This window comes from Ictalurus punctatus, chromosome 1, assembly GCF_001660625.3.
Source record: "Ictalurus punctatus breed USDA103 chromosome 1, Coco_2.0, whole genome shotgun sequence".
In the NCBI taxonomy this organism is placed as follows: Eukaryota; Metazoa; Chordata; class Actinopteri; order Siluriformes; family Ictaluridae; genus Ictalurus; species Ictalurus punctatus.
The window spans coordinates 15,120,252-15,192,340 of record NC_030416.2 but is presented as its reverse complement, the minus strand read 5'-3'; the positions used below and the strand labels follow the sequence as shown (position 1 = coordinate 15,192,340).

Here is a 72,089-nt window from a genome sequence, read left to right as displayed (position 1 = left end):
CCTGAACTATGTCGATGTATTTTCTCGTGTTAAAAGCGGTAAAATATCTCCACATCCTGGTCTTTAGCGTTCTGTTGAACCTTTCACACACCGATGCTTTTTGCCCCGTACCCGTAGCAAAGTGAATAATGTCATGTTTTTTCATTAATGTTTGAAAATTTTTGTTAAAAAACTCCTTCCCTTGATCAGTTTGTAGTTTTCTGGGGACCCTACCTTCATTTAGAATGGAATCAAAAGCTTTAGTTACTTCGATTCCGGTCTTGTTTCGTAACACACGTACCCAGGCATATTTGGATAAAATATCTATACACGTGATCATAAATTTCGCATTGTCGTTACTCTCTGACAAGTTGCTCATATCGACTAAATCAGCTTGCCATTGTTCATCGATGTTCTTCACAAAAACCTTGTTTCTTTTAAACTTTGTAGATACTGGTTTATGTAGACTGTATGCATCCTGCTCTGCTAACCAGTATTTTATTTCAGTATCATTAGCTCTTTTACCTATTTTCTCAACAATAGCTCTTTGCAAACTCTCAACACCACCGTACGAACCAGGTTCTGACGGTGTATAATATATATTCTTCATCAATCGTTCAGTCATTTCAAGTGTCAAGGCAAGAATGATCAAACACCAGTGTAGAATAAGCATTTATCTCAGAACACGTGAGTAAGGTATTACATATTCAATCAAAGTAACATTTTCCTTTCTAAACACACGCAGGTTTAGATACATGTTTAGTTTACATTCAATTGATTCAGCAATACATATAAAAAAACTTGTTACACACCTATGTGTTAAGGACACACGCTATTTACGAATGTCTTCAGCATTTTTGTTTTAATCGGCTTCAGCCTTTTCTCGCAGTCAGAATAGATGTGGTTTGTTTTGAGGTTTCCCATGTATGCGATGGTTCAGCAGGTTCCAGAGATGAGTGAAAGTTCCAGTAATCTACGACGTCTTCGCACACTTGCTCGTTGAAAACGTCTTTGGTTTTCTCCTTGACCTCGTTCAGCACGGTTTTGATGTGAGGCTCGTCTCGCCATTCACACGCGGTGGCTTCAGCGATGCCTTGAATTTTTTCCAGGGAAGGAGTGTGTTTGATTCCACACAGTTTCAGACCTCTTGCCAATGTGTATTTGAACCATGGTTTAAACAGTTTTTTCAGCAATCGGTAGGTGTTTAGGTGTAGATAGTACTCTTCAGGATCGAACAAACACGCGTGTTGGAGTTGACTCGGGTGATCGATGGCGCAGCCATGACAGTTGTCCTTCAGATCTTGTTGGATAACTCTGTCCAGCAGTTCCCCCGTAACAGCACGTATGATGGTTAGCACAGTGTTGGTTATACACCCGTCGGCTTCATCGTTCGTTGTCAGATAGGTCAGATTTCTTTTTCCTAGGTTTTCACCGTCTTCAAAACCCGAACTGGTCACATCATCATCATCATCATCAGCAGCAGCAGCAGCATACAGGGTTGCATCAGAGGTGTAGAAAACGGGGTTGATTTCACAAGACATATTGCTGGTTGACGTTCAGAATACTTTGACTCGATATGTAATCAGACTCATTTATATAGCGTGTGGGAGGAGTCTTGGGGGAGGTGGAGTTTCTGATCAAGAATAGTATATTGACGATCTCAGAATAAGACTTCTTCTAGCCTTATTTTTATTTGCATAATTTCTTTGTCTCTTCCAGTTTTTTGGAATAATTCATCGATTTGCCGGAAGTAGCGTTGCAGATCGTGCCAGCTGGTTCGGTCATACCTCACTTCACAATTCTCTTTGTTATCAGGGGCGTTGTCACCGGTTAATACAGCAGCACAGTGCAGTGAAACTTGGTTCTTGGAGAAATTTGTTGCTCTGATACAGTATTTGCATTGAAGAGACGTACTGTTCCATTTACGTCTGTACGCATCCGGGGAAAAGAAATCCATTCTAACAATGTAGTCAAAATCCTTGCACCATTTTCTGAACTTTTTCCAGTCACCTTTGTTAAAAGTTACGTTCTCTGTAGCACGGCTCCAGTGGATGTGTCCCGGGACCGAGAACTTGAAAAGCAAAACGGTTCCTTTTTCTGCATCGAAAAAAAACCCGGCTGTACATCCGTTTGACATTACCCAATATTGAATCTTTTCATGTTCTAACATTTTTTCTATTCTTCCCAAAAAAGGGTGAGCTTTTTGGCCGTACCAGGTATGGTCACGATTTGGATGTGAACCAGATTTAACATAACTATATATATTTTTATGACCTACCACAGAGAGTTAGAAAAAACATGAGTGTGCAACTTGTGTGTGTGTGTGGTGGGGGGGGGGGGGTTGTGGGGGTGGGGGGGGGACACATGGCCGTACCAGGTATGGTCACGAATGAATGTGATCCAGATTTAACATAACTATTCATATTTTTATGATCATGACCTTTGATCTAGATATAGAGAGTTAGAATGTGTATCTTTTTGACCTTTGACCTATACCTGTCAAAACTACGGTTACAATATATACAAACTATCTCTCTCTGTTATTTATTTTAGTAAGCAGCATAAAGTTAAAATCTTCTTCATAGAAGTCTGCTGAATATCAAATGCTGAGCTAGATTTCCAGTGTGAAAATCCAGCATAACGCTTTATGCACATTGAAAAGAACATTGAATTTTTATATAAACTGAGTGTTTGAGTCATTTTGGTGGTTGTTATTCTATAAATTGCCACAGCAGCACACAACCATAGTAAAAAAAAATCTACAGTGGACTATTTCACTGACATTTTCCACCTTTCAGTGGATATTATGGGAATAACAAAATTAATAAAGATTATGATTGTTGGTTGTGGTGTGTAAAGTTTACCAATTAAAATGCATTTGATTGGTAGAAACTGCACCAGAAAATTGCAGCAGAGAACTGAAATTGTATGTTGATATGAATGCTTAATTTATAAGTCAAGACCTCCAATTTTCAAGGTTTTTTAGTGTAGGAATTCTAACATTTTTGCAGGCCAGGACCCCACTGACTATAAAATTAATTCCATGGAACCCTCAGTACAGATTTATGAATGTAATCAAATATTTTTGTTATTATTATTTTATTATATAAAATATTATTATATATCATATAATATATATTATCATAAATGTGTAAATGTGTGTTATTTATTCGAGTCAGAGTTTTTTTTTACTCCTGAACCATTTAATAAAACACACAATGAAAATGAAATGAAAGCCTTTATTTGTTACATATACACTCACTGAGCACTTTATTAGGAATACAATACTACAACCCAAATTCTGAAAAAGTTGGGACAGTAAGGAAAATACAACAAAGAGGAGTGATTTGTAAATGTACTTTGACTTGTATAAAAAACAACATATAGATAGTTGATGTTCTACATTATCAATTGCATAGTGTTTTGAAGACACATGTTCTTTCTTTTTACATAGAATATGAAACACTCTGAGGTAGGTCATAAAAATATATATAGTTATGTTAAATCCGGATCACATACATTCCTGACACAAACGTTACTAGTTATGTTAAATCGGGTTCCCATCCATTCCTGACACAAATGTTACTATACGTGGAATGGCCGTGTAGGTTCCCATCCGTTACGGATAAACACAGACACACGTTGCACACATGTTCTTTCTAACACTCTGAGGTAGATCATAAAAAATATATAGTTATGTTAAATCGGGTTCCCATACATTCCAGACACAAATGTTACCATACATGTTATGGCCATGTGTATTACACACACACATCCAAACAAAAATATGACACACACAAACACACTTTATTTTCACATTATTTAAAAGGAATTTAAGTGTTATGTACTAAATTACCATAATTATGAACACAAGTTGTTAAGTTGACAATCATTTTTAAAATTACGTTTTTCCATCTAGATTGTCTGCAGTAGAATGCAGTCTTTTAAACCAGGAAAAATTACTGCCTTTAAGTTGTATAGCAATAGTAAGTAAAATCCAGTGTGATTTACATTACAAATCTCATACGTAACATCTCTGCAGGATTTATAGACTTTAAAGCACTTAATGAAATGAGCAATATAGACAAAAATGAAACACTCTGTGTCTACTATTTTTATCTCTCTCATAGAACTATCCACAGTCCAAAGGCTGTGGAGCTAGAAGGCTACGTGTGCGAATGACAAAAGATTTAAAAAATAAAATAAAAAATGTATCAATACATGAAATTAGATTACACAATGTAGTTGAGGTTTACATGAATAAGCAGAAATGTAATCATGCTTATCTTTCCTATAGCACAAATGAAAAGCCCTCTCTAGATGAGTAGATTGTCAAATGAAACTTTTTTTATCCACTGCTACGGTAAACTAAAGAGTAGATATTCAAATTACACTGCTAAATATGACTGGCATTAGTTACGTGTAGTAGTGCAAAATAGTCCATCAAATGTATTAGCAGGTGTAGCCTATACACGAGTCCACTATTGGTCATATCACAATTGAGAACATGCCCCAAATTCATTGCTTTAGTAGAATTTAATTGTAAGTGAAACGATACTCACATTGTAATGTCCTTAGTATTTGTTCAGTCTACAGGTCCTCTAACACTCTGTTAAATGAATAAATGTAAATGTACTACAACGTAAATTTTGTTTTAAATCAATTAATGCAGAAATTACACACAATATTAAGTTGATGTAATTATCAACATTATTATGTCAACACAACTCATCAAAATAATGTGTACAACTTTAAATATTTAATTAATGCAATAAATTAGAATTTTTATCTTGCAACCACACATTAAATTTAGATTGTGGGGGTTTGTTTTGTATAGCTCCATTGTTAGAAAATACATGATGGTTGAATGTGAACATAAATGAGCAGAATGTAAGCTTGTGAAATAAATGAAACTTTATTGATTGCACTTTTGAGAAAATGGCATGACTTTGAATAAAAATTTACTGAAATAAATACTCTAAAACATTGATATACCCGAAGAAATGTAAAAAAAAAAAAAAAAAAAAAAAAAAAAGTTTTTACATACCTTCTAAATAGGTCCCTTTAGGAGGTAAACGTTTTAAAAAGGTGTTTTATAAGAAACGCGCGTATTGCATGCCTTCTAAACCTAACCCTTTAGGATGTAAAATGTTTAAAGTGTTGCTTAAAAGAATCGAGAGTTTTATTTAAAATAGAAGACACATTTTTCAGGCGACGTCTTGTAGGCCTATACACACTGTCCTACACATGTGTTTTTCCCGGGGTGACAGTTCTGTAGATAGTGTACATTTTACATTTATGAGCTCTGGTGACAGTGTCTGAAGTGTGTGTGTACGTGGGTGTGTGGGTGTGCGTGCGTGTGTGTGTGGTGGGTGTGTTAGAGAGAGAGAGAGAGAGAGAGAGAGAGAGAGAGAGAGAAAGTCATGTGTTTCTTGGGGGTTTGCTGACCAGAATGCTTACAGTGTGTTTATGTTAGTGAATTAAGGTACGAGTCGTGTGTTTCAGGGTTTTACTATCCCTACCAATGTGTACATTTGTGGTTTAAGTGAATCTTTGTTTCTGAAATTACTTTTGTGGTAATTATCAGTTTGTGTAACTAATCTATCAGAAAATACTAGACCTGGTGACTGAATGCGGTAGATGTATTAGAATTTTGGACATGTTATGCATGTGTAGCTCCCTATGTGTATGATCTATGTGTAACCCTTCTGTCAAGAAATGAACAGACTGAGGTTTGTGAAATAATTTAACTATTTATTGGCTACGTTGTTGAGAAAAACATTGTGATGTGTAAAACATTTCTACAGTCCTTCAAGGCTGTATGATGTCGTTGTTCTCTTTTACTGAAAGAAAGGTCAAAACCATCGGTGTTATTCGTTGTGGAGACTGAAGTGACAATGTGTCTGAAGAAAATGAAAATATGTATTACATATCCTACCTTCTAACCAGGTTATTTTAAGGGTGAAAAAACCTTTTTTTAAAGACGGTGTTTTAAAAGAATCGTGCATTTTGTTTAAACTATAAACAAGATTTCAGAAAATGGTTCGCCAACGAGGATACTTACACAGAACTGTCGCTAAATACATAAGCTTTTGTCTATGCTTTGACATCCCGTTTCCCAGGAGTACATTTATGACCTCTGGTGACCATGTGGGTGTGTGGGGGTGGGTGTGTGAGAGAGAGACACACACAGGTGTTCTTTTGGGGGTTTTGCTGACAAATGTGTTTGTTAATGAATTAAAGGGAGTCGTGTTTCTCAGTGTTAAAATAATGGTTAAGTTGTTGTAGTTAAACCACAGAAGAAACTCTGCAACTCTCTGTTACAATGTCTGCTCCGAGAAATCCTAATACCCTTAGAAGATTGCTGTGTATTCACCAACAAGAGGACCTGTTGAAATGAGAGAGGACGTGACTTTTGCTCCAAAAAAAACAAAAACAAAAAAGAAACCAAGAGGTTAGTTTGACAATTTATTAATGAAGATAATGTTTAACCCTGAGTTGCAGAGTTTCTTCTGTGTTTTAACTACGACGTCTTAACCATTATTTTAACACTGAGACACACGACTCCCTTTAATTCGTTAACAAACACATTTGTAAGAATTCTGGTCAGCAAACCCCCAGGAAACACATGACTTTCTCTGTCTCTCTCTCTCTGTCTCTCTGTCTCTCTCTAACACACCCACACACACACACACACACACACACACCCACACACCCACATACACATACACTTCAGACACTGTCACCAGAGCTCATAAATGTAAAATGTACACTAGCTAATGCTAGTCATATTTAGCAGTGTAATTTGAATATCTACTCTTTAGTTTACCGTAGCAGTGGATAAGAAGGAAAAAGTTTCATTTGACAAATCTGTTCATCTAGAGAGGGCTTTTCATTTGTGCTATAGGAAAGATAAGAATGATTCCATTTCTGCTTATTCATGTAAACCTCAACTACATCTTGTAATCTAATTTCATGTATTGATACATTTTTTATTTTATTTTTTAAATCTTTTGTCATTCGCACACGTAGCCTTCTAGCTCCACAGCCTTTGGACTGTGGATAGTTCTATGAGAGATAAAAGTAGTAGACACAGAGTGTTTCATTTTTGTCTATATTTCTCATTTCATTAAGTGCTTTAAAGTCTATAAATCCTGCAGAGATGTTACGTATGAGATTTGTAATGTAAATCACGCTGGATTTTACTTACTATTGCTATACAATAGTATATTTTTTTTTTTTTTTTTTTTTTTTTTACATTTCTTCGGGTATATCAATGTTTTAGAGTATTTATTTCAGTAAATTTTTATTCAAAGTCATGCCATTTTCTCAAAAGTGCAATCAATAAAGTTTCATTTATTTCACAAGCTTACATTCTGCTCATTTATGTTCACATTCAACCATCATGTATTTTCTAACAATGGAGCTATACAAAACAAACCCCCACAATCTAAATTTAATGTGTGGTTGCAAGATAAAAATTATAATTTATTGCATTAATTAAATATTTAAAGTTGTACACATTATTTTGATGAGTTGTGTTGACATAATAATGTTGATAATTACATCAACTTAATATTGTGTGTAATTTCTGCATTAATTGATTTAAAACAAAATTTACATTGTAGTACATTTACATTTATTCATTTAACAGAGTGTTAGAGGACCTGTAGACTGAACAAATACTAAGGACATTACAATGTGAGTATCGTTATACTTACAATTAAATTCTACTAAAGCAATGAATTTGGGGCATGTTCTCAATTGTGATATGACCAATAGTGGACTCGTGTATAGGCTACACCTGCTAATACATTTGATGGACTATTTTGCACTACTACACGTAACTAATGCCAGTCATATTTAGCAGTGTAATTTGAATATCTACTCTTTAGTTTACCGTAGCAGTGGATAAAAAAAGTTTAATTTGACAATCTACTCATCTAGAGAGGGCTTTTCATTTGTGCTATAGGAAAGATAAGAATGATTCCATTTCTGCTTATTCATGTAAACCTCAACTACATCGTGTAATCTAATTTCATGTATTGATACATTTTTTATTTTATTTTTTAAATCTTTTGTCATTCGCACACGTAGCCTTCTAGCTCCACAGCCTTTGGACTGTGGATAGTTCTATGAGAGATAAAAGTAGTAGACACAGAGTGTTTCATTTTTGTCTATATTTCTCATTTCATTAAGTGCTTTAAAGTCTATAAATCCTGCAGAGATGTTACGTATGAGATTTGTAATGTAAATCATGCTGGATTTTACTTACTATTGCTATACAACTTAAAGGCAGTAATTTTTCCTGGTTTAAAAGACTTCATTCTACTGCAGACAATCTAGATGGAGAAATGTAATTTTAAAAATGATTGTCAACTTAACAACTTGTGTTCATAATTATGGTAATTTAGTACACAACACTTAAATTCCTTTTAAATAATGTGAAAATAAAGTGTGTTTGTGTGTGTCATATTTTTGTTTGGATGTGTGTGTGTAATACACATGGCCATAACATGTATGGTAACATTTGTGTCTGGAATGTATGGGAACCCGATTTAACATAACTATATATTTTTTATGATCTACCTCAGAGTATTAGAAAGAACATGTGTGCAACATGTGTCTGTGTTTATCCGTAACGGATGGGAACCTACACGGCCATTCCATGTATAGTAACATTTGTGTCAGGAAGGGATGGGAACCCGATTTAACATAACTAGTAACGTTTGTGTCAGGAATGTATGTGATCCGGATATAACATAACTATATATATTTTTATGACCTACCTCAGAGTGTTAGAAAGAACATGTGTGTGCAACATGTGTTGGTGTCTAGAACACATATGGCCGTACCATGTATGGTAACGTTTGTGTCAGGAATGGATGTGATCCCGATTAAACATAACTATAAATATATTTTATGATCATGACCTTTGACCTAGATATAGAGAGTGAGAATATATATCTTTTTGACCTTTGACCTAGACCTTTCAAAAATAATGTTACAATATATACAAACTATTTCTCACTACTATAGACGTTAAGGTAAACATGTTTCGTCTGAAATAAATTTCATTAACAGTTTTATTTTATGAACAAATGTAATCAAATATTGGAATCATTTAAATGTGTGCAATAATAATTTGTCTTTTTTATTTTAGTAATAGCGTTTTCCCTGTTCTTTTATTTTTTTATTATTCCTGTTACTGAGAAGATTTTACCAAATATGTGTTATGTATGCAGACTGTATGAATTGTTTCAGGCCAGTAAAGTGAAAAACAAAGTGACCAGTAAAGCTGTCTAATAACTATAAAAGAAGCAGTTATACTGTACTGGATTGCTCTCACAGGGCTGTTAAAGGGTCTTTCATTAAGGGCATGAGGTGACAGACACAAGGGAAAGAGATTTTGAAAATGGAATATTTCAGGATATTTGAATGTCTGTTTTGTTCATGATCATATTTAAATTGGCTCATTATGATGAAAACTTAGTCTTAAGTGATTGGAATGAACACTTCATAACTCATCTGTTTTGTATTAGTCTATCATACTTTTTGAGATTCAGATTGAGAAAGAGACTCCTACACTAATGTCACTAATGCCATATTTTAAAGAGAGGAGTCAGTGTGCTGAATGAGAATATGCAATGAATTCCCAAAGACAAAAGGGCCATTGTAAGAATGAACAGCAGGAAATGATAACACAAGGCTTACTGGAATATGAAGGACAACTGATGTAGCTCTGTGAGGCAGCTCTCTGAAGATGACTGACTGCCTACATTATTTATGTATTTATTATTATTATTATTATTATTTTACCAATGATGTATTATGTATGCAGATTGTATAATTATGTCAGGCCACCAAGAATCAAGAAGGAAAGAAGAAGAATCATTTATTTTTTGTGCATAAATTAAATGAGTTATACTCTTCCCAGATGCACTAAATTGCTGAAGCCAATAATGGTCCTCCGTTGTTTTACTGGGTAAATGTGTACTAGGTTATAAAGTACATTTTATGTGTAAAGTAGGAACACTGTTGCACTGGAAGATAGTTGTTGGAGGCTACACATGGGCTACACTGACCCCTGCTGTAAGCGCAGGCTTACTGCTGCTGTGGCACAGTCAAACCTCTCAAGATATTCTGGAGAGCAAAAACATAAGGTCAGCTTAACTATTGTGGTATCATAATCATGGTACTTTGGTACTTTGTAAACAGAGTAATGGTACTTTTTTTAAACAGAGGAACACACCCTAGTAGACAGCTAGGGCGCTACTAAGAAAGAGATCTTAATCAATGACTAAGTTTACATGGACGGCAGTAATCTAATTATTGACTTTATTCTGAGTAAGACAATATTCTGATTAAGGCGTTTACATGAGTCACGTTTAAAATATTCCTTTTAATGATCTTAACGAGGTTAACCCAGAACTGCATGCAAGTACATTTTACTCATTCACTGAATGTTTCTGTATTTATTTCAATATATTTTGTTGTCATTTTACTGGATGCCAACATATACATATACACACACATATACATATACATATATATGTGTGTGTGTGTGTGTGTGTGTATATATTATAGTATATATTATAATATATATATATATATATATATATATATATATATATATATATATATATATATATATATATATATATATATATATATATATATATATATATATATATATATATATTACTTTACATACCTATTTATTATTTTACCATGGTACAAAAGTGTATTAGTATGTATAAAAGAGACAGTTGTCAAAAAACAGTGTCATACAACATAATAATTATTGCAGATATCATCATTGTACAAAAATATTATGATGAGAAGGTTAAATCGGAAACATTTAACCAACAAACCTGCAGCACCAAAGCATATTAGTAAATATAAAAGCTGCTTCTTCACATATTTGCCAGTCATGTGTATGTGACTCTTACAATGTTGGCAGTGTTTTACCATTCAGTTACAGGTGTGGCTGAGATTTTATCTAGAGAATCTGATAACATTTTAATGATAAGGCAGAGGAAGTCTGAACAGGAGCCTGCTGTGACAGCATTACACCTACATGGAGTGGGAGGGGCTGGTGGGAACTCTTTGCTTAGGTTATTCACTTGCCTGGTTTTCAGAGTAACAGGCAAGTGCATTTAACACTTTTGTCTTTCTGAAGCAGCCCAAACTGAGTGCTGGCAAGGGAATTCACCAGCTTCCAAAAGTTCTCAAAGGTGACACCTTGCCCCTCTGTCACATCCATCTCCTTCAACATCTTGGTAAGATCTTCCTGGTCCTTGGGAGTCTGTTAAAGAAGCAAATAAAGCTTTACTCTGATCATATTCATGAAGTGGTTTGTTAGCTCACATGTTTGCTGAATACAGCTGACACAACAGCAAGTCCATTTTGAGTGTCTTGCATGGATCGCAATCCTTTGCTAGAAAGTTTGTAATCAGATCTTCCTTGTAATCAGGAGAATGAGAGCTTACTGTGGTAAATGCTACCTACCACTGTAGGCAGTTCTTTGGAAAGCATGCCCTGGAACTCCTCTACTGTCAGAGTGGCACCGTCATTAGCAGAGGCTTCGTGGAACTGGGTTACTATGGTGTTGATGGCCAGTTCTAGATCTGTGTACTAAAGAAAAGAAGGAGTATTTTAAAATGCCACACTATAGTTAGTGCTACTACAGTTTCCACATTTATAACTTGTGAAGCAGTATTTAGAGTTAGCATGGTTTTAGTTTCAATTTAGAACAGCAATAATACACTTCCAAAAATTATAGCTTAGCAAATAAAAATATCTTGAATATAGACAAATTCAATGAATAATTCTCTTCATTATATTGTCTTTAAACAAATATAAGATTGTTAGCTTAGTTCTAGATTTATTTTGCTTGCAATGAGCTTATTCTATTGGCAGATCATTTTGCTTATTTCAAGCATTTATTTCTAGAAATAAGCAAAATGATCTGCCAATAAAATAAGTCAATTTAAGCTTGAAATAAGTAAACATGTCTAGGAGTAAGCTTAATACTCTACTATGTGTTATAATAATCTCAATGACAAATATTAGATAACTTTTCCTTTATTCAAGATATCTTCACTTGCTAAGATATCATTTATATAGTGGATAAGCATCATAGTATTATTAGACTTTGTAGTACAAATAAAAAGAAATAATAAGCCTGGTGTTAATTGTACAGTAAATAACAACAGGAAGATTTCACATTGCTGTTGGTACAACATATAACAAAATAATAGCATCATGTAATGTGTATTCATATATTTTCAGTATGAAGCGGTAGAAGGAATTTAGCACTATAGGGATTCCACATACTCCACACACACACATGCACGCGCATACACACACACGCACACACGCACACGCGCACACGCGCACACGCACACGCACACACACACACGCACGGTTAATTCTACATTCTGCATTTAAACTTGAATGAAAACCTTTCTAGAGCAGTAACTGGTTTAGGGTGCTGTCTGATTCTGTGAGATTACATATCTTAAAGCACTGTGATGCTTTGCTTTAAATCTTAGCAACAATAACTTTTGTAGCTTGCTCAGAAGAATGCCTAAAAGATTAACAGCTGTTCTCGGGTCATACCCCAAATTCTTCTGGTGTTGGATAAGCTCTCTGTGCTACTGTATAATCTTTTAATGTGTCTTGAACCTGAACTACTGAGTTTTTAAAAGACAAAAATTTTCCAGCAGTAATGTTGAAAACAATGTTCACTGATGTAAAACAGGATTCATTCCTTCTTGCCATGTTACTCACAGCATGTACCATGATCAGGGGGAAGGTCCTCTTTACCTAACCAGGTAACTGAGCCTAAACCATGAAACTCAGGAAGCAGTTACATCAGGTTGGGCTAGGGTGTTCACAACAAAGCGATACTATTTACTGTATGGGCGTTGGCCAGCAACCAATCTGAACTCTGGTATGGTCATAGTAGTAGAAATCTGCCTTAAGGTGATTTAAGATTTCAGGTTTTGTTCGAACAATATTATATGTGATTCCCTATTGCATGGAAAGCAAGCTTTCTGAGGACATCATATTATAGAAATAATTCTTTTAAACTAGTTATTAAGAAAAGCCTATGAGTAGCTACCTTGGGGATTATTATGAAGTGATTGCTTTACACAAGCAAATATAAAGCAGTGAATTTGGCTGTTTATGCAGTTTGTCACAGCATGCATTACAGGTGAACATAATTCTAAAGGTTATCCTGGATTACAAGTTTCAAACTGTTCATAGCTACGTATACAACGATTTCTCATGATCCACTCTAGGAATTCACTCTGATCAAAGACTATAGTCAGTTCCAAAGTGCTGAGCACACTGACATGGACAACTAGTTTATAAATCATTTCAAGCATGCAACTGCAAATATGTTATTGCAATGAAAGAAAAAAAACTACAGTCATTTACCTTTGGTGCCATTCTGTCCGTTTAGTCTCCTGATGTCGAAGGGAACTACGTGAGTAAAGTTCAGTGACGGTGTTTTCTCACCGCCCTGCGTGTGGAGAGTCCCCTTATCTTCCTTCCACGTCAGTCCTTAATGACGGGCTTCTCGAGTCATTTAGCTGAGTCGATTCTTTTGAATCATTCTATTAGAATAATGTTGTGTACTGTGTGTCCGGGTTCTGATTCGTTTGATTCAAAGTCAAGCGCGTCAGAGTAGGTCCTTAGATTCGTTGATTTATACTATTATTTTATCTATGTGAATTAAGATTTTCTGTTAGTCCCGTTGATAATAGGAAACTTATGTTCACAATTTACAATTTAGTTGACTGGCTTTCCAAAAAAATGTCGGAGAAACAACAATAACAACAACAAAAAGACAAACAGTGAAATAGTTCAAACGAAGGAGGCAACGAATCGTCTCTCGTGCTAAAATGGTCAATGGTAAGTTTTGTGTGTTAGCAGGACTTGTTTGAGATGTTTTTTTCTGCCATGTCAGAGCACAAGCAGAAGATCCTAAGATGGATTTGGACATCCTGAGCTATTGTTTTAGTGCAGAGGCGCCCATACCGAGAATTCCACAAAGCCGCTGGCCATGAAAAAGTAGAGCAATAACTCAACACCCAACCAGCTCGACCACATTCTCATAGTACATCTGAAAAGCAATAACTGTTTTTTGTTTGTTTGTTTTTTTATTATTTTTTTTAAAGCTTTCGCAATGAAAACACAAACCCTACAGTGATGAGCATGCTTTTATACAATTATTGGGTTAAAGTAATAAATGCTGGATTTGTACTGGAAGGTGACTGAGTGGCTTCTGTCTTGCACAGGTCTCAAACTATGTTTTCAAGCTTTGGTGCATATAAGTTATGGCACTGGTCTTCACTGGCTCTGTCAATGAAATACACACACGAAAATATAAAGGTCATATAACATGATCTGATATGGTGTACATTCTGTGTAGAGTGCTAAAGTGACTTCACTACCTGAGCTCAGAGTTGCTGGTGTGTGAATCACTCAGGTCCTCAGTATTTACAGGGTTCCTCCTCATCAGCCTCATCCTGTCAGCATTTTGATTGATGTGTGGTGATGTCATAGCCACCTCCCACAGATTCACTTGCTCCTCATCACTGGAGTCTCTGTGATACCATGTGTTTCATTTAAAAGGTAGCACATATCTGGTCCTAACACAGTTTTAATTGTTGCCTTCTCTTGACTAAATTAACTCATTCATTCATACATTCATTCATCTTTAGTAAGGAGTTTGTTCTGATCAGGTTCATGGATCTAGAACCCATCCCAGGCACTGGGTCCAAGGTGGGGACATACTTTACTGTAAGTGCAATGCCAGTCCTTCGCATGGCATAGTGCACTCGTACACACGGGTGGATTTAGTGATTTAAGGGACCTAGTCAAAAAATAGGAATAGGGCCCTATTCAAATGGGGTTGGGGAAAGGTGCTGAAATAACAGTGATATGAATCATTTCAGTGATATATCATCAATGTTATATTTTCAGCATACATTATTTTGCATTAATAATTAACAATATATAAAATTTTTCTTTTTAGGTGGTCCTTGGCTTCTGGGGGCCCAAAGCAGTTGCCTACCTTTGCCTAGTGCTGCCTAAGTGTGCCCCTGCTTGCACATATGCGCAATCATTTAGGGGCAATTTAGCATAACCAATCCGATGAAACCAGAGAACCTTGGGAAAACCCACATGGACACGGAGAGAACATTCACAGAAACCCCACACAGACAAAAAGCACGGTTAAGGATCGAACTAAGGATATTGGAGCTGTGCTACAATGTCACCTTGAATGAACTCAAATAGCACAATTATCTATATATTTCAAACAATAATTTTGCCACTTATAATACTAAGGAACGAAGCAGTATCATTGTAGTATAACCTATAATAATACAGAGTCATACAAAAGCATACAAAAGCCAACACTGTACACTGTGTGTGCATGAGAGCTATTTACTTATTGTTATATGCCCATTCAATTTGTCAATGGCATCACCACAAAAAGATAAAATCCTAATAAGAATATATTTTGCTGAAACAGTGTTAGTTTGTCCATAACTGGTTAAATTAATATATGCTCAAGGATCTTTGAAATCTAATGTTGAAATGTGGTTTCAACATTCTGATTTGTTTTCCTTCTGGTGTCGTGCCCCAACTGTAAACTTCAGCTTTAGCTATGTGTTGGCTTGTGTTAAGTTCAATAACAGTTGACTCACAGCTCATATTCAGAGTCTTCTTGGAATGTCAGGGGGCCCATACAGACAGCACAGATGTTCCCCATTACCCTGAAGCACTGCATGCAGAAACACCCTGAAAACAAATGAGTATATACACACACAGAGTTTTGAGAGCTATACTTCATACTGTATACTCAAGCTGATGGTATCTATCTACTATTTCCTGTTCTTTATTTCCAAGCATAAATTAAAACATCAAGCTAATCAAATCAAGGCCTTCTGGATCCTCTGAATACTAAAGCAAAATGTTTAAACTCGATATGATTGAGCTCGGGGATACGCAGACTGTGATATTAAAGGCAATATTTCCTTTAACATGAATACTAAGATGACCTGTGCAGTTTTGAGTAGAGCAGGTGTACACATCCGAGCTGTTTTCGACCTTCACAGCTTTCCCACAGGCCAGGCATGACTTATCACAGAATCCCATGAATCTGGCTATGGTGACTCCACCTGGCAGACTGCAAACACATACAGACACACAGATCTGACTGTGATGGCTCCACTGTATACACTGCACACAGGAAAGACCATTACTAGATCTGGCAGTGCTCCCTCATTCCTAATCTCCTCAAGCACAGACAATTGCAGAGTTATCGTAACTTCATAATTAATGATTAAATATAATCAATACATATTTAATCATTTAAAATAAGAGGACTAACAGGTACTATTTAATTCCGGCTGCTATTGTTACTGAATCGTATTATTTGCATGCATCATTCCCTTAATCGTCCAACTTTAAGCTGTTCAAACAACATGTTTTCCTCCAGAACAGTATTTACTTGTGCCTGGCTAATCATTAGCTAATTCCACCTAGAACTGTATGGGGTGTGACTCACCGCAGTATCAACGTTTGCAGTACACTGCCATTTCCCTGGTTCTCTTTTTCCCTGGCCACCACCCGCAGCAAAGTTTTCCCCAGCGAGCCACGCTGAGAGAGGATGCGACTGCGGAGTCGCAGAATCCTCACCTGTAAAACGGGGAAAATTTTAGACACTCTTATATTTAATATGACCATGACACCAACAAAGAGAAAAACAAATAGATAATTATTAGTGGAAATTACTGAAATAAAAAAAACCACTGTATGCACACCTTTTTATAATGGGCACTATAACTGCGTTCAGAGTTAACCATTCATTAAAAATTATGGTCAAAGGTAAGTAGCATAAAGTTGCCATCAATAAAAGTTATTCAGGTTTACCCTAAATAAAAATCATTTCTTGTAGGATTTCCTTGAAACCATCATACTGGTACTATATAACCACGGTTTGCAAGGAGTTGACAGAACCTCAGTGGAATCTTATTGTCCAAAGGTACTGATCAGGAGAGGTGTATCAATAAGTGGAGAAGACAGGGACATTTGCCAAGAGCAAGATTACCCTCCAAAGGTCTCTCTTAAAGTTACACTTCAATTTAGTTTTTGAAGGTGAAAATGTCTGACAGGTTTTTATCTTGATTTCTGGCTTTACATAACAAAAACCTACAATGTCAATAAGAGGGTGTAAAGTTTTCATATCCATTGCACCAAATCGTTTAGTTTTCACACATAATGTTCTATCTTTTATTGTTTTATTCTCATTATCGTTATTATTATTATGGCCTATGTTAGTGCCATTCTGACTTTTTGGAATGCATTTTGTGGGAAAACAGAGGCAAAAGCAACAAGCAAAAGAAACAAAAAGAACCAATGTTTCACCCGTTATACAGCAGGTGTATACAGGGTATTAAAATACCCTAGTGTAGTGCTGATTAGGTGCTTTCTGAACTACAGTACTGTATATCTATGAAGAGGTGTATAGAAAGGAATTTTCTCTCTGTATAGCAATCTTAAAATAGCTGAAATACCGTTTGTTTTCCTCATTCACTGAGGTCAATAATGCATGCAGCTGGATGCCTAAAATGTCAACATTATTGCACACCAATATTTATAGTCCCTACTAACCAATACTGTCCTATTAAACTATGGTGGGAAAATACGTTTCTAAACATAAACAAAACTCTAACAGAAATTGAACCAAATACAAATTAGTCTCTCTCTCTCTCTCTCTCTCTCTCTCTCTCTCTCTCTCTAAAAAAACAGGTCTTACAAGCCAAGGTTAAAGTCAAAATTCTGCTAATTATGCGTATTATACAGCTATGTTGCATGTGGCTGCTAGAGAACGATTTAAAGTGGTACACTATATGTCCAAAAGTATCTGGACACCTGACCATCACACCCATATGAGGTTCTTCCCCAAACTGTTGCCACAAAGTTGAAAGCACACTATTGTATAGAATGACTAGATGAACTGGAATGCCAACTGTACACCAGCCCTTCTCTCCCAAAATCAGTGCCTGATCTCACTAATGCTGTTGTGGCTGAATGAGAAGAATTGTTTTTGGATACTATGAAGGGGATTACCAAGAAAAGAAAAACTGTTGACTACTGCAAAAAAAAACAACACCTTAACTATGGCTGTTGTGTAGATGGTGTTTGTCTTACTTTTTCCCGCTGAGGGTGGTACCGTGCACACACAAACCTCTGCAGTCGTTTCGCATAACCTCCAGCAAGCACCAGGAGAAAGACAAGACCATAAAGAAAGCCTGTGAATGAGCATAAAGTGTGTCATATGTCAAATACAGGTCATTATGTATGCAGCATATTGTGAGGAAAAGGGATAAAAGTCCAAGCCAAGCAATTCTCTTCAAGCTAGGGCAGAGATCATTTCTGGGCTGGTAAATGTAAACAAAAGCCTAAAATGAAGAAGCCAGATATCCAGCTGCTTTGCATGACTGTATTGCAGATTGTACAGATTGAGAGCTCTACCATAAAATTGAAACTGTATGTTATCACCCCATATGATAGCTTTAGCAGTAAAACAATGTAGGTCACATTTAGATGAATGTTGCCTATATTGTAGCTAGTAACCATCATTTCGATTTAATAAATAATTTGTATGTAACACAAAAGACTAGGTCTAATAAAACTCCCACCATGTAAAGAACTGAATTTATGATACAGCAACAGTTGTATTTCATAAAACTACATAATTAATTAAAAAGTATTACTTTAAAATGTCACTGCAGGTTTACTTCCTGTTCTGTTCTTCTAGAAGTTCAGCATTTTAATGAGATCCCCTTGAACACTTCTCTTTTATTATTTTTGTACAACTGCCAAACGTGATACAACTGGACACCAAATTGGCATAAATGTTGATCGCATGCGTAGTACCAGTCCTAACCACCAGATGTCCTTAGATAGTTGCTGGTTCATTCACACGCAGCACATTCATACCTATGAATAGGTAGACCATGTATTCTGGCTTCAGAGGTTCCATCAGGCACTTCTTGCTCAGGATTGTAATGTTCCCCTTCTGCAGAACGTCAAAGGAGGCCACAATATCCTTAAAGATGTCAGAAGCATAGCCTGAGCCATTCACTTGTATGTCCACAACCAAAGGAGCTGGAGAAACATATGAACCAATATTAGAAGACTGTGTTATTTAGAAAAGGAGGAAATTGAGATTCGAATAGTGCCTAGTGTCAACATTGAGAATTTGGTGAAATCTCATTCTATTGTTCATTATTTGTATGTGTCATAGCAGTTTTAAAGGAGCAGTTTGTAACTTTTGGAGTATTCTCCTACCTGCTATGAACATCAAATGACAATCTCAATTAGAACATTGACAAGCCAAGTCCTCTCCCTCATCGGGAGGTGTGTATCAGGGTGGGGATCCCCGGGACCCAACAACAGTCATGGGAGCAAGCGGTCAGATGTAAAGCTTACAGCACAAATAAAGGCAATTTAATTTACATGGGACCACTGTGCAACATTTTTCATTTTTGGAAAATAGACCCAAGTAAATTCATTAGAAAATATCGTGGGTGGGTACAAAGAAAAATAACATCTGGAGCAGATGGAATGGTCCGAATTTTTCAGGAGTGGGGAAGTAGAGGAAAAATGTAGATGCACTGGAGGGCTGTATTGCGAGTCAATTTTTTTTAAAGGTATCGAAACACTTTCATAAATTATTAACTCGTCCTTTAAAATGAATTTTGATGATTGGAGCTTTCATCATAATATGTATGATGAAATGGTATTGTGAGCATGCACATTGTCTAATGGAAATAAGGTATACTAATATAATATTATAGTAAGAAGTACCAGATCTACACTTTGCTTGAATTAGTCCCTATCTATAAAAGGCAGACATCATTTAAAAGTGATGATTCATAAGTCATTATGTAGCCTATTTGAATTTATTTTACCTCAAATTTCTCAATCATCAATATCAATGTCAAATTATGTAGCCAATTAAAAAGGCCAGCATATAATGTATCAGAATATATAAGAAGTGAACAGTACAAAGCCTCTTACCTCTGGCCACTACCTCTGTCTGAGCATGATAATGTAGAATGTCAAACACCCAGAACACCATGAGGTCTAATGCAATCACCACACAGCCCATTACCATGTGCTTAAGCACGGACACCAGGCCGGTCATGACTGTCCGCCTCTCTCGAGCCGTCAACCGCAAACAGTCTTGTGGTGTGTGACACAGTAAATGGAAGTGATTGGCACAGTTTTGGCTCCTCTTTAACAATTACTGAGTCTGACATTTTTTGTCTTTATCATTTTTAAATAATCCAAACACACACTCACACTCACTTACAAGGTGTGATGTAGGTCAAAGCCTCTTTCTTACTGAGGGGCAGGACTGCTGGTTTTCCTTGCCTAGAGAACTTGCGATCCAGCTCTACAAATTGCTCTGTTATGTAGAAGTTGTCAAAATCGTCTGAATGAAGGTAACGGTTTTTGTACAGGACTGCCCTGTTCACAAGCGCAAAAAATATCAACACAAAGTATCACAGACTACACATTCAACAGATTATATTGCAGTGTACTACTACTTCCATTTCATCCATGGAAAATGTACATACAGTAAGTAATAAACACACATGCTTTATGGTTCTGCATAACCATTTATATAATAATTAATTAAAAATAAATAAATAAATCTCAAACTGTAAGTATGCATGCTAAATTTCCCTCACACAAAGCCAGATTTCATTTACCCTGTTTGAGTGAGTGTACCACTTTATTTAAATCCTGAACTACAATATCTAATTCTATTTTTCTAATTCAGTAGGGAACTTTTCTGGATCTTTATGTCTACAAGATAAAATAAATGGCAGTAATGAACAGACTGAGGTGTTTGCTGGCTACTCATGGTGGACTCACTTTAGGTACAAGAACAGCAACAAAAAGAAGCCCACATAGGTCAGTAGACCCATGAGGTCCAGGACACGCTCTCGGTCTTGTGACACCTCCTCCATGATCTTCTGAGCCATATCATGCCCAGACTGACTGCTGTTTAGATTCAACTCAAAGCGCACAGAGGCTGACATATTGAATTCAAACTCTTTCTTCATTTGATTGAATGCTGCAATAATTGCTAGAGTGAAATCAAACAAATTAATAGAAGACCCAGCTTTAATCATAAACCATATATAACAGAATATCTAGATCTTATATATAGTCAATGGTCTTAACTGACTATGTTACTATATCCTGAAACAACTGGGTGCAATAATGTTAGGTGAGAACAGGAAGGAGTTGCAGAACTTACGGAAAGCCAGTTTAGTCTTTAGATGGTTGCCAATATATGAAGGTATGACACAGAAGAACTCACCAACTGTTGGGAACAAGATGAGGAGAAATACTACATTTTACAATAAATGTTGCAAATATTATGAAGTCAGTGATAAAAAAAGAGAAGGTAAAAGCACAAAGTACTCTACATATCATTAAAATGGTAAGTTTTTAGCCTTTCAGATGATACTTGCACATTCTGAGTTAATATCAAGAACTTCTGGATATTATTATTGTTTTGTTTTTTTTCTTTTTTCTTTTATTATTGTCTGAGGCTGTGTGTGTACACTGAGGTCATGTTTGGATTTATAGGCAGCACTGTCGGTAAGGTTGTCTTGCCACAGAAGCGGATATAAAACAATAATTTATTCAAATGAGAACATGCTGGTAAAAGAGGGAAGTGAATGAGTCATGGTCAGCCAGGACAAGAATGAGAAGGGAAATGAGAAAACCATTGTGCATGCTCAGCATTCAGCATTCAGAGCAGCTCTTATGCTAAAACACTGCTCTCTAGTTGGTACAAAAATTTTAAACCACAAATGTTCTACAGCCAGTGACCCAGAAAGTCTTTTTATGTAAAGTATGTTAATGTTATAGGGACACATTGAAGACAAATAGAATGACTATAAAGCATTAATCGAAAGCTCTGTGCTATATAATACAACCTGGTACATTGTGTATGTAAACGCATAGTAATCATATATATATAGCCTTTTACAAAACCAAGTTGGATGGAAAAAAATACAAGGAAAAAACAAACTTCACCACAGTAATGAGTGAGAAGGCAATGATCAAAAGCTTCCTGTAAAGATGTTAATTACAAGTCTGCAAAGGTCACAATAATACATCTGTGGAGAGGCTGACCGCGCGTGAGGCCACAGAGTGGCCTGAAGCCATCCACGATGTGGCAGAGGAAAGAGAACACTGAGAGCAGCTCCATACAGTCAGCACGGCCCTCGTCAAACACAGAGTTACATTTCTTATACGGTGTCCCCATCTTCGCATTACAGATATCCCCGATGCTCGCCAAGAAGTATAGCACGCTTCTCAGAGAACGAGCTGAAAAAGGTTAGAATAAGAGAGGATAAGGTGGTTGCCATGGGATCCTGCTTTGTCCAGCTGTCAATGAAGTACACTGTAATTCACTCACAGACATGGCGTACAGACTCTGTAAGGGCGCTGATCAAGTTCTGCACTCTGCCTGCCAGTGAGTAGGCATTCCTGCTGACCTCTCTTACCTTCTCCAGTACAGCTATGTACCCAGAAACAAAAGCAACAAAAGCACCAATGTGAGTCATTTATGAATTATGTAATACCCTTTCCTTTCAGATAACATAAATAAAGTCAGATGTATCTCAAATAAGAGAACAATTTTTGAACAATGACTTTAGGAACATGCAGTGAAGGCTAGTGTGCATGACTTACGCAGCAGAGGAGTGGAAGCTCGCTGCATGAGTTGTTGGGTTTGGTTCATGGCTAACTCGGCTCCGCACAACACGCTGGCTGCTGCTCGGTCAAAGTTCTCCAGAGTGTTGTTCAAGGGGCCTTGAATCATAAGGGTGATGATGAGGAAGAGCAGGATTTTTTTACCTTCCCCTTCACAGGTAGAATAAACACATGAGGAGAGAGCTCCAGAAATATTCAATGGGTTTAATGAATAGTTTTATGAATGTAATCAAGCAAAATGGATTTGTCATTGAGCCTAATAAACAGTGGAGATAGTTGTTGTATAACCCAAATAATATGCATAAGATACTCAATCACATCGAGTTTAGTGCTACTGTATAAGAAGTAAGTTCTTTTAGACATAGTCCTAAATGATGGAAAGGATACTTACTGGAGCACAGCATGGGAAGCATGAGTGTGACGTTGGTCCGCACGCTAACGACGAGACCCATTCCAAACGCTGTGAAGGCGGCCATGGTTACCGTGGTGATGATGCAGTACCAAAGCGCATGTTTCTGTATGTACAGTGCTATTGCACCATAAATGAAGGCAAGCAACAGACCAAGCAAAAACGCTGCAAGACTGCGCCAGGCACGACTCCATGCTGAACTGCGAAAGATCCTTAACACCTGGCTGTTGAGTTTCATCCTGTCAAAACAAAACAAAATGTTTACATGTTAAAGTGGAAACACTTTAAATTAGCTCGCTTTATGCCTTCTATACTGTCTATTCTACCTTCTCATAAAAGTCTCACTTTTTCATAGCAGGTAATACACAGCTTCAATGTCAATGGCTGATTTCTGTGAACTTTTTTTCACGCAGTTCAAAAAAGTACAGTTGACAGTTGTTGATTAATTTCAAATTGAAACAAAAGCAGCTCAGAACTCGATTACATCACTTTTCAACTGACACGATTCGGAAAGAGCTGACTTTTGCAGTGGACAATGAGGGCTCAGGAAATGGAGGAACCTAGAGGGAAATATAGGAAAAAAGCACCCCATTCAAGTATGTTATTCATTTAAATAATGCTATTTTGGAATTTAGTAATATTCTTTATATTAATAATTTAACAATGTATATATATATTTTTTTAAATTTACATATAAAGCATTGGAGAGGGTCAGTAAGCTTATCCTACCTGACGTGGCACACAGATTCCTGTTCGGACCAACATCTGATTATCCTTTGGCCAGACTTTTAATAGGAGCTGTATTTGGAGCCATCAGTGGGACTGGTCAGAACATAGTCCTGTGTTTTGCTTCAAAAATATTAAGCTCTTTGGCCATGAATTTTAAAACGAATTCATATGATATTTTTTTGCTCATTATCTTTATAGCTTTGTTTCTTGGACTCATGTACAACATTTCACTGACCAACTTTCACAGAGTCATAGTTGGATATGTTTTTATAGGTATGTTTCTCGTCTTTCTAGTACTTTCATACACTTGGTTTGCTGATGTGAAATTTGGACTGAAATAAGCTGTGAACGTTTATTTAAAGTTATGTGTGTGCTCTTTTAAAGCACTGTGTGTTCTAGGTGGGATGCTGTCTTCATATTTTCGTTGCTCAGTTCTTCTGATGTTTCCCAGCATTCTTGGTTCTCGTGGACAGGCTTATGCAATGTTGTTCATAATACAGTGTCTCTATCAAGGTATATATATTTAAAATAAACTTGCTTGAAATGCTTCCTGTTTTGCATGATGCAGGTTGGACTTTTTGTTGCTCTACTCTGATTTTCAGGAAAATATTTTCCCTGGTCAAATAGTGCTATTGCCACAGAATTAGCTTTCCCACTAGGATAAAGAGGGAGTATGTATCCTGTGCATTTTGATTATGCTCAGTTAAATGACCACAGGATTTATACATACTTAATCTTAATACAATCTTAAACTGAAAAATTTTCTGTATGGAGAGAGTAGTTATACATACATATTATAGAGCACCTAGACATGAAATGAATATATATATATATATATATATATATATATATATATATATATATATATATATATATATATATATATATATATATATATATATATCTGCACTGTTCTATTCTCATGCCTGTTTTCCAAACAATATTCAGTATATTCAATATAACAAACAATTCAGGAGAGTTAAGCTCACCTGCTAAAGTGTGTCCTCTCAGGTCCAATCTCCAATATCCAACATAATGTCCAGGATGTGGTCTTCTCTATCGGCTGCAATATAGACCTGCAAATTGGGTACAGTAAGATTATGTGGAGGACGGTTTCTGAACCATTTATTCAGGTGTTCCAGGAGATAGTGGTGAGTTAAACTGTAAAATTTATTTATACTAGCTTGCACTTCATTTTCTGCAACCCCAGATGCAGACTAAAAGAAATGTCATTTGCATAATATAAATGAAAATGAACCACTGGATTAAACAAGATTATGAAACTAATGAAAGTGGAAGGATGTAATTGAAAGGACGCTGGACGTTCTTCATTAGTCGTGAAGACAGATTACTTATATAAATGTATGTTGATGTTTGTCAAATGAATGACATTGCTTTTATATATTAGAAACATCTAGAGAGTTCTTCATCAACACTGTCCTAACATTCTTCTCTCCCCTACATCAGGCTGACAGCGTGCAACTCCAGAAAGAGGCACAGAATGTGAGTAGACAGTTCCAGGGCATCAGGAATGAAGTGATGGGCGAGTATGGCTACGATTCCATTGGTCAGAATATTACACCTACAGGCAACAGCACACAGGAGCAGTACACTGCGAAGACCATGATGCGCTGTGAATGTGAGTGACACACACACTGCGGGACAACTCAAATGGTACTTTGTGTGGATTTACTCTGCTACAAAGACAATTTAGTAGCATCATTTAGCCACATTATGTGGTGTCCATTAAGAATGCTACTTGTGAATGTATACACCTTGTCATGTTGTAACGGACAAAATGCTGTGTATAGATGTGGTAAAGAAGGGCATTGATCGCTGCAGTGAGTGGTTCAGTGATACATGGCTCAAGTGCATGGACACGATTAAATCCCCTGTCATCAGCCATTTCCTATGTGTGCCTATGAAGTTTGATTTTCTCTGTAATGTTATGAGAGGTAAGTAGTTACATCAAACACTGTGTAGTCATTGTACATCTATCTCATGAGCTTAATTTATATTATGCATTTAGTTAGATAGATAGATTTGAGTGGGCACGGTTGTTTTGTGGTTAGCATGTGTGCCTCGCACTTTCAGGGTTGGGGTTTCGAATCCTGCCTCTGCCCTGTGTGTGAAGAGCTTGCATGTTCCTCCGTGCTTCTGGGTTTCCTCTGGGTACTCCGTTTTCCTCCCCAGTTCAAAGACATGCATTGTAGGCTGATTGGAATTTCCAAATTGTCCATAGTGTGTGAATGTGTGTGTGATGGGTTGGCACCCCATCCAGGGTGTCACCAAGTTCCTTGGGATAGGCTCAAGGCTATCCCTGTGACCCTGTGTAGGATAAGCAGTAATGGATGGATAGATATGATTTAGTGATATAACTTCTCAAGGTTGTCAATTTCTATTAACAACTAGGTTTTGCAAGTTCCTTTTACCAGGTATTTATTGGTTCAACAATGTATTCACTTCAGTAATGACTCCATGGTGTAAGGAACAGATCCCAGTGGAGGGAAACTTCGGACAGACCTTTGACAAGCTCAATTCCGCCATCAGTAAACTCGGGGAACAGTTTACCACCAATGTGGTCTATGAGGTACAGTGGATTGTCACAGTTTCATCTACCGCACAATCCATTGATTAACGTGCTATATTCTGATAATTAACATGAAAATGCTCACATGCTAGTGTGACTGACTCCTGACTCTGAAACATATTCAAGCACTTAGGTTTTAAAGCCCTTATATCACAGTCCAATATTCCTTCTAAACCACTGAAGCTTAATAAAAAATATACATTACCATGCAAAAGTCTTAGGCACCCTATTTTGTTTAGTACACACTTTGTTATAGATTTAAATTTGATGACTTCTACATTATTGAGTCAGTACAAAAAAATATTTTAGATTTCAAAACATTAGATTTCGAGCACAAAATGAAATGTTACAGAAAAATGCTTGTATGTCAGTAAAGAAAGCAACATGTTATGTATGAAACCACTTTTCAGACAAAAAACATAATGAAGGCAGCTGGATTTTGCTGCAAAAATAAGAAGCAAGTGCGAAAGTCAAAGTCTCCAGAAGAACTGTAGCTGGTTCTGCAAGATGCTCAATAAAACTTACAGCTTTTTACTTTTTAAAGCAAAGGGTTGTCACACCAAATATTGACTTTGTTTCATTTATTAATGTTTACTGCTCTTTATAGTATTTTTCTTAATGTAGAAACATTTGATTCCATTATTTTGAAGGCATCTTTGCTCTACAGTATTTCTTTGCATATGCCTAAAACTTTTGCACAGTACTGTATATTTTATGTTTGCATGTTTGGGAGTATTACATGCCATGTTCATTTTGTCCTGTGAAATCTGTAGAAAATTGAGGATCAGCCCATGTTTGGAACCACAGTTTTTCAGGACGAATTTCGCAAGGAGCTCACCAGGACATTTAAGGAGAAGAGAAACACCATCGAGCAAATATCCAGGATCATGCAGATCCTCCTCTCCTTCACATTTATAACTGTTTTCATTTCGTAAGTGCACACCGTTTAACCCCCTCCCCATTACACATTCATATTTAGCTTCACAGATAAAATTAAACACTATTTACTTTTGTTTAAACAAAAAAAAGAATAATTAGGAAAAAAATAATCTCTGTATACTGTATGTCCCTAAATTACTCACACCCATAAAGAATATTATAAATGAATTTAAGCAAATTGTCATCCTTGAAAAAAATATATTATACAGTATATTACGTTATATAATTATTATTATTAGGTTAATAATATGTATTAATATTAGATTTTCATAGCCTTCCTTTATTTTTATTACTAAGGGCTTTTGGATATGCACGAAAATACACCAGAGATATCTGCTTTGACAATGTCTACATTACAACCTACTTTAGACAGATTGATGAGCGAAGAAAGAGACGGGTAAGATCCATTTTCCCCCTACAACACTACTTTTCTTATTTTCCAAGCTGACGACAACTACTTTTTCAGGGTAAGCGGTATCTGCTGCCCTTGAAGAAACCAGAAAAGAGCACTTTCATCAACCCCTGGAGCTTGACAATCCATTCCAATGAGCTGCAACCTGTGGTACAATCTTTAAGGATATAGTTCATGCTGTATTATAATATAATATTTGTGTTCAGTAAATTCCAAGATTTTTGCTTTTGAAATGAAAGCTTTATTTTGCTGTTTTTATGTAACTCAACAGACAGCAAGCCTGGTCCAGGTTGTATCTCTGGCTCTGTTTGTATGTGTTCTGCTGGCCACTGATAGAGTCCTTTACCACATTTTCGACATCATCCGGAGGCATACCTTTACAGAGCAATCTGTTAAAAGTGAGTATAATTCACAAATATGAAAATGTTCCTACTTTAATCAGTATACTTGTCAAATGTTCAGAAATTTGCGTCTATTATTTCCTCTTGATTTACAGGTAGTCATGAAATACACATTGACATTAGAGGAGAATCCATGTTAGCTAAGCTCCTTCGTAAAACTATCGGTGCCTTCAACACCTCCTCTAACCTAGATTTGCGGTCCAGTAACTGGCGTAAGTGTCTTTCTAGTTTTGTTCATTACTTTTTCTTTACACTGCTATGATGGTTGTACTTAATTCTCTGCACTTTATTCATTTCTTTGCCTTGTATGTCACATTTATGCCACATGTATGGCATATTTTTTCCTACTGTATAAATGAAAATGGATGACATGAAACATGCATTTAACCCCTGGTTGAACTTAACCACTGATTTCTGATCCAAATCAGACAGCGGCTTTACATCTATGAACAAGCTAAGAACATGCAGGCAAGGTCTCTGCACATTTACTGTATCTCTGAGTTCTCAGCTCTCAGGCTTCAGCACTTCCACTTATCTAGATTAAGTTAATGAGCTGTTGGTTCTGAAAGGTGGAACATTATCCATTTAGAGTCCATTCACAATATGGCTTAGAGTAAGACTGTCCACCACATCCTGTATTGCTCATTGATTTAATATTCTGTGATTTGATAGTCTATGATGCAATTATGCAAAAGTCTTCAGAGATCTCCAAGAGTGCTCTTAGTATATCAGTCCTAGGAATGTCTGTTATGTCTGCATGTGGTAAAATTATTACTATGTGTATTTGCAAGTCACAGGCTTTGGAACCCTGTCTGTCCTGACGTGGTTAGCATGGCTGTGATTTTTAAGATGATCAAAGTTTCTGGATCTGACAGTTTAAACACAAGCTCAGAGCTCAGTCTGGCCTCTGTCTAATCAGGTCTCTCCTTTACATGTTGGCAAACAAAACTGCACATGCCTGTATACATTTCTTCTTTTGCTTCTTCTATGCTATTTGAAATAAGGAAAGACCGGTGCATAACCAAACCACTGCAAAAAATTATATATTACAAGAATCTTAAAATTGTCTTATTCTATTGGCAGATAATTTACTTCTTTCTAGAAGGAAATGCTGAAAATAAGAAAAAAATACTGTAATTTCAAGCTTGGAATGAGTACAAATATGTAGAAATAGGCTTAATAATCTTATATTTGTTTAAAAATGAGAAATATTAGTTGAATATGTCTGTAATCAAGATTTTTTTTTTCCCTGATCAGAATTTTATTATTTTAATGTTATCATTTTTTGCAAAAAAGAAAAAAAATATTATGGTCCAAGTATGTTAACTGGATTTGAAGGTCAGAAAAAAATACATTAAATGAGACTCTCAAAAATTTCATATCAGAGTAAATAGCATAGTTATACAACTGAGTGCAAAAATTTACATGAACTTGAATTCATTCATCTTCAATAAGCACTTTATCCTGGTCAATGTTGCTGTGGATCTGGAGTATATCCCGGAAACACTGGGCATAATGCAGGAGAATTCACCCCAAGCACCCTGGGGATACTCATTCACACATATAGGAGGAATTTATCTTAGTCAATCCACCTTCTGGCATATTTTTTAAATGTGGGAGGAAACTGGAGAACCCAGAGGAATCTGGAAGAACATGTGAAACTCCTCACAGTCATTGATCCCACCTCAGGATTGAACCAAGGATCTTGGAACTGTAAGGAGGCAATGCTACTTGCTGTGCCACTGTACTGCCCTTTTACATGAACTTAGGAACAAAACAAACAAACAAAAAAAAATGGGCTTTTTTCACAGATGTTCCTTCAGTATCACAAGTAACATAACATGTTTTAATATTAATAGAGGGCAAAAAACCTAATGAAATCACTTCAAATGTCTCAAAAATTAAATGCCCACTTTTATAACAATTTCCAAACTGTCCCTTATTGTCTGAGCAGCTTTTTGGATCTTTGGATATTTGGTCTAACGCTGCCAGATTTCTTGGCAGATCTTTGCCCATTGTTCCAACTGTAACTGTTACTCTCCCAAACATTCATATTTTTTTTTAGCTCAGGTAATAATTGTTGTCATGTTGCAGGATACACTCATATTTCATTTTGGAATTCTATTCTGGTAGATTTCTATTGTTTTAATGGAGGTATATTTTGCAATTTCCATTAAAAACAACGGGGAATGGAAACTTGTGTAACAACTGTATGTCAGCAGTTGTATATTTCAAACGTGAGTCATTCTGCAGTCTTAGAAGAGTGGGTTATTGAAATTGTTTACTAGCTTTTCTGAGATGAGGACAAAATGTATCTGTGTGTGTGTGTGTGTGTGTGTGTGTGTGTGTGTGTGTGTGTGTAGAGTGTCTCCCACAGCCTCATGCCCTGAGTCAGGCTGACTACCTGTGGAGTACCCTCCCAGTGCTGCTAATGGGCCTCATGTGCTGCTTGCAGGTTTATACAAACCGCCTACGCAGGGTCATCACTACATTCTACTTCCCCAAGGTAACACTGATAGATTAGTTCAATATATAGTTTAATATGGTCAGTTAGTTGTGAAGGAGTATTTGTTGTTAAGTGGTTTGGTCATTTATTAGGAACTTTGTCCATCCTCTGCACAGAGCAGCACAAATGACTCATTTTGCTGCATATGTAAGCTCTCAGTGCTAAATAGTTTTAGTGTTACATAACAAACAGTTTCAATATGAGATGAATAGGATTTAAACTAGCACTGTATCAGACACAAAACACTCACACAGTTAGTACTTCTTATACAAGGCCCCAATATAATCTTTCAGCTTTCACATAGAAATATGAGCAGGAATGCAGTCATAATTAAGCACTGTATGTATATTCTCTCTGAACATGCCTATATTCTGTCATTTATTCAAAATGATATTAAAGAATTTTGTCAATGTTCTGAATCAATACCAAATTGCTTTCTGCTATACAGGGAGCATTAACCAGTACTGATAATGATCTATAAAAATTAGACAAAATACACATTATAAGCAGCAAATAAATAACACAGGGTTCAAAGAACAGATCCGGTATGCTCAGCTCTATGTAACTTCTATGGAGTATGTTTGAAGGTGCTCTTTGGTAGGGAAAAATATTAAAAAAATAAATTATAATCCAAAAAAGGTAATCCAAGGCACACTTCCAATTGAAATTATTTAAAATAATTTATTTAATTGAATGGCTAGTGTCATAGTGTGCATGTAAAAATTGCAAAAGTTTTAGGCACCTTATTTTGTTTAGTAGTTTGGTTTAGTTTTATTTCTTATACATTATCAAGTCAGTAAAAAAACATTATATATATATATATATATATATATATATATATATATATATATATATATATATATAATATATATATATATATATATATATATATATATATATATATATATATATATATACTAATATATACTAAATTGTTTCAGAAATTAAAACAAAATCTAAGATAAAACAAAGGCAACCTGAGTAAACATAAAATACAGTTTTTTAAATGACAATGTTATTTATTGAAGCAAAAATATTATCCAATACCAACTGGGCCTGTGTGAAAATGTATTTGCCCCCATAGTTACTAATTCCCCAAATCTATGAAACTGCATTCATAGTGGGGTTCAGCTGGACTAGACACAACCAGGCCTGATTACTGCAAACCCTGTTCAATCAAATCAACACTTAAATAGAACTTTTTCACCAGCATGAAGTTGGTTAAAAGGTCTTCCACAGTAACAAATTATGCCAAAGTTGAAAGAAATTCCAGGAAGAAAGTAATTGAAATACATCAGTCTAGGAAGGGTTACAAAGCTATTTTAAAAGCTCTGGGACTCAAAGAACCACAGTGAGCGCCATTATCTCCAAATGGAAAAACTCAGCACAGTAGTGAACCTTCCCAGAAGTGGCTGACCTTCCAAAAGTCCTAAGAGCACAGCAACTACTCATCCAGGAAGTCAGAAGAGAACCAAGGACAATGTCAAAGGAACTAAAGGCCTCTCTTGCATCAATAAAGGTCACTGTTCATGACTCAACTATCAGAAAGACACTGGGCAAAAATGGCATCCATGGAAGAGTGGCAAGGTGAAAAGCACTGCTAACCCAGAACTTTAAGGCTTGTCCGAATTTTGACAAAACACACCTTGATGATACTCAAATCTTTTAGGAGAATGTTCTGTGGACTGATGAGTTGAAAGTGGAACTGTTTAGAAGACAGTGGTCCCATTACATCTGCTATATAACGAACACAGAATTCCACAAAAATAACATCATACCTACAGTCAAGCATGGTGGGGGAAGTGTGATGGTGTGGGGATGCTTAGCTGCTTCAGGGCCTGGTAACTTGCAATAATTGAGGGAAACATGAATTCTGCTACCTACCAGAAAATCCTAAAAGAGAATGTCCGGTCTTCAGTCCGCAAATTCAAACTCAAGCGCAGCTGGATTATGCAGCAAGACAATGATCCAAAACGTAGGAGTAAATCCTAGTCCTAGAAGTAAGTGAAAGACTGATCTCCAGTTATCGAAAGGGTTTGGTTGCAGTTATTGCTGCTAAAGGTGTCACAACCAGATTTGAAGTTTAAGGGGGCAATTAGTTTTCACATGGGTGAAAGGTGTTGGGTAACTTTTTTTTCAGTAAAAAAATAAAAACTGTATAGTGTGTAGACTCAGGTTGCCTTTGTTATATGTTGTATTTCATTTGAAGATCTAAAACTATTTAGTATGAGATATAAACAAAAACAGAAGCTGTAAAAACAACACTGCATGTTTAAAATCAGATGCTCCTGCATGCCTTTTAAGCTTAACAGATGTTGGGTAGTATGTTGCTTATGAATGTAAACATGCATATCTAGCATACTAAATGTTCTTGCTTATGAAAAAGCATTTTCCTTTTTTTTTTTTTTTTATTTTTTTTTTTTAAACCTTTTACTTTAGCCTGCAGACCTTGAATTTGTTTCTTGGGTACTTATTGTCATTTCTTTCTAAATAAATAATGAGACCATTTAAAAGTACAAGTATTACACTGCATTTGATATGCCTCACTTGCAGAATGGTGGAAAACTCTTACATAAAAGAACATGGCTCAGAGTAACTTTCACAGGTATTAACCACTTTGCTGCAGTGTGTTTCACTGGGTTCATTAGAATTAACAGAGCGTGCAGCATGAGCACAGCTAAATCCCTATTGTTGTATTATCTCTTACAGTGTTCATTTGTGTACAGCTGAACCGTTTGTGTTAATCCAACTCTTGTGGGCTTTGTTGTGTAGGGAGAAATATGTGTGTGTGCATATGTTATAATAAGCAGAGAAAGTTTTACACTAATAGCTTTAGACACATTGTGTTCTGAGGATCCATGTGTCTATGAGAAGGATTAGAGGCTCCGTCAGGCTTGAAACAGCTGCAGCATCAATAACACTATTATACAGAACAGATCACTGCTTATGCCACTGTGTCTCACCCAGCTCATTCCATTTATTTGCAAATAAAAACAACTAGAATCCATTTTTCTAGCTTTAAAGTATGTTTGAGATTAATTATGTTTCTTTCTTATATTTGACTTTGCCTTTTCTTGTGGTTGTTCTTCCTGGATAGAGAGAGAAGAAACGGATTCTTTTCCTCTATAACCTCCAGATCCAGAGACGCATTACTTTTGTCAACCGGTTGAGCAAACAGCTCAGGCATCAGCGACGAGCACCAAAACCGGTGTGTATGCAGTTACACCCTGATTATTACTAAAAAGGACCAAAAATGATCTCTCTTTCTCTCTGTTTGACACATTATCATCTTTCACACCTTCTCTTTAATGGTCTCCTCTTTCTGTCTTTCTCAGGTGTTGTCCATGCTGCTGTCTCCACTGGAACGGTTTGGGTGGGGTGTGTGTTGGTGTTGGGTGTGTGTGGAAAGCATGAGGCAGCGGAGTGCTGTGCATTGTTCTGTTGTGGGCTGTAATGTGCTCTACTGTGCACAATGCTGGAGAGATTTGGGGAACTGCTGCATTTGCTCCATACCTAAGGATATGGAGCCTCAGGACAATGACTCTGACACAGACACAGTTTACTATGTTCATTAATCATATAGTCACACAGGACAATAAATCTTAACTTTTACCCAAATTAGCTATATTATCTGTTTAATAAACATTCCCCTTGTGGGTGGCCTAGGGCCTGTATTCTGTATTTGTACGATTAGAGCAAATTAAAGTAATAAAACACCTTGGGGTGTGCTGTTGTAGGAAAATTATCTATGTTGGGGTGGTGTGATGTCACACCAAAGCTGATTATTTTCCAATAATTTCCAGCATAACTGAAGTGTTTTATTCCTTTTATACCGCAGCAATTAGTTAATTACCATTTTCATTTATTAATATCAAAACACTGTGCTTTTTAACTGTTTGTAGTTACATTTAAAGTCTTGGAACATTTATGAGAAGAATTAGCTCCTCTTATCATTTATGTTATAACAGCTATAAACAGTCATTCCTTCACCTGTAGATATGTTTCCATCCAAGTTGTGAATTTATGTGAAAAAAATGGAATATCGTATAAAAAACACTTGCGAATAAAGCACCATGTGTTCATCATCACTTTCGTGGAAAGTGGCACCATGTATCAACACAACCTTTTACTTCTCTGAGCCAATTATCCAATCACATGATTTGCTGTGGCAAAGTCACATGACTTTTTTTTTTTTACGTGCATCGAGGAATTTATTTGGTTATTGTGATTCCATCGTAGTTTATGTGCACGTCTTCTTATCAAATAAAAAAATTTATCCACCTGAATTGAGCACACAAAGTTTTTTTTATACGCATTTTCGAGATTTTATTTGCAGAGTTACACCCAGAGTTTTTAATTTGACATCCCAAAATTCGCATAATAATAAGCTATGTGGACGGAAAATATGTATCTCTTTTTTTCTATTTCTTGAAGTTAATAAGACAAAAACAACACCGCTTATCAAGTTACCAAACAAACAAGCAAGCACAAAGTCCTCTGACTGGAAGACTTGAATGTGCAGAAAACCTATGATGTCACAAAGCACTGACACTGGAGTCTACTTCTAGAAATACTAAATGAACATCTCATTACAGAAAACTACACCATATCTACAATGTATATTTTGTCTTTGTTTTATTAAAAAAAAAAAAAAGAAAATCTGTTTAATAGTGTCCCTGAAGAAGGAGCTGTTACAAGAGAAAAAAATGACGGCGCGCATTAATATAAACCTATTATAGCCGAAATAGTGTCCCAGCAGTGCTGTTTCAGTTAGGCTAAATGAACTTCCTGTCCGATTCCAGACTTGAACAGCGCTGTGGTACAGTTTATTATAAAGATTAAGAACATTCAAATATTTACCCTGCTCAACCCAATGTGAAATAATCGCAAAGGTTGATTATGTAGGTATACACAGCTGCGCCCATAAGTTTGCATACCCCTTGCAGACTCTGCTAAATCTTAATACTGTTAACAAAGTTAGACGGTTCATAAAAATCCCATGTTGTTTTTTTATTTAGTACTGTCCTGAATGAGCTAATTCACATAACAGATGTTTACATATAGTCCGCAAGACAAGATAATAGCTGAATTTATAAAAAAAAAAAAAAAAAAAAAAAAAAAAAATTACCCCGTTCAAAGTTTACACACCCTTGATTCTTAATACTGTGTGTTGTTACCTGGATGATCCATGAGCCAGGGGGATGTAAACTTTTGAACAGGATGATGGGTGTAAATTGTTAGTATTTTATCATCTGGGAGACATGTAACTGTCTTATTTAGCGTCTGACGGGCGGTACTAAATGAAAAAAGAGAGAATATTAAACAAAATAACAACAATTTACACTGTTCAAAAGTTTACATCCCCCTGGCTCTTAATGTATCGTGCTGCCTTCTTGAGCATCAGTGAACGTTTGCACCTTTTGTAAGTAATAGTCGTGTACGAGTCCCTCAGTTGTCCTCAGTGTGAAAAGATGGATTTCAACACCATATAGCTGCTGTTGGAAAGGGGTCAAATATGCAGAAGATGCTGGAAAAGCAAAGAATGTGCAGGACCTGGAGGATTTTTCTGAAGAACATTGGGCAGTTTACATGCTCAGGACAAACAAGGAACTCATGAACAACTATCACAAAACATAACAACAGTTATGGATCATCTGGATAACAACACACAGTATTAAGAATCAAGCTTATGTAAACTTTTGAACAGGGTAATTTTTTATAAATTCAGCTATAACCTTGTCTTGTGGACTATATGTAAACATCTGTTATGTGAAATAGCTTATTCAGGACAGTACTAAATAAAAAACAACATGGGATTTTATGATCCTTCTTACTTTGTTAACAATATTAAGATTTACAGATTCTGCAAGGGGTATGCAAACTCATGGGCACATCTAAATCAGTCTCCGCGTTAGTACTCGGCCATGAAAGGGTTAAGCAGCAGGAGGAAATCCCGCCTTGCTGACGAGCACTACAGCGACCTTGTAAACATTTAGTTCAGCAGGAGCTACAGAGCCGCACGGTCCCTCCACGGCGATACGTTAAGATGTACTATGTTAGGAAAGAAAGAGTCGTTTCCTTTTTCTCAGTATTGAAACTGACAACATCGCAGACATTTTGAATGGGAGATGACGACTGCGTGTGAAGGCGCGAGCGCTGGGCCGATCTACAGTGTTCAGTTTGGACCGCAGGTGAAAGGTGTACACATTCAATAACCTTAAGTATTACCCCCGCTCACCCCACCTGCCTTTATTGACGGATAGTGTGTCCCCTAAAGACGTAGCACACACTCTCGCACCTGGATGTCATCGTTGTGGAAACATCTGGCAGCTTCTCACTCCTTTCTTTCACACCGAATGGAAAAATAGACAATGAGCCACGGTTTGCTTCTTGTGTTTCGGACCCTTGTCACTGTGCTGCTTTTTCTAACGTTTAGTGGTACATTCAGGAGCGCGTGGATTTCCGCTGTACCTGGAGAAGTCTTCAGCACTGAGAGAAGGACAGAGACCCACAGCCAAGATGATGTGCTGACGAGCACACCTGCAATAACTCATTCTGTTCACTCAGGTAGGCTACCAGTCTCTCATTAGACCAAATCATGTCTAATGATTTGGGGGGGGGGGATGCATCAAAGGTACTCCAGGAGTACATCTTTTATACCTTTACTATGTATCTTTCACCTGTAAAAGTGGGTTTACTGTAGCTGTGGAAAATATTTAAGGTACATAAATGGACTGATTAATTTTTAAGGAGCTTAGGCTTTTACGGCTTAGTGGTTAGCACATTTGCTTCGCGCCTCCGGGGTTTTGGGTTCGAATCCTGCTTCCGCCCTTGTGCATGGAGCTTGCATGTTTCCTCTGGGTACTCCAGTTTCCTCTGCCAAATGTATGAGTTGTATGCTGATTGGTATTTCCAAATTGTCTGCAGTGTGTGCCCTGCAATGGGTGGACATCCCGTCCAGGCTGGCCCCTGGGATAGGCTCCAGATTCCCCCATAACCCTGTGTAGGGTAATGGAAAATGGATGGATGGATAGTTTTTAAGGCTTGAAGCATTAAATATGCACTACATGCACGTATGTCTATGTAAAAGATACGTACTAAAGGTAAATTTGGTGTACACTTGATGGTACCTGATCAGCACAAGGAAAGGTATCATTTAGTTCCCTTTTTTTCTGAGAGTGTATAGCAGCTGGGATAAGTTACAGTGGATATAAAAGTCTATACACCCCTGTTAAAATTGCAGGTTTTTGTAATATACAAAAATGAAACCAAGATAAATCATGTCAGATATTTTTTCCACCTTTAATGTGTTAAAGCAACCAACAAAATTCAAGTGAAAAACAAATAGAACCATTTTAAACATGGGGGGGGATGTATAATAGTTTGTAAGTGTGCACAACCTTATGTAATGGGACTGTGCTCATAATTAACCAGTCACATTCACACTCATGTTCAAAAGTAATTATCACAACATCTCAATTGAGTCAAAACATACAAACAGTCACTCCAACCCATGTGGCCAAACGTGTAAAGAATGCCATACCCACTGTGAAGCATGGTGATGGCAGCATCATGCTATAGGGCTGCTTCTCTTCAGCTGGGACTGGGGCTTTATTCAAGATAGAACCAATAATAAATTGCTCCAAATGCCAATCTATTTTGGCACAAAACATGCAGGCCTTTGTTAAAGATGAAGAAAAAAAAACACCTTCCAGCATGATAACAACCCAAAGCACAAATCCAAGTCAACAAAGTAATAACGAGAAAAAAAAAAAAAAATTGTAATGGCCCAGTCAGAGCCCAGATCTAAAGCGTATTGAAAACCTGTGAAATGACATGAAGAGGGCTGTGCACAGGAGATCTCCTCACAATTTGATCAATTTGGAGCATTTTTGCAAGGAAGAGTGGAATAAAATGACCCAAATCTGAAAGTTGGTAGACTCTTACCCAAAAAGACTGAGTTATTACAAGCAAAAGGTGTTTTAACAAAGTATTAGTTAAGGGGTGTGCACACTTATGCAACCAGGTTACTGTAAGTTTTTTCTTTTTCCTTTTTTTTTGCACCTGAATTTTGTTGTAAGCCATTGTGGGTAGGTTTGATTTGGTCTGTAGTCAGTGAACAGCTGCATTTACCTGCTGGAATATTATATTAACGGTTGTCATCATACTGTCTGTGAAATATTCAGTTACCTTGCAATATGTGCCCTATACAAAACCAAATATTAATGTAGAAGTAATGTCAGAGAGAGTCACAGAGTCTAGGGAAGTGTGCTAATCTATTTGTGTTGACACTTTGTACTCATGTTCTGGCAAGAAAATTGAGTAATATGTGTAAATAGTCAAATTTATATGATTTATTTATGTATCTCTTCTTTTATATCCCCTTGTGCTTCGGGGGCTTCCTCCGTGTACTCCGGTTTCTACCCCCCAGCCCCCAGTCCAAAGACAAGCGCTGTAGTCTGATTGGCATTTCCAAATTGTCTGTAGTGTGTGAATGGGTGTGTGAGTGTGTGTGTGCCCGGCGATGGGTTGGTACCCCATCTAGGGTGTACCCCACCTTGCACCAAGAGTTCCCTGGGATAGATTCCAGGCTCCCCGTGACCCTGTGTAGGATAAGCGATATGGACAATGGATGGATGGATGGATGAATATGTGTACTTCACAGTTGAAATACGCAAGACTAGTTCTAACCATAATCTCTAACTTTTTAAAACAAAGTTCTGTATTTGGGTAGATTTACTTTAGAATGAGTAAAGAGCAATGTCTTAGCTTCATAACCAAACAAACAGAGGGCAACACATTGTTTGAGTGCTAATGGTAATGAAAGAGAAGGCATTGTATTCGCTAAAGATAAGAAATCATGGGAAACAACAAAGCTTCTCATGTTATATTTGAAAGTCTTTGTTGGGGTGACTATAGTATTATGAAGCCAGCTTTAGCCTTCAGTCACAAACAAAATTTACTGACCACAGATGGTCACTGTTACTCATTCGTACACACACAGCTGCAGACAACACACACATGTGCCTATTAGTTCCACAGAACACTTTACAATGACCGTCATTGTAATTTATAAAAAGATAAACGTTTAATACGATAATAATTCATTAACGTAATAGAATTACTTATTTTGCAGTATGAAAAGTTCTTTTGTTTTTAAGCCACAAGATGCAAAGCTCAACAACAGTTATTCAGCTGTAGAAATGGCCAGTGTTGTTAATGCTGCTGCAGTTGCATGTGGCACACACATACCATAAAGCACGGTATTTCCTGTATTCTGCTTACTACCAGAGAGTAGGCTGAGAAATGACATCATGAACCGACAGTAACTTGAGAAGAGCTTTGATCATATACAGTATATGTACACTGCACACTGCAATTTCTGTTGTCACTATCCCATTATTCCTCCTCATTTGAGCCTTGAGCTCTCAACTATGTTAAGCAATATTCTTGGGAACTGCAGTGCATTAATGGTAATGTTGAAAGAATGTTGAAAGCATCCTGGGACTGGTCAGTTAATGGGCACTTATGTGATAATATAATAATATTAATATACCATGTAATAGATTTGGTCATCAGGCAGTGAATACAGTCCATGGTGCACGTTAGTGCAAAGCTGTGCAAAGCATAAATCTGAACCATGGGGGATTGAGAAATGAAATGCATTATTGATTGCAAGATTTTGGAATTTCACATTCTGTGGCAGAAACATCCTACTACTTCTGCCATTGCTAATTGTGGAGGAACGTGAGTTCCTTGTGTGAGTTCTGTGGAGTCCACTGCATGAATTGCACAAATGCAATTTTTAAAAGTATTTGACAGCACTAAAACACATTCAGACAGAATTGAGGGATGTGTCCCTATCTGTGTAACGCACACGAAGTAGTATGATTACATAGTAGTAATACCAGTGGTGTATTGACAATATATTTAAAGAGATAGTATGCATTTTAGGAAAAGAACCAAGTGTTTGCAGCTCTGAGGATATGATTATATACTGCCATTACCTCAGTATTACAGAAGCATACTGAGTGTTGACTCACTTTTGCTGGATATAACTCAGTTTAGAAACATATAAATATCTGTACAAACAACTCCTGGCTTAGTCACAAGCCAGATATCATGAGTTCTCCAGCTCAACAACTTTGTAACTCAACAACAATACTAATTCATATCGAGGGCAAATCGACTGACAGTCATTTATTATATTCCCAGCAAAAGCTATTCAGGAAGTTAAAAAAAACTCTCAGTATTGAATCAATTTCCTCCTATCGTATCGTATTGACTCTCACTCTAACTCATGTTCGTTTACACTCTCACACTCTTCTCTCCCCAGTTGGCTGCTGACTTCTGACTGGCCCTCTATAGTCAGACTTCTTTCATGCTTGAAGTTGGGGTGTCAGGACGTTTGACATATCTGAGCTGGTGAATGATGTATGTGCACAAATATCCCACTTAGTCTAACCTGACACCCAGGGCTGACGCTACCAATAGGCAGAGTAGACAATTGCCTAGGGCACGGGTGTCCAGTCTTATCTGGAAAGGGCCGGTGTGGGTGCAGGTTTTCATTCTAACCAAACAGGAACCACACCGGAGTCTACTGAAAGCCAAATTCAACTGATTAAACAGGTGGAATCAGGTGTGGCTCCTGCTTGGTTGAAATGAAAACCTATACTCACACCGGCCCTTTCCGGATAAGATTGGACACCCCTGGCCTAGGGCCTCGGGCTTGGAGGCAGGGTCTCCATAACTGTGACATCCCTATACTCTAGTCTGCCAATCAAGAAGGGCATCATAAGACTAGACTGTCCATTGGATATAGGTGCATTTCATCTGTAGTGAAATCAATTAATGTCACCGCTTCAAAGTGGGTCCCACCCTCTGAATGTATGAATATATAGGGTACGTTGAACAAAATGCAAAAATGAAACTTAAGTCAGTGACTTATAATGGCGCCGAAATGAACACATCCTTCGGGGGCTGCTAATCGAAAGGCTAAACAGGCATGCAAAGAATGTGCAGCTCGTGATGCAGGTATGTGAGTTGTCATCATCTATTTTGGAGTGATTGTAGTGTATTCTGAAAATAAACTGGGCCTTATTCTGTCGATCATCAACATTTCAGGATAGATCATTTGCTGGGTTTATTCTGAGTTCAAAAGATTGTGAGCACCTGTCAGACATTTTGAATTCGTGCTGACTAGCAAAATACTAAAGTAAAAGTAAAGAAGTTTGTATTCAAAGTCAAAGAGCAAACACACTAGAGAATTTTTTAAAGTTTAAAAAAATAAAGTACCTCAAGTGTCTGTATATCTCCTAAATTCCACGGATGTTTACATTACTGCATTACATATATGACTATATATATATTCTATATTGGTTCAATAGGAGGGGGAAATCATGTAAATACCCAGCTAGAAATTATGATTATAAATGAAATGTTCATTTATTGAAGTGGTGTCCAGGAAGTGTTCATCTGGAATTATATATTGGCAATGTAATGTTGGTTGTCTTTTATATATATATATATATATATATATATATATATATATATATATATATATATATATATATATATATATATAGGATTGTTAGACCAACTCACAGCAGCTCAGGAACATGTTATAAAGTATTTTTTCCCCTCCCGTGACTGAATTATGATGTTGTCTTCATTTTTAACAACAATAATCCTGTGCACTGTAGCTTTAATGGTATGTACTATAGTATGTAGTGTGTGGAGGTTTCTAATATTGAGAGTAAAACATTATTGCTTAACATATGAACTCCTTGGAAACTGTTACAGTTGTGTAATGGAAAAATAAACATTGCTAAGAGGTGGCAGTCAGGTTGACTGTTTGTACAGCAGTAATGATGATGTCATTATTCGAGACTGGCTGGAGTTCTGTGTCTGGAAGACATCCTTGTGTCTGCCGTAGAGCAAAAATAAGATCTAAGCAGCATTCAGAGAAAATGAGAAATACATATGATAGCTGACCAATAAGCTATGTAGACAAACAGGTATATTTTTATATAATGTGCATGCTAATTATTTCCTCTGTCTCCTTACAGTGGCAGTTCGTAGGAGAGGAGTTAAGCCACTGGGGACGATGAGACCTTTTGTCATTGTGGATGGACACAGGAGGAGCCTGAGTAACGTTTTACGGGTGAGAGAAGCGAGTCACTGCACTCTGTGGGCATGCACTACATTATCAGCTCGTGCAGAAACAAACTGCAAAACAGCTTCTAAGCAAGCACAGAATTCCCACCCATTAGTTAGCGCTCCCCTATCACACAACAGCTACCTCACTGCAAAAAATGACAAGTGAAAAGACCTTGAATATAGTCAAATTGATCTATTATTTCTTATTATAAGACTACAATAAACCAAATATAAGATTATTAAATCTATTTTAAGCCATTTGTACTCGTTTCAAGCTTGAAATAGTCTTTTTCTGTCAATAGAATAAGAAAACTACGAGCTTAGAATGAGTAATGTACAGAAATAGGTTTAATGATCTTATGTTTGGTTTATGGTGATCTTATAATAAGAAGTACTAGATAAATGATCAATCGGACTATATTCAAGATATTTTCGCTACGATTTTTTGCAGTGCAGCCATAGACAGTGAAGTCTAGGACTCGAAGTCAGCCACTGCATGTTTTTAAACTACTGCTCATGCTGCGTCACAGGGCAACTGAACACACTCTGAAGGAAGTGCTACCTGCTCTCTTCCACATACTTGAGCTCACATACATCCTCAAATTTCTAGTGTCACTCTGACTGACAGGGGGCGAGTAATTACAATCCCTCCTACGCAGAGAGCATGACCAGTTTTTGCTCTCTAGGACTTCCAGCAACAGATGGTGTTTTTTTTCTTCTTTTCAGGTTTCAAACTTGTAGTATTCCCTACTATAGGAAGAAAGCGTTTTATTTCTCTGTCTTCTAATCTTTTTTTCTAAGTGGATTAGATTGTTTTTATAGAACACCAAATGAGACAGAGTAGAAAATCCGTTTAGAGCTGCCCTGTAGGTCGGCACTGAGGCTGTGTGTCTGCGGCTCCAGCAGGATCATCACAGAGAAGATTTAATCAAGCAGCCAATGCCTGTTCTCTGCTCTCAGTCAAAGCTTCTGGTCAGATACTCTTATCAGAAGACTGTGTCTTGTGTCATGAGTCAAAAATTTGTTGGGTTCGCAAACCAGCACTGATATCATATAATAGATCATTACCAATTACAATAGCAACAAGATTATATAGTATATTGTCATATTTTATATTTCTTCCACTTCTATCATGTGCATACATTATATACATAGATTGTACTACAAATGACATCACATGATTCATAATCTGTATACATATTATCTGAAGCACGAGCCTAGTTATATATCAAACACAGATTTATCAACACATTACCAAATGCTGTTCTCAACTGATTGGGCATTGTTCTTTTGTCAGTGATACATACTGTATATTATACACACATCACAAATTATATAAATATTTTATTTGAATTTAACTGATTCATTTCAAAAAGGGGTTGGTAACTAAATGTTAAATTCAATTCATTTAACAATGGACATTGTTGTAAAGCAGCTTTACAGAAATCCGGATACAGATTTAGATTTAGATCCTTAAACCAGCGGAGACAATGGCAAGGAAAAACTCCCTACGATGAGACTGTAATGAGCTGAAACTGTGTTCTTCCAGGAGTCTGTACACCTGAAAGTTCATTATTAATTCTATATTATTTTTTTAAATTGATATTTATTTTATAGCGTCTATAAATTATAATGACCGTACTCTAGCCCTAATCAGCATTGTTATTTGGGATTAGGTTTCCTCTTGTGGTCTTAACTATGAGTATCATTGTGCTCTAATGTGCTTTGTGTGTGTGTGTGTGTGTGTGTGGAATAGAACAGGATATGATATCAAGGGTCTTCTCAGCTGCACAGGACATGACGATCCCCTTAAAGTTGCCTCCACTTCCCCTCCTCTCAAATCATATTTATTTCAGGAAGCCTCCAGTAAAAAGTGTCAGCGCCCCTGCTTCCTTCCTGCATTGCAGGAGGGCAAAAAAAAGGAAACTAGCCAGCAGATCCACCTCTCATCACTCCTTGTTCCCTCATTAAAAAAGCACATAGTGAAGACATGACTGAGCAAACTCTCTGTGCTTTCAGGAACTGGACCAGACCCCGACATTCATTCTATTTTCTGCTTAGCTTTAGAACTTTGTGGAGAGGCGGTGCAGGTGTCTGGAGCACAGAATCAGTCGCACTCACGTACACCGTGCAGACATGCCGGTGTATGTGAGTTTCTAATTGTTCATTCTTTTTCTTTCGCAATATTTGTAACCTACAAGACATAGTAATGTTAGCAAGTAAACGTATCTTGAATGTAGTCAGCTTGATCTAGTATTTCCTTATTATAAGATTATCATAAACCAAATATAAGATCATTAAACCTATTTCTAGAGTTTTTTTTTTTTTTAACTAAGTTTAAGCTTGAAATAATTTTATTCTATTGGCAGATCATTTTGCTCATTTTAAGCATTTAATTCTTGAAAGAAGCCAAATTATCTGCCAGTAGAATAAGAAAACATTAAAACATTGCTTTGAAATATGTTTAACAACCTTGTATTTGGTTCTTATAATAGGAAATACTAGATACATTTGACTATATTCAAGCCACTTTTGCAGTTGCTTTCTTTATGTCATACTTGTAATTGGAAGTTACCCACATGATCCTTACTCATCATGTTTCAGCTATCATTAGCTGGAAGCCCCTTTCTGAGATGCTGTGTGTGTGTGTGTCTGTGTGTGTGTGTGTGTGTGTGTGTGTGTGTGTCTGTGTGTGTGTGTGTGTGTGTGCGTGTGTGTGTTTGAGTGAATCAGGCTGCGTATGCAACCATGGCAACTGCACTCTGTTTTTAGATTGTTTTCCAAAAGTGAGGAAAGGTGGGGAGCAGTGTGTGTCTGTGTTCACAGAAAGAGGAAAGGTGGAGTGATGCTATGGGTGTGGGTGTCGGTATGTGTGGGAGTATGTGCATATGTAATTTATTAGCCTTTCCTGTTCCTCTCTAACTGACACCCATTCATATACAAAGTCCACCCTATGCCTTTAACAATTATTTGCCTTCCATTGCCAAGTCTGACCTCAGTTGATGTGGAATTAGTCGAAACCCCTCCCAATTAACCTCTTACACGCCCAACACTTTCACTGGGTCCAAACGTACATTCCTCACTTTGTTCACTGCATACTTCTCCTGTTCGGTTTTACTGTAGTTACTGAAGAAATCATAGGGCTTATTTAATAATATCCAGATATTTTAATGGGTTAAATGCAGCTTCACATTCACACACAAAACATATTTGTGTGTATTATCTATCAGATTACAATATTTTGTATAAATTAGCCCATATACACTGTGTGTTGTGTGTATGCTAACCATTAGCTGGATCGTATATGTACAGTGACAGGCTGCTTGACTTAAAAGACTTCTTAAAAGAACTGAAGGTCAAATGTGTAACTAATAAAATATGACAGGCATGCTATTATAGGAAAATAATCAGTGCCAGGGTGATGTGATCATGATGTTGATTGTTATCATGTTTAATGTTGTGCAGTGCTCATGAGACAAGTTTGTTTCTGTTATCACTTGTGTTTTCTCTTTATTGAAGTTAATTAGACAAAAAATGATATACTATACTCTATGCACTTACACTGTGCACTGTGTTCGCTACCGTCTAGTTTAGAAGGGTAGTATTGTCTCAAATAGAACACTAGTGGGGTTTTTTACTAACCGGAATTATAAGCCGTTTCCCAGTCGATGGCAGATAACATAAAGATGCCGCTAGCTTTAGCAGAATAACCAGAGTCAAAAAAATAAATTTCTTCATTTTACTGTTTATGTCAGTGACTGCGTTTACATGGACAGCAATAATCTAATTATTGACCTTATTCTGAATAAGACAATATTGTGATTAAGGTGTTTACATGAGTTGCTTTTAGAAGTTTCCTTTCATGTTCCCATTTTACATGTTATAGAACTAGAACGATTAACAGCACACGACATTACGTCCCCACGCCTCGCCATCCGACGTTCCCTCCAGAATTTCACGTATCAACATACAGTTCATCTTCGTTATGGTACCGTATACAGTTTTGGGTGTTTCATTTTTTATTTTATGTAAGCTTCAAGTTCAGTTAATTATTTGTCATGCTATACGTGCAAATAGCCAACTGCTTGAAGCTGTGGGCTGCGTCCCAAATCACATACGCACCTACTATATAGTAGCCGAAAAACGTGTATTTCTTCTACTATATAGTAGGTAAGTACGTGGTTTCGGACGCAGCCTGTTCTCTTGTTTGCCATCAAACGGTTGAGCGCTGCCGTGTGTGTACGTGTCCTGTCGCAAAATGCAGTGAAAACTCCCACACGACGTTAATAGTGTGATTAAGGTGTGTACATGTCTGTAATGCACGTCGATAATGCGACTAAAACAGGAGTACTCCACATGTCTTAATTCGATTAGTGTTTACTTCGAGTATGACTTTAGTCGGATTAAGGTAATAAAAAATTGCTGTTTACGTGGTAGTTTCTTAATCAGAGTATTGTCTTAATTGGGTTAATATCGGATTATTGTTGTCCATGTAAATGTACTGACTATCTTTTTAGAATAAGCACATTAATATGTAAATTTATCAGTTATATTACAGCCGGCACTATTGTCAGAGCTATGCTGCTCTAGAAAATATATTGAAGTTACTCTATATGATTCAAAGCTATGAATAGGCTTATGCTGGTGTTGACTCATATTCCGGTGTGTCTGAGCCTTGATCTATCTTAACACCACTGCTTAGTTAAGTGAGATCGAGCACATGCACTTAGACACACTTACATATGGACACACTTAGGGTCTCTGTGCTGTTCCAGCGTAATGCTGTGCTGTATTGTAAAGTCTGTGATTAGACGGCAGATCAGTCAGTATCTGAGTGTGCAGACACACTGTGTTGCTTATCAGCATGACTACACCTCAGAACATTCAGTCACTGACCTATCAGTGTACTACAGGAGAAGCACTGCAGCTACAGAAATGGATGAAAGGATGAAAAGGAAGTGGCTGTGTATGATAGTTAGGGCGTCGCTCTGAGAGAGAGAGAGAGAGAGAGAGAGAGAGAGAGAGAGAGAACACAAGGTTTTATGGAGCTTTCATCTCTTATTCCCCCATGCTTGTAAAATTCTGGAAACATTATGATGTGTTGTGTAACTGCTGAGATTTGTGTGGACGCCAAGAGACCATCAGAGACAGGGAGTGGTCTATTTTGTTACTGTAACTGAAAATCTCATTCAAATTCCCAAAACTTTTGATCCAAAGTGCTAATCAGAGAATGCTTTAGTGTAATTAACATCTAAACCAACAGTATCGGGCAGTAGTCATTTTGTAAAACAGACTCTGTGGTAACACTGTGTCTTAATACTAGCTTTACTGTCTCCATACTGGATTACTTGCTCATGACCACAAGACTAAACTCATTGTAATGTAATAACTAATAAGTATAGATCTTCCGTCATGAGTAACTGGAAGGAAGACGGACCTTGCTTACCCCACTCCCTCTCTTTCTTCTCGCTGAGCCTTGCTTATGAACCACACCCAGCATTCATGTGCTGCTGAGGTCATCCCGCCAGCTGAAACATGTGCGTAGGGACACTGCATCATGGACAGAAGGAGGGGTGCATGCACGATAGAGAGACAGAACAGGAAAGTGTGGTACAGACATCAATGTAAGTGATTGAGGTCAGAGAGTGATTGAAAGGCTCCAGCGAGTCAGGCGATAGTGGCATGAACATGGAGAACAAAAGGCATACAGAGAATGCAGTGAGTGAAAAGGTCAGAAAGAAACTACAGGAAGGAGACAGAATGGATAAGATATAGAGGAGGAGGAGGTGGAGGAGGAGAAGTTGATGCGGTGTGGGAGGTGTTATCTGCTTAGCGTAGTTTTCAGTGTGTCATACTGTCATTAATTAGTCTCATTAGTCTCTTGACACCACTTGTGATCACTTCTGAGAGATGCTAACTCACACCTCTCACACTCTTTCTTTCATTCATCTGCCTCTTTTTTACCATAATGTTCTTCTCCTTCTATCTCCTATTCCTCCTCACAGGGACGTGCTAGAGAGTTCCTCAGGGGCAGGGGCTCAAAAGTAAAAAAAAAAAAAAAAAAGGCTATATCACCAAAGAGCTGATTTTCCTACTTTACTAATTTTAATTTAACTACATATTCTTATCATCCTGGTAGACATTGTAAACAGACTGTGTGGTCACAATAATGAATATGAGAATGACACTACTAATATAACCTAATGGTATTTCATTTTTACATTTATAGAAATAATTACAACAAAACAGCAACATTTAGTGGAGAGATGAATCCAAATAATATTTAAAAGAAAATTTAAACATTATGAAATAAAAAAAACCTACCTTATTACCATCCACAAATGTAGTGACACACCTACTGTATGTCACTTACTGTAAAAGTCAGTAAAACTATTCATTTCACAATTAAATTTAAAAAAAATTTTTTTTACATCTTTCTTTTTTGCATATTTCTCATATTTGCTCACCTTTTTCACCCATATTGATAAGGAAGCTGTCCCTTTCACTTCAGTTTTTCTTTCATTTTCTGCCGTCTCTGTTGTTTGGCATCGTGCCTTTACTGATTATATAACATACATATAATATAATAAGGTTACTGGCATGTCTGGAAATGTAATGAACTTGAACATTCCATCTCGATCAATTTGAAAACTACGATAAGCATATAAAAAGCTACTAATGTTATGAAAAGGTTAGCAGGAGACCTAGTGCTTTCAGCATACCTCTCTGCCTGTTGAAGCGAGACGCATCGCGATTTGCTACTTTTTTTGTGCATGCTCTCATGTTAATTTGAATTGAAATGCCTTTAACATAATATAATTGTTTATTAATTAATGTTGAGAATGGCACTTTTAAATCATTCTGAAAAAGGGCAGGGGCTTGATTTCCTATTTCTCAGTTTTCCCTTTCTCTGCTTATTCTCGTCATCCAGCACCTTGTCCCATGGGAAGGTTCTTGTTTCTCTTCTCAGTTGCTGTTCTCCGGTTTAGTCTGTAGTCATATTTCTACCCTTCACATTATTTGCATGGAAGCACTAGTTGGCGTTTTTGTCCACTAATCAAAAGTATCCTGAGTGTTTGTGTCTGCAAATATCCGATTGTGGGTGTACTTATCCAGTCCATATTCAGTGCCCTCCACTAATTTATTATTTATATTATTATTTAACCATTTGATCTTTTGTTAAAAAAAATTCACAAAAATATTCTGCTCTCATGGATATCAAACAATTGCAAACACAACACAGGTTTATCAACAAAAAAAAACATTGTTAATTATTGGTGTGCAACAATTATTGGCACCCATATGAAGTCATATGAGAAAAATATATTTGAAGTATATTCTCATTGATATTTTTTGTACACCTGGGTGAACAGGAATAGATAATTTTTCAAACACGACTTCCTGTTTCACAGTGCTATAAATATGTGGTAACACATAGGCCAAATTCCCTTAGTCATTCATAACAATGGGTAAGACCAAGGAATATAGCTGTGATGTGCGGTAAAAAGTTGTTGAATGTCACATAATGGGAAGTGGGTCTGAGAATAGTAAAAGTATTGAAAATGCCCATTTCCTCCATCAGGGCAATAATTAAGAAGTTCCAGTCAAATGGAAATGTTATGAATCAACCTGGAATTGGACGTGTGTCTATATTGTCTAAACGCACTGTGAAGAGGATGGTTCGAGTGGCCAAAAAATCTTCAAGGATCACAGCTGGAGAACTGCAGACGTTAGTTGCATCTTGGGGTCAGAAAGTCTCCAAAACTACAATCCAAATTCACCTACATCACCACAAGTTGTTTGGAGGGGTTTCAAGAAAAAAGACTCAACTCTCATCCAAAAACAAACTCAAGCATCTTCAGTTTGCCAGACACTACTGAACTTCAAATGGGATCTGGTTCTATGGTCAGATGAAACCAAAATAGAGCTTTTTGCAATAAACACCAGAGCTGGTTTTGGTGCACACAGAGAGGTAGCCATATGGAAAAGTACCTCATGCCCACTGTTAAATATGATGGTGGCTCTTTAATGTTTTGGGTTGTTTTTCTTCCAGAGGACCTGGACATTTTGTTGGGATATATGGCATCATGGACTCTATCAAATATTAACAGATATTAAATGAAAACCTGACTGCCTCTGCCAGAAAGCTTAAAATGGGCCGTGGTTGGATCTTCCAGCAGGACAGTGATCCAAAACATACATCAAAGTCAACACAAAAATGGTTTACTGATCAAAAAATTAAGATCCTGCCATGGCCATCCCAGTCCCCTGACTTGAAACCCATAGAAAACCTGTGGGGTGAAGTGAAGAGGAGAGTCCGCCAGCATGGACCTTGAAATTTGAAGGATCTGGAGAGATTCTGTATGAAGGAATGGTCTCAGATCCCTTGCCATGTATTCTCCAACCTCATCAGGCATTATAGGAGAAGACTCCGAGTTGTTATCTTGGCAAAGGGAGGTAGCACAAAGTAATGACTAAAAGGGTGCCAATAATTGTTGCACACATATTTAATAAATATTTTTTTTTATAAACCTGCATGTTGTGTTTGTAATTGTTTGATATCCATGAGAGCAGAGTATTTTTGTGAATTCTTTGAACAAAAATCAAAAGGTTAAACAGTAAAGACCATTTTTCACAGCCTTCTTTGCTCATATTTACCAAAGGGTGCCAATATTACTGGAGGGCACTGTACAATACATTTGTGGCATTTGTATCATTAAGGCTCTAACAGTTTTATTTCTGTGAAGAAGTATAAAATCAGCATCTTTCAGAGAAGGTAGGGAGTTTAGAGTTATGCACATTACCCATCAGTCAACCTCCACCCCCATAACCTCATGATGAATCAGACACACAGCTGTGGAAATGCCGTGCAAAGCTGTCCTTTAATGATCCATAGCATTCTTTTCTCCAGGATTATGATAAATGAAGTGAGAACTGTCTAAAGGGCCAGTTGTTGACACATCAGCCAAATATATCCATGTTGTCAGTGTTAAGATGAGGTTGTTGAAAGGTTGAACTTATGTACCCGTAAAAGCTAAGAAGGTTGAACAGTTGGTTTCACCCATTTGACCAGTGCTGGAGTTGGATTGAAAGCAGTTGGCATAAACATTTACTCTGATAATACAGGGTGTCCCAAAAGTCTCCATACATAGGGGAAATTAACACTTTTTAGCGAAATGTCATCAAATATTTTTCAAATTTAATTTATATTATATATTTTTTCAGATAGTCTTTAAGAATGTCTTTGACAAAAGAAGAAGGTATTGAACTCATTTAACAGCATCATTTTAACAGGAAACATGGCAAACACATCACACACGACACACGACACATGTTTACATAGACAACAATAATCCGATATTAATCCGATTAAGACAATACTCTGATTAAGAAACTACCATATAAACAGATATTGTGTGAGGGAACTGTTTCTTCCCTGCTTTCAGTGTATACCTCATGATAATTTGCCTTTACTTAGAATTTTGAACACAACACATAACCATGTTAATACTTATTAGAAATCAGGCATAGCCATTTTATAGTGTAATTATCAACACTAGGCCAGTTTCAAATGTAAACACCAGTCAAATAGAATAAACATCAATTAAATGAAATCAAAATATTACTGTAAGAGTGGTTAAAAGCTCACAGATAGGCCAGTAATAAGTCTCCTGGTGCCTGTCAGGCTATCTCAGGTTTTCTTTTGCGATAGCGTCTGTGTGAAGTCTCTGTTCCCATGTGGAGGGAGCTAGAGAAGAAAGGCAGGAAGCTGAGGCGGCTGTGCAGAGGAAAGCTGACTGAGTTTTCACTTTTTCATGAGTCCTTTGGGGTGGGGGTGCTGGTTATCGTTTGTATATGTGCGTCTGTGTTAGTGCATCTTCATGTGTGTTGCAATCATGTGACCTAGCAGTCTTCCTACTCAGGAAAGAGGCTCATATGTAAGGAAAATGCGATTTGTGCAAGAATCAGGTAACAGGATGTTAGATGACTGTTAAGAGAGCAAAAAGGAAGAGAAGTCTGTTTATAGTGCAGCACTGCCTGCTGCACTTAACTCTCTGTCAGCAGCAAGATCAGCAGATCTGTTGTTCTTAATGGTGATGTGTGTGGGGAAGAGAGGTGGATATTAAGACATCTCACTAGAGTGCACCAGAACTCAGCAGTGAGTTTAAATCTGTGTAGCAGCAGAAAATGAACCTAGTCCATTAAAGAGACAACATTCCTGTATGTTAATGTGAATACAGAGGATAAGCCTACTAAGAAATATATATGTTTAGCAACTTTGACATTATTTCATGTGCAGAGATATGGTCATTTTAATGACATGTTTGTACTCTCTGTGAAAATCAAATTACATTCAGTAAATCTTTATTGCTCCTTTACTAGATAAGATGTAGTACTACGAAAAAGCAATAACTAAAAATTACTAATAAAAATAACCAAAACAAACAACCAAAAATAGCTCAAATTGTACCTGTATTATAAATAATGTCGAATCTGGCTAAGTTATATTCTGATTTAATCACAATCAGCCCAATTAGTTGATCTTGTAAATCTAATATTTCTCACTTACTAAGACCAGTTGGAGTGAAGGCACAATAATACTGTGTAGAACTGGGATCATTAAATATGCACAAAATCTTTATGCAGAACTTCATTCTCATACATAATAGAGTGGCACTTCACTGAGTATTTCCAGTAATACTTCATTAACCGTTATGTATTTAGCATAGCAAATGAAATTTGCTTGTGTAGGATTTCACAATAGCATTAACGATGCAGGGTTTTAAGCCGGACTCTGCTTTCATACAGAAAACACTAATATACAAGTTATTTCATCCCAATCTGCCACCAGACATTACACTCTCATGTACAAGATTCTTAATATTTCAACTGCTATTATATGTATTGTATGTATTCCTGTATGTACATACAGTTGTGCCCAAAATTTGCATACCCCTTGCAGAATCTGCTAAATCTTAATACTGTTAACAAAATAAGAGGGATCGTAAAATCCCATGTTGTTTTTTATTTAGTACTGTCCTGAATAAGCTATTTCACATAACAGATGTTAACATGTAGTCCACAAGAATGATCAGTGTAAATTGTTATTATTTTGTTTAAAGATCTTTTTTCTTCATTTAATATTGTGCTTCAGATGCTGAATAAGATAGTTACATGTCTCCCAGAAGACAAAATGCTTACAATTTACACCGATCATCCTGTTCAAAAGTTTACATCCCCCTGGCTCTTAATGTATCGTGTTGCCTTCTAGAGCATCAGTGAATGTTTGCACCTTTTGTAATAGTTGTGTACGAGTCCCTCAGTTGTCCTCAGTGTGAAAAGATGGATCTCAACATCATATAGCCGCTGTTGGAAAGGGGTCAAATATGCAGAAGATGCAGGAAAAGCAAATAATATGCAGGACCTGGAGGATTTTTCTGAAGAACAGTGGGCAGTTTAACTGCTCAGGACAAACAAGGAACTCATGAACAACTATCACAAAACATAACAACAATCATGGATCATCTGGATAACAACACACAGTATTAAGAATCAAGGTTATGTAAACTTTTGAACGGGGTAATTTTGATAAATTCAGCTATAATTTTGTCTTGTGGACTATATGTAAACATATTTTATGTGAAATAGCTTATTCAGGACAGTACTAAATAAAAAACAACATGGGATTTTTATGATCTCTCTTACTTTGTTAACAATATTAAGATTTAGCAGATTCTGCAAGGGGTATGCAAACTTAAGGGCACAACTGTATGTAATATTCTGTCATTTTACATTCTTGGAATTCTGGTTGTATTATAAAATCATTAAATGGTCCCTATCAATCATGATTTTATTTTTCTTCTGCAGAATGGTCACCCAGAGAGACTGGTGTGTGGGCTTCAAATGGAAAACAGCCTTCTTCTGCTGGACCTGGAAAAGAACCAGTGAGTATGCAAACACAGATATGCAGCATATGAGGGCAATGCATTATTATGTCTATCTTATGTTTCATTTTGTTTATTTATCTGCTTTTCTACCACCTCAATCATGTCTGCAGTGATCTACTGCCTAAGCTGCCTAATGTCTTCTACTACCTGCCAAATGGAAGTGGGGTGTCCATGGAGGAGAGCCAGGTGGTATGTTCATTTTTATTAATTCATTAATGTGCCATTTTAATTAGTGTTAATAGTTTAAATAAATGCAAATGTAAAGCTAGTAGCACCTTGCATTTTACAGAAACAGTGACTTTTGTTTCTGTCTCAAAAATGGTGTGGCATATTCCCTTGGGTCCTGTGAGATTGAAAGTAGACCTTCATGTCTATGTGTGTGTCAGATAGATAGAGCGAGAAGGGAAAATGACAGAGGAGAGGGAAATATTTAACTACACCTGTTTTCTGTTAGGCTCAGTGTTACTATCATGGCTCTGTGAGAGAGTTCCCCCAATCCCGTGTGGCCATCAGCACCTGCGCTGGCTTACGGTAAGACTCTACTCATTAGTCTTCTATTATTGTAAGTTCAGTCTGCTGAGGTTTATTCGGTTTAGGTTATTGTGCTACTGCAGTCCTGTTCATATAATCTTTAAGATGTATGGCAGTTCATATTGGGTGTTCTTTTTCTGAAGCAGAATGGTTAAATAAAATTCTCTAAATTGCTCTGCACTACAATTGATTATGTAGCAAAGAGTGTGCTTGTGAGTCAGAATCTTATGAGGCTGGAGACTGTTGAATATGAGCAACCTGTTGTCCTATAGGTAAGTAATGAGAGGATTTTGTGCAGAATTATATATTCATTCATCTTCAGTAATCACATTTATACTGATCAGGGTGGCAGAACCTATTCCCGGAACACTGGGCATGATGTGTCCCTCAATCACAGGGTGCACATTCACACCTAGGTACAATTTACCATCGCCAATCCATCTACTGACTCAACATAGAGAGTAACCCAAGCTCAAGATCGAATCACAGACCCTGGAGCTGTGAGGCAGAAGTGCTCCCCATTGCGCTGTCATGCCGCCCCAGAATTCTACACAAAGACATAACTACTACGTATATTTTTTTGATGCTGGTAAACCCTGTGTCTGATCACTGCATGGCCTGTAGATCAAGGGACCAGGTCAGCTCAGAGTCAAGTCATTTCCTTCCATGGAATGTAGTGTGTAAAGACACTATTATAACCTATGCTCAGTTTAATTACATTCATTATGAGTATAAGAAGGTTAAAGAATTTTTCACATTCAAAAGTATAATCTATACACAAGTATTGGGTTTAAGCCTGTATGCATGGACGGTAATATAATCTGATGTATAGTGGGGAAGGGGAAATCAATATTAGCGAAGTAACTCTCCTGCTTATCTCTGCAGGGGAGTGATTGTAATCAATGCGAGTTTGAGCTTTGAACTGCAGCCAGAGGAATATGATGAAGGCGTAAGGAGAAGTGGTCATTCAGAAGAAGAGAAGGAATTGCACACACTTTACCCAACCCACCAGCTGAGCTCCGAATCTGGGGGATGTGGTGTTTCTCACACCTTTATACCACCCATTCAGATTATTCCACAAATACACAGGGTGAGGCTGTGTGTGTGTGTGTTTTCCTGTAACGGTCTATAATCATAATGTGAAGAAACACCTCTGTCTGTCGCACTCATTTACTCCTCTGTGTTTATGTTTCATAGACTAAAAGAGATATTCTTTTAGAGACCAAATACATTGAGCTGGTATTGGTGGTTGATCACAAGGAGGTAAGTGTATGTTTCTGTTAGTGTCGTATTCGATGCAGTCTGTAAGTATTTGTTCAAATAGTTACAGGTTTCACTGTGTCATGAAGGGCTTGGCACTTCTAATACAGTCCTGTTTTGTTTGAAAGTAGTGCCATAGAATGTCATATTATTTTTTGGCAAAGTCAAGTAAAAAACAAACAAATGAACAAACTTCATGCAGTTCAGTAATCCACATTTATTACTCCAGCACCATCTACTGGTAATTTTACTGCTCTGTCAACAGATGGTATTTGCAGGATGCTGTAATATTTTGTTATCTGTTTAAATATAGTGGTTTGAAGTTGTTGTTTTTTTGCATGTATGTCTGTCACAGTACCTAAATTATCAGAAGAACAAGAAGACTATTATTTATCGCATGCTGGATGTGGCCAACCAGGTAGACTGGGTGAGTTCATTTGTGGAATTTGTTTTGATAATGTTGTCGCATTTCAAAATTAAAGTGTTTTTTTGTATGTACAAATAAAAAATTGACAGCTATAAGCAGCATTCAATCCATTTAAAAGAGTATTTTTTATTCAAATATAATTTTTTTAAAAACATGCAAAAAAGTATTTAGGCTTTGTTTTTAAGTATTTATCTTTGTTTGAATGGACCTGAATGTACACTCACTGAGAAGTTTATTAGGAACACTATACTAATACTCGGTTGGGCCTCCGTTTGCTCTCAGCACAGCCTCATTTCTTCGTGCCATGGATTCCACAAGATGTTGGAAGCATTTCTTTGAGATTCTGGTCCATGTTGACATGATTACATCACGCAATTCCTGCAGGTTTTTCAGGTGCACTTTCATGCTGTGAATCTCCCGTTCTACCACATCTCAAAGCTGTTCTATTGGATTCAGATCCAGTAACTGGGAAGGCCACTGAAGAACACTGAACTCATTATCATGTTCATGAAAGCAGTTTGAGATGACTTTTGCTTTGTGACATGGTGCATTATGGAAGTAGCCATTAGAAGATGGTAAATTGTGGCCATGAAGGGATGCACATGGTCAGCATCAATACTCAAATAGGCTGTGGCATTCAAGCAATTATTGATTGGTATTAACAGGCCCAAAGTGTGCCAAGAAAACATTCCTCACACCATTACACCACCTCCACCAGCCTGGTGACACAAGGCAGTTTGGGTCCATGGATTCATGCTGTTTCTGCCTAATTCTCACCCTACCATCTGTGTGCTTCAGCAGAAATTCAGATTCACCAGACCAGGCTACAAAGTTCCAGTCGTCATCTGTCCAGTATTGGTGAGCCTGTGCCCAGTGCAGACACAGCTTTCTGTTCTTGGCTGACAGAAGTGGAACCCGACATGATCTTCTGCTGCTGTAGCCCATCTGCCTCAAGTTTTGATGTATTATGCATTCTGAGATACTTTTCTGCCCACCATAATTGTACAGAGTGCTTATCTGAGTTGCTGTAGCCTTTCTGTCAGCTCAAACCAGTCTGGCCATTCTCCATTGACCTCTCTCATCAACAAGGGATTTCTGTCCCCAGAATTGTTGCTCAATGGATGTTTTTTCTTTACTGCACCATTCTGAGTCAACTCTACTGACTGTTGTGGGTGAAAATCCCAGGAGATCAGCAGTTACTCAAACCAGCCTGTCTGGCACCAACAATTGTATAGTGTTCACTTAAATAAACATTTTTCCCCATTCTGATGGGTTATGTGAACATTACCCGAAATGCATAAATGAGTAGGTGTGCAGTTGTTCCTAATAAATGCTTAGTTCAGTGTGAAATCAGGTCAAAAACTGGTCTAAAACTCTGCAATACTGTATTTTGTGGTTTAAGCTATTCAAGCTTGGTTGACGTTTTGTCCTCCCTCTCAGTTCTATCGGCCACTGAATGTGCGAGTGGCCCTGGTGGGGCTGGAGATCTGGAGTGATCAAGATAAAATCCTGATAGATAAGAGCCCCAGTGACACACTCAGCCGTTTTTTGGAGTGGAGGAACAGAGAGCTGCTGCCACGACTACGCCATGACAATGCACAACTAGTCATGTAGGTTCTAATGATTAAGGATTTGGAAGGCATGGACTGTGTTAATTCACACAATGGCTATAACAGTGTAAAATGTATACAGCACGATTGGATTGATTTTAATACAGTGGGATTTTATTGATTGTTTTAAAAGGGGTGAGTCATTTGATGGCACAACAGTGGGCATGGCCTCTCAGTCTTCCATGTGCACCAAGGACAGATCTGGAGGAGTTAATGTGGTGAGACTCTTCAAGAAATTATATTGGCCATCCAGAACTGCTTAGTGATTTTCACTGGTTTAAAATTCCAAATATGTTCAGAGGTATTTGCATTTTAGAGGCTGGAGAGCTTACATTTGTTCTCTCACAGTTACTGACAGACTGCTGATATGCTTGTAGTAAACAGTGTACTCTGGTGTTCTCATAGCCAGTGTGTGACCATTCTGAAATCTGCTCATCATAGCTCATCACTGTCAATCAGTGCCGCATATGCAATACTGAAAATATAACTGGTGAGATAGCACACACCAGAACATGCTCCTCACCCATTTTTTTGTGCTGTAGGATCACCTAGTAAGTGTGCTGGGGGTTGCATCCACAGTGGCGCATGAGCTCGGCCATAACCTGGGAATGAACCATGACACAGCTGAACGCCGCTGCCATTGCCAGAATGAACCACGACTCGGAGGATGCATCATGGAGCCGTCTACAGGGTGAGTGCTTCTGGGTAGATTAGTAAAGGAATCCATATATAACAATTACATTATATGACTACAACCTAAATAGCTGTTATTATAACTGCTTACAGCTTCACAGTTTAAAAATGACACTATAAGCAGTTGAAGTGTTCAACAAGATTTGGTTAGATTTGGAAACTGCTAGAATATTTCTTAAAACTAACTAGTTAATAGGGTTCGTGTAAGCACTGAATAGCTAAATTGCTCTGATTTTTGCTACTAGGTGGTGGAGGCATTATGCCTAACTTTATCATTGGTGTGATATCACAAGGACAAGTGGTTAAATGTTTTTAGGACTTATATGGAACGGTCATTCTAACCAGCAGACGAATTGATTTAGAGTTTGAATTTAGAATGTTTAGAATTGAATAAAACAGGGCCAAAGTCACAGCAAGGTCAAATATCTGAACTAGATTTTCTTCAATATTATTCTTCCTGTTTGTCATACAGTGATGTTACTTACAATGTCATGATCAGGAGCTCAAGATCCATTTTCTGAGTATCTAAGAATTTTACCATCAGTCCTTAGGTGGTTAAATGTAGGATTTGTATGGACTTATCCTTGCTACCACCAAATGAACTGATTACAATTTGGCATTGATTCAAACATGGTCAAACTACACTATATGGCCAAATGTATGTGGACACCTGAGCATCACACCCATATGTGGATCTTCCACAAACTGTTGCCATGACGTTGGATGGCCACAGTTGTCTAGAATGTCTTTGTATACTGTAGCATTACAATTAACCTTCACTGGGACTAACTAAGAGGACCAAACCTGTACATGACAATGCCCCTGTACACAAAGTGAGGTCTATGAAGACATGGTTATCCATGCTTTATCTCAACCTCGCTGAACACCTTTGGGATGAATTTGAACATCGAATATGTGCCTGACCTCACTAATGTTCTTGTGGCTGAGTGGGCAAAATCCCCACAGCCATGGCCCAAAATCTAGTGGAAAGCTTTCCCAATGAGTTACGGTTATTATAACAGCAATGGGGGAACAAATTTGGAATGGGATGTTCAACAAGCACGTAAGGATGTGAATGGTCAGGTAACCACGTTCTATTGTGTATACATATAAAGGATAATGGAGGTAAGCAAATTAATAACAAGAAGGACTAGACATATTGGCAATGGAGGTATCCCCATCTTGATGTTAAGTTCTACTTACTGTTCATTACATAAGTGGGATATCCTGTGTGATTGTGTGCTATATTTCAAGGAATGTGTAGCACCTTAATGCATTTTTATATTAACAGTAACTATTGCAGATTTCCATATAGATATAATGGTGTACCATCACACCTACTGTACAATTACACATGCAAATAGAATAAAAGTTTACAGAGGAAGCGATTTACATCTATCTGAAGGTCCAGCATTATCAGACTGTTAGCCTTCTCCAGTCTCAGTTGTATGTGTTTTTTGTTTACAGGTTCATGCCAGGTCAGCTGTTTAGTAGCTGCAGTGAGAAAGATCTCTCTCTGAGCCTGATGCATGGTGGAGGCATGTGCCTTTTTAATGTGCCGCAGCCGGAAAAGATGTTGGGAGGGCCACGCTGTGGCAACCTGTACGTGGAGAAGGGAGAGGAATGTGACTGTGGCCTACTTGATGTAAGAAGTAGTATTGAATCTGTAGACTTTAATTAAAACAAATGATTTTACATTTACCATGAAATAAAACTGAATGACAAAGAATGATTTTTCAAATCTCAAAGGCTGAGACATAACCCCCGACATACTCTTGCCTAAAGTATTAACTCAAAAATCAAGCAAGTAAAAAGTCTCTTGTGAATGAAAGCACACATGGTATACGCTAACGTCTACTGACACAACATGCATATATTACTGTGAACAAATGAGCGTTCTACACAAGTGTAGTAAACAGTTTATTATCATGCAGGATCAAGTGAGCCCTTTATGGTGCATGTTATTCTGCAGGTAAGCAAATGGTCCCAAACATGTTATAGGTAAAATATAATTGCCTATCATATGTGAAGGTCTATTTTATCTATTTTATATACAAGGACTGAGAGCAAACATGTTAAAATGTTGATTGAATAAAATGGTATAAAGAATCATGTAAATAAATGTGAATAATCTGTGATTGTGCAACTGTAACTCAAATGAACGGACATCTACATGTTTTCGATTTATGACCGATCTAAATATAATACAGACAGAAAAACAGCCCTTGTTACGCAAGACACCGGGAACGATTGCAGCCATTTGCTACTGTAGAGCCATAAACAATATCAAATATCAAAGTGCGGCTTAATTAAAGTTTCTGTTTTATTTCAGGAAAAAAAAAGAATCTGTGGACACTCCTTGTATTCGACTTAAATTTACGTAAAGAAGACTGTAGATTTCTGATGTATTTCTTGTGTGTGTGTGTGTGTGTGTGTGTGTGTGCAGGAATGTATTGATCCATGTTGTAATGCCAGCACCTGTAAGCTGGTTCCAGGTGCCCAGTGTTCCTCTGATGGCATTTGCTGTGAGAACTGCAAAGTATGTATGATGTCTTTTATTTTTGTTACAATTCATGCATGATCATAACTGGTACTGTAATAATAGCTTTTATTAATCTCCCCGTGTACCTTATCTCACATCTCTCCTGTCTCTTGCTTGTTTTCCTTTGCTCTCTCTCTGCAGCTACGTGTTGCTGGATCATTGTGTCGAGAGCCTCTGGGAGAATGTGATCTACCAGAGTACTGCACTGGTGCCTCACCACACTGCCCACCCAATGTGTTTCTTCAGAATGGTGAGACGTGTCAAGACGGCACCTCCTACTGCTACAGTGGCGTGTGTACCATTATGGATGAGCAATGTCTAATGCTGTGGGGAGCCAGTAAGTGAAACCTGTTCTTTTATATAATCATACATAAGAACACAGAGTCCATTTGTGTTACTATTCTGTAAGAATACAGTGTGTGTTTAGTGTAGCACAAAAATGGTACTGTGCAGAAGTCTTCAAAGAAATTCACATTCAAAGAAATGCTTAAAGCAAAAATGCTTAAAAAAAATGAAATTAAAGGATTCTACATAAAAAATACTATAAGGAGCAGTGAACAGTAATAAACTAAACAAAGTCAGTATATAGTGTGAAAACCCTTCACTTAACTTGACTTTAATATGTTGCTTTCTTTAAATATAAAATGTTTTTGTACTAACTCAATAATTTCTATACAGAGTGCCTATGACTTTTTGCACAATACTGTACATGCCTCAAATCTGTTTGTGGGTTAATCTCAAACTGATATCTCCATATTTCAATGGGGCCTTATCTAGTTCTGGTCTGATTTACTCCTGTCTGTTAAAGAGTGCAAGCGAAAAACTAATCTGTGTTTGTCATTCTCTCAGACTCCACCCGTGCTCCTCCAGTCTGCTTCTCCTCTGTTAACAAACAGGGCAACATGTTCGGCAATTGTGGCCAGATGCCCAATGGCTCCTATATTTCCTGCTCAAATGAGTATGTGTCCTCAAGTACTCAACTCTACTAGAGTAGCGTATAAAACCAGATAATAACTACAAATACAATAAATGAAAGTGCTTTGATTTGCTGCATATAATATTTGAATAAAGAAGGATAGAAATCACAAAGATATCGCTTTGTTTTCTTGAAAGATCAATTCAATTATGACTGAATACTCAGCTGAATGCTTACAAGTGGTGGTTATAGAAATTCTGTTTATTTCTGTGTTTTGTTCTTTTTTCCAGTGATGTGCAGTGTGGTAGAATCCAGTGTCAGGGTGGCAGTGATCGCCCTTTGATAGACTCAAATGCAAAGATTCTGACAACTAAGGTGAAACTAAACAACAGTGAATTTACCTGTCGAGGAGCATATTTCCGTCTGGGTGATGATGTCTCTGACCCAGCCATGGTAGCTCAGGGAACTGCATGTGCTCCTGGCAAGGTCAGAGTTTTACATATTTACATATATAACATATGATAGACTTGAATACTTGCCAATATTTGTACACCAATAACTCATTGCTAGTAAACTTCATGTTTACTGTAGATGATGACTATCTTAAAATGTAACTTGTTAAATTAGTTTAGTTTAATAAGGCACCTATTGGCAATAATGTATGATTTTCCCTTTTCACTAAGTAAAATATCTATGCAGTAGTGGCAGTGCAGTAATGTATATTGTTTATTATAATGTTTATTGTAATATGTATCTACTATATCACTCTCCCTCTCTCTTTAGGTGTGTTTAGACCAGCGCTGCCAGGATGTGTCTGTCCTTGGTGTTGAGGAGTGTCGTGGGAAGTGCAATGGCCACGGGGTGAGAAGTTCACACTTGCAGCTCTGCTTCCTTTTCTTTTAGAAAATATATTCCAGTGCTTTTTTAAAAGGAAATTCTTCCATAATCACTGGTGTGTCATTGAAGTTACACTACTTCATAGATGGTGCGTTCAAGTAGAATTCATACATCTGGTTAATATTTGCCACTGTAAATATTTCACTAAATGGCTTTCCTAATATCTCAATCATGTTCTAAATAAGAAGAGCTGGTTTCTGAGGAACAGTCTGTGATTTGGAGAGTCCCTTGACGCCTGCAAGCTAAATCCCAATTGTAATGAAAACATTGATACGCTTTTCGCTTTCTCCCAACCAGCTCCGTCCTCTGTTAAGTGTGAAATCCTGAAAGAATCTTGCAATCCTGCAAAAAATCCTTAAACAAAGAAACTAGCAGGATCCATTTTAGATATTACACCTTTGATTTCACATAGCCTTGCCAAAGAGGGCATTAAGTTTGGTCACTTTATCTAACTAATATTTAATATTATATATCTTAGCTAAAACTATAATACTGATATATCAAGCATGTACCAATTCACCTCCTGTCCCTTTTACTCTACATGTGTAGGTGTGTAACAGCAATAAGAATTGTCACTGTGATGTGGGCTGGGCTCCACCAGACTGTAAATACTCAGGACCAGGAGGCAGTGTGGACAGTGGCCCTGCACGTCAGACCAGAGGTGACAGCTAACAATGCATGCCTAGTTTTTTGCTTTACATAAAAAGCTACAGTGATATCTCTTTACACATAACATTAATATTATATTAATGTATCTATATACATGTGTTTGTGTGTAGATTCCAGTCGTATTCATGTGGCTCTGCTAGTCATCTTTTTATTTGTGCTGCCGGTGATACTACTGATCCTGGCACTCCGCTTCCCTCGCTGCCGCCGGAGGTTCTTCTGTTTCAACAACACACCCTTCAGCAAGGCCAGACAGCCCAGCCGGTGAGACAGACAGATAGAGATGCTGTCTTGATATGCTGGATATGTCTTAACGAACTGAGGATTTCATATGTGCTTTTACTAACAAGGAGACCTTTTTGACTCCAACTTTTCTTTCTTTTACCCATAACACAGTAATGTCTCTGTGGCTCATATTGAGTATTGCATGAATCCACCAGAGGAACACGTTGAGAGGTATTTGAGAAATATGTGCAGTAATGTTCATTATGCTAAACATTACTGCACATATGTGTATTTAGTGTAGTGTGTTACAGGGTAGATCTTGTGTGTATATATATGTAAAAAATCAGCATATATATATATATATATATATATATAGATAGATAGATAGATAGATAGATAGAGAGAGAAAGTTTCTAGAGGTTTGTATTGATACATGACTTTTCAAAATCGTCATTTTGATTCAGCTACTGTGACCTTTTCATTTGGCGTAGAACGAATAGTTCTGACTGAGTGTGTGTTGTCCACAGAACCCCTGCCACTGAGCGAGCGAATGCACATAATGGAGAGCAGATCTTGCCGCTGAGGTACCAGTGGACCCCGCAGAATGACATCCCACTCACACGAGCCATCAGTAAGGTACAAGGTGTCTCTTCTCTCTTCATTTTGCTTGAAAAAAACAAAAAGCAACCTGAGGTTAGTTATGACCCCTGAATACAAAACAAAAACCATTTTTCTTTTTGAGTAAGAAAAACATGGTCCAGGGTTGAATCGTTATTCGGTCTTCCAAGGGAGTGATATAGTGAGATTTACTTTTTAAATATAGATTGGATTAAATTCTGTTTTAGTGCAATTAAAGCTCATGTATGTAAGTCTAAGCTTGTTTGCAGTAATATGTAATAGGTTTTCATACTCTTGGAATAAGCCAATGAGTCTCAGCAGGTTTAATTGTAATTTTTCCTTTTTTGCCTAAATCTATTGTATAATCCTCACAACTGATCTGGTACTTGAATAACTAACAAAGATTGGTTTTGCAGAGCATCTCAAGATGGATGCATCTAACCTGCTAAGACTTTGCTACAGCTGTGATACTCTCAGAATCTCACACTCACACTGCAGACACTGACTATAAGACAACATACTGTCGTGTTACACTCATTCATATGCTGTTTATTATACTAAGGCCTAGGTGACACCTACATCACCTGTTTCCTGCTTGTATTTGCTTTCCTTTTAGAGATACACAGAGCAGCATGACAGCTTTATAGTAATTGTAAATACCTCATATCTCACATCCCACAGCTGTAGTTTATGGGAAATTAAGCATATTCCACATTTTCACTTATCTCTACAGCATGGCTAGTTCTATGTAAAAACCTCTATGATGCCTTTTCTAACTCACTTGCTTATAACTGAAACTTATTGCCACTCACTGTTTAAACATCATGTGTGCATGTGCTGTCTGCCTGTCTTCTACCTCTCTCTCTCTCTCTCTCTCTCTCTCTCGCTCTCTTTTTCTCCGTGGTTAGGCTCAGACCAGGCCTGCTCCTCCTACTAAACCTCTTCCACCTGATCCTGTCTCTAAACAGCCTGTCCAGGTAACCTGTCCTTCTCTAGAGAGATTACTGGAGAAAGACAGGACTCCACAAATCTTAAACTTATTCACAGTCCAAGGCATCAATATACTCTATGCTGATTAAGCACTCTGTGGTGCTTAATGCTGTGCAGTGATCATTTTTTTTAAATAAACACACCTTATCATACTGTTTCAAAAGGTGTAACAATTTTTTTAATTTCACAGAATTTTTCATATTTATTATTTCATTTTTTAATACATTTCAATTAATATTTTTGGATTCCTATTTTGAACTGATCCATAATATATTCAGTTACTACTAGCAGTGTATTTGCTTAATGCTTTCTCTGTTGCCGCAGTCGGCAGTGCAGCGGCCTGCCCCTCCCAACAAACCCCTCCCTCCTGATCCCGCCCCCTCAGAGAGCAAGAAGCATCGAAAGGTAGAGACGGGTTACAGCCACGTATGACCACCTGTTCCCGTGCTTCATGTAGCAGAGCAGAGAGTCCTCACCTCGCACTTGACAATGTCAATCATGTCACCTGCTTTCTGTCTCCAGCCTGTTGTCCAGTGTTGTGTAGCTTGTGCCTGAGCTGTGTGTGTCAGTGCATGCGTTTCTGTATCTAGATTACTATTTAGGGGCGCTGGGTTCGAATCGGATTGTTTAAGGCTGGGTTTCTCAGCAGCAACTTGATGAGACAGTTTTCTACTGTCTTCTTAAAAGATTCTATTGAACACAATGCTGTATTTTTGGATTGTGAGCTCAAGGTGAGAAACCTTGCTTTAAGTGAGTATTAATTTGCTACAGGACTTGGTGGTTGTCATGCATATGATTCAACGATTTTGTTTCCTGTAAAGGGAGACAGAGTAAGGAAGGAAAAGAAAAAGGACACCATCCAACCATACGTAGATATTTCTTAAGGTGTCATCTCTTTCTCTTATCACCAGTCATCTAAATTAAGGTCATTTGGAATGCCTGTTGAAACTTTAAAACTTACTCTGTCACCTTTTTCATGTCATGTGGTTGAAAAATAATGTAACCGAGCTTATATGCTTAGGCTAATCAAGGGAATGTGTTAGTCTCCTGGAGTACAGGATTAATGCATGGCCTGTGGTTCTCTGTGATTGCTTTGGGATGGATACGTGTTGTGACATGAGAATAAAGTGGTGGTCGTGAGTGGAGGTACTTGGTTTCATCCGTTTTTTCTCTGTTAAACTCTTGCATCTTTCAATGGATCTCCAGTTGAAGGTGACACGACCGGCTGCACCAAGCAAGCCTCTCCCCCCCGACCCTGTCCTGTCTGACAGACAGGTACCAGCAGCTGTAGGCCTGTAGAGAGACGGTCCTCTGCGCTAGTCTTCTTTTTATCGTCCATGAACAGCGTTGTGGATACTTATATTCAATCTCCTCTTTCAGAGCCAGAAGCAGATTCCCCCCAGACCTCCAGTTCCGAGGAAGCCTTTGCCCGCAGATCCCTCTGGTTACCCCGCTCCTCTGCCACTGCTGCCCCCCTCTGAGCCACCAGGACACCACACAGCTGCTGCTGCTTCTGCCCGCTTCAGCCCTTCTGCTGCTGCTGTTCCTTCAAGGTACACATGCTAGTAGAGTTTGTGTCTCTTCAGTGAGCAGTAGTATGTGAGGGCAGTAGTATTTTGATGAACACAGGTGCCAAGCATTCAAAATGACTTGTGTGACTGAAAACATTCAGAGATAATGTGTATGCTAGGACTGACAATAGATTTCACAGATTTAATAAATTTTCATTAATACTATTTAATACTATTGAATATGTTTTTAAAAAATTCATAATATTTACTGTAGTATTTTAAAGGAAACGTGTAGTATTTAAAAGGAAAATGTTTACCTTTTGTACCTTTTTATGGCTAAATGACCAGTGCTGCTTGGTGCAGGCTCTAAATATATCATTAATGGGATTTTTGCATATTGTCAGTTATGTACCATATATCTACATTCAAATAAAAAAAATGTATAGATAAAATTATGGTTTTACAGTGCCTTTGATATATACTTACTGTCCACATTATTAGGAACACCTGTGTACATGCACATTCATGCAGTGATGAGGTGCATTTCTGCTTACCATGGTTGTAAAGAGTGATTATTTGACTTACTATATCCTATCTAGCAGCTCAATCCAATCTGGCCATTTTTCTCTGACCTCTCTTATCAACACCCACAGAACTCAATATTATTTTTTTTCTCACCATTCTGTGTAAACTCTAGAGACTGTTGTAATGTGTGCTCAGCAGTTTCTGAAATACTCAAACCAGCCGATCTGGCACCAACAACCATGCTACAGTTAAAGTCACTGAGATCACATTTTCTCCCCATTCTGATGTCTGATGTGAACATAAATGGAAACTCTTGACCTGCATGAATTTATGCATTGCGCTGCTGCCACATGATTGGCTGATTAGATAACTGCCTGAATGTTCAAATGTAAATATGTTCCTATTAAAGTGGACGGTGAGTGTATATTAAGCATACACTCAGGAAGCCATTTGGAATATAGCCTACCTATGTGTTGCAGGAGGCTTACAAGTTAAAAATTTGATCATTTGTTTAATGTGGACCCTGGGAAGCTTGTTTTGTGAATGTTCAAATGCTAATAGATAAATAGATTTAAAATTTTCTCTCTTTTATCTAGACGTCCCCTGGTGCCCCCTGTTAGGGCAGTACACCAGCCCAGGAAGTTCCATACACCTCCCCAAGTGTAAGCAGTGGGCCCTGCAGTTCAGGTTCTGTGTGCTGTGGCCTGGTATTGTGCTGAGGATTGACACACTTCTAATTGCACTGACCATGAGAGACTCTGCACAGCTGAACCAATGCCATGCACCTGAACAAGTTTATCTAAATGGAGTCAGGAAGTTCATTTTAACACATGGACAAACACAAAATGATTATCCAGTCAATGCATTGATAACGAAAGGCTCAGACACTTTAGATGTTGACTGAACAAGTCATCTTACATGTGCTAAACAGAGTTCTGTATTTCTGTGTGCCATCACCGGCTGCATTGCTGATAAGTGTCTGTAGGTTGAACATAGGTTAAGAACCAATGTTCTACAGTTAAAGGGCTAGAAATCTATCCTGTACTTCCAGCCAGTAACTAAGGATTTTGTAATTCCAGTTGATTTGGCAGTAGCTATGCACTACTGATTCAGAAATGATCCGAAAGGTTTGTTGTTACTGTCTTGAAGCACCACGATGACCTTGAGAAAGCTACTTAATATGTGTTTGTCCTATGAAATGATCATTCTGTTAATTTTGTAAAGTTTAAGCAGGAGATATATAGAGGATTGAACTGATTGTACTGTGGAGCCCAGGCTGTTTTATGTGGCACTTATCTCAGTGTATAAATCTCACATGTCTATCACTCGAGAGATGGTCATTAACTGTCGAAGCAAGAAAAAATTAGATGCTGCTGGTCTGGACTCTTTGCCTTTTGTAAATAGTAAAAGTGTGATGGGGATATTATTGTTTATTTTGCAAAATACAGTATTTTTATGCAATAAACCTGGAACCTGTTTTTAAAAAATGGATTCTTTGTATTACTTGCATTCACACAGTTTTTTTTAGTGCGCAACTGAAAGAACTACAAAAAGGCTATTCTAAAGCATCTGAAACTTAACTATAAACAAAGACATACTCATTTACACTTTTTTTAACTGACTTATTTGAGGCCATCATACAGCCCAGCAAGACAGTACTAACTATTGTCCAAATGTCAGTTGCAACTTGTTGAAGTGTGCAGGTAGAGCAGAAATGTTTAAGCTGTATTAATTTTTTAAAAAATTTTTTAACTGAAAATATTTGCATTCTGATATGGTCCACTATTCAAATGATGAACAGGTCTAACATGGCCGATTCAACTGAAGAAGTATCGATTTTTTTTTACAGAGTAATTATCTAATGATGCTATTTGTTATCCTCTCCTTCCAGTCTTGCAGTCTATGAATGAATTTACTCCCCCAGTGTGTCATACTCTATAATGTCAGTGATGACAGACTTACCTTAGGGAAGAAAAGCTTTATTACTGCTGCAAGTGTGAACTCTGTGGAGCATAAGTAGCTGCTCACATACAGAGAACAGCTGTACAGCATCACAGCACAGCAGGTCTTAGCTGCTGGTGGCCAGAACTACATAGTTCTTTACTGACTTACTGGTATGATGGGTGTACTGAGATGTCAGTACAACAGTACACCATGATATGGACATTTGAAATGATTATACTCTTAATGTAAGACTGTATTGTACTGTAGTATATGCTGCAGACAATGCTTCCTCTGCTAGCAGCATGAAAATGGCAGCAGCACTGCTGTGGAGTAGCACTGTTTTTGAAAAGCAATACTTTCAACAGGATTTTCACTGAGTATGCATACATCTCATTCCAAGAGTTCTCTACATGATCTGCATACCACCAGGCTACAAATGTGTTAAGTAACAGAACTGATCCCTGATCATTTGGGTGCAGGCACTTTGAATAGAGATGATGATTTCTATAACAAATCTAAATAGTTATTATAATGAGGTGACTGCTGTTATTCCAGTGCTTTTGTGGAGAGGATACAAAAGGTTCAAAATAAATTGTCTTTAAGAATCAGCAAAATTAGCAAGCTGTGGATTTAATGAAAGGCTTTCATCATTTAAGAAATGTACATTTCTACCACTTCGCACAGACATTTCCAGGCCTCCAAATATGTTTCTTCAAAGTTTCTGAAGTCTTTTAAATTTTTAGTGAGCCTACCAAAGAGGTGAAAACCTGCAGTTCCACCTGGCATAACATTGGAGATTCCTGTTATTTGTAATCTATGGTCTTAAATACAGGTTCCCTGGTCCTGGAGTGCCCCTTGAAGAAACTGAAGAAATCCAGTGTTTATGCCTCTAAATAATGTGGCCGGTGGGCCCAAAGAATAGTTTTTCTTGTTAGCTTGCTAAACTTGCTTGTTCATGCACAACGTTATACTATTGACACTAGACACCCCTTAGATTTACACATGGTTGTGAGTAGGGCAGTGCTAACTGGTGTTTTTTCTTATATATTTATATATATATAAGAAGCACAGGTGCCTCTTATTGAAGTACTGTATATACCTGTGTGTGTTCTGTTTTATCTGTTGGTCCCGCCTCCTGTTGAATTCTCATCCCCTCCTCATCAGTAAGAGCATCAAAAGACTGAGGTCTTTGGGGTAACCATGAATAATCAACTGCCCCTTTCCTCTCACATTGTTAATTTGACAAGCTCATGCTGATTTCTCCTTACAACATTAGAAGGATTTGTCCATTTCTATCCATATAGGCCACTCAGGTGCTTGTTCAGTCACTTGTCATTTCGAGACTGGACTACTGCAACTTGCTCCTGGCAGGTTTACCTCTGAGCACCATTCAACCTCTGCAACTGATCCAGAAAATAGCTGCACGACTTGTTTTCAACCTTCCTAAATTCTCCCACACCACCCCACTGCCACGCTCCCTCCACTGGCACTGATTCTTGCCTACAAAGCTAAAAATGGACCAGCACCCACTTACCTTAAGTCCTGATCACACCCTGCACTGCACCATGCTCCCGTCGATCCTCTAGCACCGCTCGACTGGTCCCACCATCTCTTAGAGTACAAAGAAGGCATGTATCAAGACTCCTCTCTGTTCTGGCACCGAGGTGGTGAAATAAACTTCCGCTAGATTTCCCCCTAGAATCACTGGCAGTCTTCAAACTACAACTAAAGATCTACCTCTTAATGAAGTGTTTAAATTGGCACCTTATTTAAAAAATAAAATAAAAAATAATAATTAAAAAAAAAAAACACTTGTATTGTCCTGAGCA

The 72,089-nt window shown here is 37.4% G+C and overlaps 3 protein-coding genes across 10 annotated transcripts; 2 read left to right on the top strand and 1 right to left on the bottom strand.

Moving 5' to 3' along the window:
- Positions 1 to 13,891: 13,891 nt before the first annotated feature.
- On the bottom strand, positions 13,892 to 23,652 carry dcst2 (DC-STAMP domain containing 2). 3 transcript variants are annotated; one of them, XM_017479816.3, is made up of 16 exons: positions 23,567 to 23,652; positions 23,204 to 23,460; positions 22,792 to 22,962; positions 22,517 to 22,618; positions 22,231 to 22,425; positions 21,344 to 21,409; positions 20,956 to 21,169; positions 20,387 to 20,544; positions 20,092 to 20,256; positions 19,009 to 19,176; positions 18,217 to 18,317; positions 16,571 to 16,701; positions 16,062 to 16,189; positions 15,708 to 15,801; positions 14,448 to 14,600; positions 13,892 to 14,352 (listed from the first exon to the last, which is right to left on the bottom strand). In XM_017479816.3, the coding sequence occupies exons 1-16, from the start codon at positions 23,572 to 23,574 to the stop codon at positions 14,295 to 14,297; spliced, it is 2,169 nt and encodes a 722-aa protein (XP_017335305.1). In that variant the 5' UTR covers positions 23,575 to 23,652; the 3' UTR covers positions 13,892 to 14,294. The 3 variants fall into 3 exon arrangements, with proteins under 3 accessions (XP_017335305.1, XP_017335323.1, XP_017335314.1); XM_017479834.3 differs by having other exon boundaries at positions 22,792 to 22,911; XM_017479825.3 differs by having other exon boundaries at positions 23,548 to 23,637.
- Positions 23,448 to 35,078, top strand: dcst1 (DC-STAMP domain containing 1). 4 transcript variants are annotated; one of them, XM_017479854.3, is made up of 17 exons: positions 23,448 to 23,579; positions 23,751 to 23,817; positions 23,921 to 24,046; positions 24,149 to 24,223; positions 24,335 to 24,463; positions 24,962 to 25,101; positions 25,418 to 25,589; positions 25,762 to 25,905; positions 26,419 to 26,540; positions 27,314 to 27,471; positions 27,777 to 27,876; positions 27,946 to 28,041; positions 28,163 to 28,289; positions 28,388 to 28,504; positions 30,656 to 30,798; positions 33,896 to 34,006; positions 34,134 to 35,078. In XM_017479854.3, exons 2-17 carry the CDS (start codon positions 23,757 to 23,759, stop codon positions 34,371 to 34,373), a joined length of 2,061 nt encoding a protein of 686 aa, XP_017335343.1. In that variant the 5' UTR covers positions 23,448 to 23,579; positions 23,751 to 23,756; the 3' UTR covers positions 34,374 to 35,078. The 4 variants fall into 4 exon arrangements, with proteins under 4 accessions (XP_017335343.1, XP_017335353.1, XP_017335363.1 ...); XM_017479864.2 differs by lacking the exon at positions 23,448 to 23,579 and having other exon boundaries at positions 23,730 to 23,817; positions 24,350 to 24,463; XM_017479883.2 differs by lacking the exon at positions 23,448 to 23,579 and having other exon boundaries at positions 23,732 to 23,817; positions 23,967 to 24,046.
- Positions 35,079 to 36,778: 1,700 nt separating this feature from the next.
- On the top strand, positions 36,779 to 69,805 carry adam15 (ADAM metallopeptidase domain 15). 3 transcript variants are annotated; one of them, XM_017474803.3, is made up of 25 exons: positions 36,779 to 37,365; positions 42,867 to 42,961; positions 54,826 to 54,902; positions 55,016 to 55,094; positions 55,360 to 55,436; positions 56,322 to 56,526; positions 56,634 to 56,699; positions 57,052 to 57,123; positions 58,564 to 58,733; positions 58,867 to 58,951; positions 59,276 to 59,424; positions 60,894 to 61,071; positions 61,873 to 61,965; positions 62,110 to 62,305; positions 62,818 to 62,926; positions 63,175 to 63,370; positions 63,668 to 63,745; positions 64,331 to 64,442; positions 64,561 to 64,711; positions 65,200 to 65,308; positions 66,199 to 66,267; positions 66,605 to 66,685; positions 67,487 to 67,555; positions 67,661 to 67,833; positions 68,913 to 69,805. In XM_017474803.3, the coding sequence occupies exons 1-25, from the start codon at positions 37,170 to 37,172 to the stop codon at positions 68,980 to 68,982; spliced, it is 2,955 nt and encodes a 984-aa protein (XP_017330292.1). In that variant the 5' UTR covers positions 36,779 to 37,169; the 3' UTR covers positions 68,983 to 69,805. The 3 variants fall into 3 exon arrangements, with proteins under 3 accessions (XP_017330292.1, XP_017330310.1, XP_047012057.1); XM_047156101.2 differs by lacking the exon at positions 36,779 to 37,365 and adding an exon at positions 39,219 to 41,232; XM_017474821.3 differs by lacking the exons at positions 66,199 to 66,267; positions 66,605 to 66,685; positions 67,487 to 67,555 and having other exon boundaries at positions 36,780 to 37,365.
- Positions 69,806 to 72,089: the final 2,284 nt, after the last annotated feature.

What these genes read in the sequence shown, in the direction of transcription:
- dcst2 (XM_017479816.3), bottom strand. An exon ending in AGCTTCCACTCCTCTGCTGC is followed by an intron (nt 22,619 to 22,791) that starts GTAAGTCATGCA and finishes CTGGGTACATAG; the next exon opens with CTGTACTGGAGAAGGTAAGA. An exon ending in GACAGAGGTAGTGGCCAGAG is followed by an intron (nt 19,177 to 20,091) that starts GTAAGAGGCTTT and finishes ATGTTTCTCCAG; the next exon opens with CTCCTTTGGTTGTGGACATA.
- dcst1 (XM_017479854.3), top strand. Translation starts at nt 23,757, where the DNA reads ATGAGGGCTCAGGAAATGGAGGAACCTAGAGGGAAATATAGGAAAAAA. An exon ending in TTTATAACTGTTTTCATTTC is followed by an intron (nt 27,472 to 27,776) that starts GTAAGTGCACAC and finishes TTTATTACTAAG; the next exon opens with GGCTTTTGGATATGCACGAA. An exon ending in ATGAGCGAAGAAAGAGACGG is followed by an intron (nt 27,877 to 27,945) that starts GTAAGATCCATT and finishes CTACTTTTTCAG; the next exon opens with GGTAAGCGGTATCTGCTGCC.
- adam15 (XM_017474803.3), top strand. Translation starts at nt 37,170, where the DNA reads ATGAGCCACGGTTTGCTTCTTGTGTTTCGGACCCTTGTCACTGTGCTG. An exon ending in AAGGCCAGACAGCCCAGCCG is followed by an intron (nt 64,712 to 65,199) that starts GTGAGACAGACA and finishes TGTTGTCCACAG; the next exon opens with AACCCCTGCCACTGAGCGAG. An exon ending in TCTCTAAACAGCCTGTCCAG is followed by an intron (nt 66,268 to 66,604) that starts GTAACCTGTCCT and finishes CTGTTGCCGCAG; the next exon opens with TCGGCAGTGCAGCGGCCTGC.